The 72089-nt window shown below is 42.2% G+C and overlaps 1 protein-coding gene across 1 annotated transcript; it reads right to left on the minus strand.

Annotated features, from left to right (window-relative positions):
- Nucleotides 1–2045: 2045 nt before the first annotated feature.
- Nucleotides 2046–36998, minus strand: LOC306918098 (NACHT, LRR and PYD domains-containing protein 3-like). Its single transcript, XM_079530987.1, has 10 exons — nt 36717–36998; nt 31969–32082; nt 27281–27397; nt 25410–25438; nt 23139–25095; nt 21728–21901; nt 4979–5152; nt 4744–4899; nt 3351–3391; nt 2046–2801 (listed from the first exon to the last, which is right to left on the minus strand). Exons 1-10 carry the CDS (start codon nt 36782–36784, stop codon nt 2200–2202), a joined length of 3432 nt encoding a protein of 1143 aa, XP_079387113.1. The 5' UTR covers nt 36785–36998; the 3' UTR covers nt 2046–2199.
- Nucleotides 36999–72089: the final 35091 nt, after the last annotated feature.

The following is a 72089-nucleotide window of genomic DNA, read 5'->3' on the forward strand; positions in this document are numbered from 1 at the left end:
TATACTTTAGCTATTGAAAAATAGCAGATCTACAAGCTCATATCGCGCCACGCTACGAGCTTGTAGATCTGCTATTTTTGAAAAATTGTGAAAATGCGGCACAAATCTTTGAATATATATTTAAGACTTTTTTTTATTTGGACGTCAGTTAAACACTTTGACTTCTTAACACGACTTCCCCCGAGTTAATTAATTGGCGTGCGTGTCACAGTGCGTGCGGCGTGCATGTCACAGTGCGTGTCACAGTGCGTGCGGCGTGCGTGTCACAGTGCGTGCGGCGTGCGTGTCACAGTGCGTGTCACAGTGCGTGCGGCGTGCGTGTCACAATGCGTGCGGCGTGCGTGTCACAGTGCGTGTCACAGTGCGTGCGGCGTGCGCGTCACAGTGCGTGCGGTGTACGTGTCACAGTGCGTGCGGCGTGCGTGTCACAGTGCGTGTCACAGTGCGTGCGGCGTGCGTGTCACAGTGCGTGCGGCGTGCGTGTCACAGTGCGTGCGGCGTGCGTGTCACAGTGCGTGCGGCGTGCGTGTCACAGTGCGTGCGGCGTGCGTGTCACAGTGCGTGCGGCGTGCGTGTCACAGTGCGTGTCACAGTGCGTGCGGCGTGCGTGTCTGCCTAATGATGATGTCACTGGTGGACGGGTGTCCGAACTGCCCAAAGCCCTCCTATGAGACACAGACTGAGTAGGAGAAAATGGTGGTGTTTTATCATGAACATTAGTGAGGACCAATTTTATGAAGAGATGTTGAAAAGTGGTGAAGTGGTCCCTTAAGTCATACGGGCAATCCACCGGACAGAATGGGATCCGAGGCGCGTTTTGATGACGTCATCGCGTCGCGCCGGCGTCGTGCAAAGGCTTATGGGAAATTGAGTCCCTATTGTTTACAATGTGGCGAATCTGCCGGAGGAACAAGCCGCGCGCTGTCTGTTGTCGTTATACCGCCGCTGTGGAATACTTTATCACAGATTACACCGTTTTAAAGTGGATTTACATGATAAGGTTTTAATTAAAGCATTTTGTGCACAATGTAAACACAACAAGCACTGGTTACATGTTATTGAAGATATGAGTAAATAATAAACATGAAAGGTTCAACATAACAGTGAAATTACATTTTATAGTTAAAATACAATGATTTACAAAACCCCTAAATTTGAGTAAATGTTCAATTTGTCCATTATCAATAAAACTATATCCATGTTTAAATGTTATCTCATCCATTATGAATAAAACTACAATTTTCATGTTTAAATGTTCTCTCATCCATTATCAATAAAACTACAATATCCATGTTTAAATGTTCTCTACATCCTGACAGAAACTTGGAATTGAGTTACATTTACTTTGACTCGGTTTTAATAATAATAATAATGGATTTTATTTATAATCTCAAAGTGCTACAGTGAGCAAATGCAAAAGAATACAAATAAAAACATAAGAAGCATTAAAACCATCTAAGAAAAGGGAACACAAACAAAAAGGGCAAGATATAAAAACGCTTTGTTAAAAAGGAAAGTCTTAAGTCCTCTCTTAAATGAGTCAACCCTCTGTGGGGCTCTCATTGGGCGGGGAGGTGGTTCCACAGTTCAACCCTCTGTGGGGCTCTCATTGGGCGGGGAGGGGGTTCCACAGTTCAACCCTCTGTGAGGCTCTCATTGGGCGGGGAGGGGGTTCCACAGTTCAACCCTCTGTGAGGCTCTCATTGGGCGGGGAGGGGGTTCCACAGTTCAGCCCTCTGTGAGGCTCTCATTGGGCGGGGAGGGGGTTCCACAGTTCAACCCTCTGTGGGGCTCTCAGGCAGGGAGCCAGTGGAGTGATGAGCAGTTATGGCATTGTGAGCTTGTAGATCTGCATTTTTCACAATATTTGCCTCTTTCTTTGAGGTCTTTAAAAGCTGGTTGGGAACCACAGTGCTACTTTTACATGTCAACGACCCCAGATGACCCTAACAGTGACCCCAAATAACCCTAACAGTGACCCCAAATAACCCTAACAGTGACCCCAAATGACCCTAACCGCCCCCCCCACCACACCTGTTCCTGATTATTACATTATAATATAACACACTGTCTGTCTGTCTGTCCTCACAGCCTGTCTGTCTGTCCTCACAGCCTGTCTGTCTGTCCTCACAGCCTGTCTGTCTGTCCTCACAGCCTGTCTGTCCTCACAGCCTGTCTGTCCTCACAGCATGTCTGTCCTCACAGCATGTCTGTCTGTCTGTCTGTCCTCACAGCCTGTCTGTCTGTCCTCACAGACTGTCTGTCCTCACACAGAGACACAGAGGAGTCAGGACTAACACAGAACCCAGCGTATAGAGGTCCAGTGAACGTGGCCTGGAAGGTGTACAGGTGTGTCAGAGTGTCCTCTAACACTCTGTAGAAGGACAGAGTCCCAGCGGGACGGTCCAGATACACTGCTACTCTGGTGGAGCCAGAGGGACGGATAGGAAGGACAGTCACCTTACTATTGTGTGTGACAGAGTAATCGTTACCATGGTGACCCTCTCTACAGGACAGACCCCAGGACTGTTTATACCATCCAAGCCAACAGTCCCTTTCCTTTCCTTTCCTACTGATGTCTCTGTCAGTCACTCCTATCCCAACCTCTCCACTGAACTCCATCTCACTGTAGCAGCGTTCATCTAGACTATCTGAACTCAGAACCTGAGGATAGAACTTAAACCTGTCAGGATGATCAGGATATGAATGATCCTGATCATCGTTTGTCACCTTCCTGTTGTTCTCAGACAGAGAGAGGTCACTGTTTGCTGTGTTTGTGTCCAGAGTGAGACGCTGGAAATCTGATGAGAAAACAACACAGTACACATTAAATACACACACACACACACACACACACACACACACACACACACACACACACACACACACACACACACACACACACACACACACACACACACACACACACACACACACACACACACACACACACACACACACACTACAGTCCATGGACTACAGTATATACGTTGGCTATTTAAAAATAGCAGATCTACAAGCTCACAGCACATCACTGCGCGCTGCGAACTTGTACATCTGATATAGAAAGTTTGTGTGTGTGTGTGTGTGTGTGTGTGTGTGCGGTGTAGAGGGAAACAGAGCCCTGAGGAACTTCAAATCAGTTCCACAACATGTTGCAACGCAACACGTTGTGAGCTTGAAGATCTGATATTTTCAGCAGATTTGGTGTAGAGAGAAAAGGAGGGTCCGAGGATAGATCCCTGAGGGACCCCAGTGAGACAGACAGACAGACAGACAGACAGACAGACAGACAGACAGACAGACAGACAGACAGACAGACAGACAGACAGACAGACAGACAGACTCACAGCGTTGAGGTTTAGTCCAGTGTTCTCCTCCATGATTCACACTGTAGGAAGTAGAACAACAATGAATCAAGTCAAAACCTCTGCTGCTTAATGTCTCACATCGGCCTATTTTAGTCGCACCAAATATTTACTAAACACATTTTGTCATCATTCTCCCACAGACTCTGTCCAAACATCACACACATTGGTACCATATCTCTATGGTCATGTGATTAAGACTCTGTCCAAACATCACACACATTGGTACCATATCTCTATGGTCATGTGATTAAGACTCTGTCCAAACATCACACACATTGGTACCATATCTCTACGGTCATGTGATTAAGACTCTGTCCAAACATCACAGACATTGGTAGCATATCTCTATGGTCATGTGATTAAGACTCTGTCCAAACATCACACACATTGGTACCATATCTCTACGGTCATGTGATTAAGACTCTGTCCAAACATCACACACATTGGTACCATATCTCTATGGTCATGTGATTAAGACTCTGTCCAAACATCACACACATTGGTACCATATCTCTATGGTCATGTGATTAAGACTCTGTCCAAACATCACACACATTGGTACCATATCTCTATGGTCATGTGATTAAGACTCTGTCCAAACATCACACACATTGGTACCATATCTCTATGGTCATGTGATTAAGACACATCTCTCAGATTTGGATTAGATTTCAACAAAATGTTTCAAATCATGAACGATTGCCTGTGAAACATTGCTGGCCCACAATAAGCTGCCCGTCCTGGCGTTGTATAAATGATTTATTTATACATATTACATATAGCTTTACACAGATTGTGCATTACATTCACACACATATTCATACACACACATTCACACACATATTCATACACACATATCCATACACACACATTCACACACACACATTCACACACCTTTACATAGATTGTGCATTACATTCACCCATTCACACACCTTTACATAGATTGTGCATCACACACACACACACACACACACACACACACACACACACACACACACACACACACACACACACACACACACACACACACACACACACACACACACACACACACACACACACACACCCAGGGATCGAACCGGGAACCTCACGGTTCCCATCCGGCCACTCTACCGCTGATCCACTGCCATCTATCTGCACTTTATGGGTCCGCCTGGCCAGTTAAACATTCTACACTGTACTGACCAACATGGACACAGTCCTATAGTCTACTGACCAACATGGACACAGTCCTATAGTCTACTGACCAACATGGACACAGTCCTATAGTCTACTGACCAACATGGACACAGTCCTATAGTCTACTGACCACCATGGACACAGTCTATAGTCTACTGACCAACATGGACACAGTCCTATAGTCGACTCACTTGACAGTCTCCAGGGCAGCAGACAGCTCCTTCAGAGCAGAGTCTCCTAAGTGGCTGAAGTTCAAGTCCAGCTGTTTCAGCTGGGAGGAGGGGTTGGAGGTCACAGCTGAAGCCAGAGAAGAACAGCCTTCCTCTGTGACTCCACAGCCTGACAACCTGCAGAGAAATACACATTTAACAAAGTGCTGTTGATGTTCGAGTAGAGATCCACACAGAGAGAACACACATTATTTACCCCAGGATCTTCAGTCCACACTGTGGACTCTTCAGTAACGCAGAGAGCTGGAGCAGTTGTGATTCCTGCAGGCAGATGAAACTGAGGTCCAATTCTCTCAGATGGAGAAGATTAGAGCTGAGAGCTGAGAGCAGAACTTCAAATCCTGTCTGTGTGAAGGTACAGCCAGCAAGTCTGTAATTACACATGAAATATCTGGACTGAATAACAGTTTTGGAGTAAAGACCCCAAGAGATGGAAATAAAATCTGTGCGTGTGTGTGCGTGTCAACATCGCTCTACATACTGTAATCACTGTGCCTCATTAGTTCACATATTGTAGTTACTGTACCGTAGCATTGATAATGATAATCCCCTAGCAGCCATGATGGATCACATATTGTAGTTACTGTACCGTAGCATTGATAATGTCGTGTTAATTATGGGTGTGCGAGATGTATTCTCAGATATTGGGGAAGAAAATATATATAGATTATGGTGTCTAGGTGTATTTCCAAAGAAGAGAGAATTACAGCTCATTGGTGAGTTAAGAAGAACCTAGGAGGTCATAAATGCCAGGCCACTTCCTTGCTGGGGGGTTGGCTGCTGGTCAGCATTCCAGCTGTAAAGGGTCTATAGTTTATGGCGCCTCCCAGGGCAGTGTCAACTCACACAAATAGAACATGGAAATGGGGATTAAGTAACTTCTATCTTTAATCCCTTTCAATTGTGTAAATGTGTTCTAGATAACCTATTATATATTGGGTTGGTAAAAAGGCTAAATGATAAATACCTGTAATAATCTAAACAGTTTAATCTAGGCAGAAGTAGTGGGCATTACAGGGATTGTAATAGGAACCGGCTGCTGTAGCCAGAGGTGCAGGCAGGATGGTCTGTGGCTTCTGATTGGTTGAAAGTGTTTAGCAGGGAGGTGTGACATCAGTCATAGAGCTTGCTTTAATATACTGACAAAGCAATGATAGACCAGATTCACCAATACCATCGAACGTGATACATGTCTGTCTAGGCAGAGACCAGCGGTATGTATTTGCTATATATTATATGCTATAATGTATTATGCGATATATAATTGTGCATTATTAATAATTGATGTAATATGATGTTTAGATTGTAACCAAATGTCATCTGTGTTCTTGTCTCCCGATCATTGTTTAATTACCATCTGATTAATGATAAGGTAGATTTAAAACCACTTAATCACTTAATGTACCATCAATGTGCCACTTAAAGTGCCACTTAATGTGTCACTGAACTAAGTCTGAGAGTCAACAATGACAAGCTAAGCTGTACCATGGGAGTCTTAGAGTGTAAAATGATAGTAAACCCTACCGACAGAGTTAGGATAGAACCACAGACCAATAGGACCTGTAATCCAGGCCGGGATACTGTATTCATCTTGTGTTGGGGGGAAGTGTGAACAGAACGTGTGAATGTATGATTGTAAGTGTTTATAATTAATATGAATTAATAAAAACCCTATAAAATGCACGTTTGAGTTCATCAAATATAAGCTATCATTGGAGCATTTAGTTCACTTCTGTGCGTGTTAGTCACTTTACTCTGCCTAGTGCAAGGGCTGGTCGGAGCCTCGGCACAACATCGCCAAATAACCGAACAGTTTTAAATCGTTGTGCACTAAAGTGCACAGGTTTAAATCATTGCGCTACTACAGCGCACAGTTTTAAATCGGTGTGCTACTAAAGCACACAGTTTTAAATCGTACGGCCACTAAAGGGCCTAATGTACGGAGTTTAAATCGCGGAGCGAATAGTTTAATTCGTTGCGTAGCCGTGCGCACAGTTTAATTCATAGCGTGTCACTGACGTGACTTGACTTGAAACAAGATCTGTACCGTGCGCTCAGCGCACAGCTTAGATCACGGCCGGGCGGTTTGGAAGCATAATATAGCCTAAACTGAGACCGTTTGGACATATTATGGTTTCAATCGCTACCGCGTTTAAATAACTTTAAATTAGTGGTCACTAAAGTGGCCACAATTTAAAGGCAGTTGTACTGTGCATTGGGATCAGTGCACAGTAATTCGCCGCCGTGCGAAAGTTAATTCGCCGCCGTGCGAACTGTTTAAACCATAGAGCCACTAAAGTGCCTAGTTTGAACAGAAAGAAAGTCCCGTACGCTGGGATCAGCGTGCAGCAGCAACACGCGCCCGGGCATATTTAAGATATAATATAGTCTGAACCGAAACCGTTTGACATATTACAGTTTAAATTGCTACCGCGTTGTAAAGGGCTTTAAATAGCAGTCACTAAAGGGATCTGCAATTTAAAGTTGTTTAATTCAGAATATAGTTCAACTGAGACGGTTTGAATTTATTCGGTTGCCGTGCTGTTAAATTAAACAGCGTAGATCGGTGTATAGTCACTAAAGTGACCACAATTGTAACAAAAATAAATTACCGTGTGTTGGGACCAGCACACAGAGTTGAATCGTGCCACACTAATAACCACAAGTGTGGTTATTATTGTCTGGTGTGACGTTATTCAACTGAAATTCAAGCCGTGCGTTGATAGCAGCGCATGTGAATGCGATGCCGCAGTCGTTAGTATCCACAGGATTAAATCAAACTATAAATGCTGCCGTAACGGCATGCCGTTTTGATTTGTGCTACTAAACTAAGCGACACCGTTAAACTGTTTTCATGTGGGTATGGGTCCATGTGGAGACAGCTGTTAAAACCGTAAGCCACAAAAGTGACTGCGGGTTTAACAATAGTTTGGGAGTCATTGTTCGATAAGGCAGAGTTCTAATCGACGGAGACTATTTGTAACCAAACATAAAGTTTAATTGAGACCGGATAAGACACCGGTCGTTTAAACCAAGAGAGGTGCTTTTTATAGTAACCACAATAAAAGTGTTTTCCTGCTGGGTGCTGAGACCGCACCAAGAAGAACAGCAGTTTAGTGCATGTGAGGGGGGGGGAAATTCCTCTTTCCCACTGTCATGCAAATGTCCCAATGTGTCACTGGAGTGACAGGGGGACTGGTAATTACTGCGGCGGTATAATCTACCAAAGTAGTAATTAATAGCGGTGATAAATGTTTAGAACAAAATAGGGTTTTAAACTCAGCATTAAAGGCGATGTAATAATCTTACCAGTCAATAATGTTTAACGCTGAAAGCGTGCTTTGAAGTGCGCATAAAGGAAGGGCGTGTCTATAATAACTGTTGCGTGACGCATCTAGCAAAACCTGTGATCCAGGTTTACGGAAGGCTATAGAGTTTGACCGCCCACGGCCAATATAAATCTATATACTTATATTATATATAATCTATATAATATAAAAAAGGTTTATTTGGTGAAGGTATTAACAGGGAAGTATGGGCTTCTCTGAGTACAAATAATAGGCACATTTGTTGTGTCAGAGTCCGCTAATTAAAGCTGGGCAAAAAACTAACCATTTACTTGAGTGAATGAATGATTTGTGAAGTCGACTAAACCACTAACCCGGTCCAATTAGTTCCTGTACTGTTTGTTAAGGGGAGGGACAGAGGGGGTGGAAAATGGCTTCCTTGAAGGAGCTGCAGGATGGCAGCTCTGTAACCAAAGCTATTTTCTATAATCTAGCATTTAGTATGGAATTGTCAATTAAAGTGGGCGCAGTCTGCGACATACCTGAAGAGCTTATTAAGTTAAAATTTGCTATGAGAGATGTGGTGGACATGTCCACATGTTATAGCAGAGCTTTGGGAAAAATGGGCTGGTTAGTGCTTGCTGACAATGAGAGACATGAGTTAGGAACTTGTGTGGAGAAATACTCCCAGTTTAGTTTCGAAGCAATCATGCAGGCTATCCGTCAAATGAAAGGCAGGGTAGCCAGAGGTGTCATAGTAGACACAGCAGGGTGCCACCAGATAGGCCTCTGTGAGTTTCCTGCAGAAAGCAGGAACAAAGGAGCCCCAAAGGAGAGGGGCATACCAAAGCCCGCAGAAGAAGCAGCGCCGTGGGGAGACGGATGTGACATCCAGCCTACCGTGCCAGCGGGGACCGAGTCGACCACCCCAGAGGGGCGAGGAGAGGACACGGCCCCTGAGGGGCAAAGAGACAGGGCTGCCAGCCATCCAGGCTGGGAGCAGATGGAGCCCGTCACAACGGAGGAGCCTGGTGCCTGCAGTATCCATGCAGGGAAGCCAGAGCCCTCTACCGTGGGCAACGAACCCACGACAGGACAAGCCCTCAGTCAGTACCGTAGCAGGCCAAGAGCGGCTACGGGCAGAGCTGAGGGAACCGACGAGAACCACGCAGTTCCGCAGCCTTCGACAGAGGAGGAATGGCCGAACATCGAAGTGGGACCGACAGCAGCAGAGCAGCTGTCAACAAGAGCGGGACAGGTGAGCACCCTTCCAGAGGAACTGGAGGCTGCCTACGCCTCACCGTTCATCATCAGAGCCATGCCCGCAAACGTCGTGGGCAAGGCCGACGGGTCATCAAACCTCCTCACCACAGAAACGCCGAGCGTGATTTGTGGCATTACTGGTGCCAGTCTCCGCGATCAATGGGCGGCGGGGGAGGAGCATGACGCACACACCAGGAAACCTGGGGTGACTTTCGTGAGGGGTCCCGTGAGGGGTCCAGGCGAGCCAGAGACCGGTCCGGTCTTGAAATTTGGATGTGGTTATGAAACGACACATCTGCCGACGCATCTGTTGGGCAGAAATTGCTTTGATAAGAACAAGGCCACAATAACGCCTTTTCTGATTGATCCTGAAAAAGGAACGAGACCATGGAAGAGCGCTTTCATGCCAGCGAGATCAGAACTGGGACAGAAGAGTAGCATGTGAAATGCTTCTCTACCCATTTTGTTCCTACAGCAGGGAACAATTGGGGCTTCAGTGACAACAAGATGTCACAAACAGCACACACACACACACACGCACGCACGCACACACACACACACGCACGAGATGTGTGTCTGATCTGTGCGTATAAACGTGATGATGTATGTGGGTTCATTATATCTGTATTATACAACGAATAGCAGGTAAATGGATTTAATCTGTGCCAATTAAGTCCTTATGGACAAAGGTAAAAAAGAATGCTGGTAAAATGATTAAGTTTCCTTCGATTGGGAGGGGGGAACACTGTCTCTCAAAGTGCAAGTGGGTTTTGTGCGTGAGCGCGTATGCGCGCACGCACGCACAAACTAACACACACACACAAGCACAAAGACTGCATGTGTGAAAGACACAGAATATGGTTAAACATTGCAAGGATTTGCAATTTTCAATTGGGTTGCTTTTGGTAAAAGTCAAAGTAAAAATCCAAAAAGTCAAATGACACCAAGTTGTTGAGATGCAAAATCGATTATTTTGTTAAAATCACAATTTGAGGTTCCTAACACGGTGACAAAATACTAAGACAAGTTTGTGATCATGATTGGTTAGGAAACAACCAGGGGTAATAAACTGCATTGTTTAAACTTTGTTAACCATCTGGGCCCATTCTGCAACCAAAGAGTCGTTTGCAGAGGTGGGGGAGCACGGGAAGAATGTTTTCTTAAAGATAAGGAACCAGTCTTGTGTGGAAAATAAACCGTCTTCTTCCTCAAACAAGGGGGTTGTTTAGATAAGTCTGAAGCTTTGTCCGGGCAAACAGCCATAAAATTAAACGGACAGAGGTGACCAAAAGTTCATGTCAGTTAGGTGACCCCTAACTGACATGACAGAAACAGCATCTAAAAGTGGAGATGCACTGTATCACATTATTACAAGTATACATAAGTTTGATTAGCTGTAACTGAATTTAATACTTAAGGGTGTGTTGGGATAATTACAAAAAAATTCCACGATATCGGCGCATGTAAACCTTTTATTATTTTCATTGTTTCATTGATTTATGCAGTTAATGGGTTGTGTTTTATTTTAATGTGTTTTTCAAAGTTGTATAATGTTATAACTTCAGTATGTGGATCCAGTATTATTTAACAGGTTCCGAAATTACTAAAAATGGCATGCGCCCAAATATCAAAAAATAATATTTCCGAAAAAAATAATAATATCAGAAATAATCTTTCAGTTTATGAAAAATTGATATCCATATCAATTTTCATCACTGACGTGAGGAGTGTCGTGTTAATTATGGGTGTGCGAGATGTATTCTCAGATATTGGGGAAGAAAATATATATAGATTATGGTGTCTAGGTGTATTTCCAAAGAAGAGAGAATTACAGCTCATTGGTGAGTTAAGAAGAACCTAGGAGGTCATAAATGCCAGGCCACTTCCTTGCTGGGGGGTTGGCTGCTGGTCAGCATTCCAGCTGTAAAGGGTCTATAGTTTATGGCGCCTCCCAGGGCAGTGTCAACTCACACAAATAGAACATGGAAATGGGGATTAAGTAACTTCTATCTTTAATCCCTTTCAATTGTGTAAATGTGTTCTAGATAACCTATTATATATTGGGTTGGTAAAAAGGCTAAATGATAAATACCTGTAATAATCTAAACAGTTTAATCTAGGCAGAAGTAGTGGGCATTACAGGGATTGTAATAGGAACCGGCTGCTGTAGCCAGAGGTGCAGGCAGGATGGTCTGTGGCTTCTGATTGGTTGAAAGTGTTTAGCAGGGAGGTGTGACATCAGTCATAGAGCTTGCTTTAATATACTGACAAAGCAATGATAGACCAGATTCACCAATACCATCGAACGTGATACATGTCTGTCTAGGCAGAGACCAGCGGTATGTATTTGCTATATATTATATGCTATAATGTATTATGCGATATATAATTGTGCATTATTAATAATTGATGTAATATGATGTTTAGATTGTAACCAAATGTCATCTGTGTTCTTGTCTCCCGATCATTGTTTAATTACCATCTGATTAATGATAAGGTAGATTTAAAACCACTTAATCACTTAATGTACCATCAATGTGCCACTTAAAGTGCCACTTAATGTGTCACTGAACTAAGTCTGAGAGTCAACAATGACAAGCTAAGCTGTACCATGATCTGGGAGTCTTAGAGTGTAAAATGATAGTAAACCCTACCGACAGAGTTAGGATAGAACCACAGACCAATAGGACCTGTAATCCAGGCCGGGATACTGTATTCATCTTGTGTTGGGGGGAAGTGTGAACAGAACGTGTGAATGTATGATTGTAAGTGTTTATAATTAATATGAATTAATAAAAACCCTATAAAATGCACGTTTGAGTTCATCAAATATAAGCTATCATTGGAGCATTTAGTTCACTTCTGTGCGTGTTAGTCACTTTACTCTGCCTAGTGCAAGGGCTGGTCGGAGCCTCGGCACAACATCGCCAAATAACCGAACAGATAATGATAATCCCCTAGCAGCCATGATGGATCACATATTGTAGTTACTGTACCGTAGCATTGATAATGATAATCCCCTAGCAGCCATGATGGATCACATATTGTAGTTACTGTACCGTAGCATTGATAATGATAATCCCCTAGCAGCCATGATGGATCACATATTGTAGTTACTGTACCGTAGCATTGATAATGATAATCCCCTAGCAGCCATGATGGATCACATATTGTAGTTACTGTACCGTAGCATTGATAATGATAATCCCCTAGCAGCCATGATGGATCACATATTGTAGTTACTGTACCGTAGCATTGATAATGATAATCCCCTATAGCAGCCATGATGGATCACATAATTGTGATTGAATAACTGACCTCCTTATTTTTGATGCTGCATAATGTGGTTGGATCATCCATTCATATAAATCATAGTCTAGCATATTTACTGTATCACAGCCTTGGTTTAAAGACATGTATACTATACTTACACCTCCTTTTATGATGATCTCCTGTTTATGGTTATATACAAGTGCATATGTTGTACATCTCTAAATGTTCCGATGAATTGAACAAGGTGGACCCTCTTGTAAACAAGTGTAATGCTTGTGGTGTCGTCCACTCACAGTTAACAGTCTTTGTATATTTGAGTTGTGCTTGAAATGTACTGTAATTCTGCAAACTGTTAATAAATACTTAATCAATCAATCAATCAATCAATCAACCAATCAACCAATCACTGTATCACAGAGCCTTGGTTTAGAAAGACACACATTTGTATAGCGGCATTTTAATTACGGTCTGATAAGCATGAATGTCACATGAGATTGGATCTATAGACCAGGGTTCCCCAATTAATGTTCCTCAAGGGCCATATTTTGACTAGGGAACCAGGCTGGGGACCGAGTCCGCATGCGCGAAAAATTGGGTTTTTTTTTTTCATTAATTAATTTAAAATGGTTCTCAACCAGTGGTCCGGGGACCAACAGTGGTCCTTGAGGGGGTGCCCAGTTTGACATGCATAGGCTACTGACCCCCATTTAATGCCATTTATATCTGGGACACCCCCCCAAAACAAAACAAAAACATTTAAAAAAAAAAATTTATTCCAGGGGCCACAAGGGCCGCAAATGGCCCGCGGGCCGCCTATTGGGGAACCCTGCTATAGAACCTCATGGAGGGGTAATGTCACAGTACATGGGTCTATAACTCTGAGAGTGTACAAATGGAACCAATTTGGTTCCATTTGTACACTCTGAGAGTTAAATGAACATTGATTTTTACAATATAAATTGGGGGGTCCCAGAGATAGAAAAGCCATTAAATGGGGGGTCCGTAGACTAATGCATGCATGTCAACCTGGGGGTCCTTGAAATGAAACGGGTTGAGAATCATTGCTAGAGCCGTGAAGATCTTCTCTCATGGGGGGTCCCTGGCGTATCTTTTCTAACGGGGGTCCGCGGGGCTAATTAGTGTCAATTTGGGGGTCCTTGACATGAAAAGGACCTGCTAGCCTATACTATATACATAGGATATTTGAAATGTTCCAATATTTGTACTTCTACTTTGCATCTCAAAGGCAAATATTGTATAGGCTAATACTTTTATTACTCCACTACAATTCATTTGAAAACGTACTTTGTAGATTTTGATTATTACTACACACGCCTTGTGACCGAGCTTGTAGATCTGATTATTACTACACACGCCTTGTGACCGAGCTTGTAGATCTGCTATTTTCAAAGGACGTTTGAATGGCATCTTTCTGCCCAAATTAGCACATTTGCTTCAAATAATAATAAATCGTATTTTAGTGCCAATACTTTTGAAACTTTTACTCAAGTGAATTCTGAACACCGTTCCTGTACTTTACTGTACTACTACAATAGGTACTTATGAATACTTGTACTTCAGTAAATCATGTGAGTGCCCCGTTCAGGGCGGGAACGCCTTTTGGTGTTTTATGCATTACGTTATACTATAAAAATAGCAGATCTACAAGCTCGTAGCGCGGCACCGAGTGCCGCGCTACGAGCTTGTAGATCTGCTATTTTTGAAAAATCGTGAAATGTGATGCAAGTCTTTGATTATATATTCTTTCAGAGCGAACGTTTTTAACTCATATCTTTGCTTCTGGGGGGGTCCCTGGAACAACATATTTTCAGATGGGGGTCGGTGGCCAATTACAGATAATTCTGGGGGTCCTTGACATGAAATAGTTTGAGAAACCACTGACATAGAAACATGGGGTTTTTCCAGAAAACTGAAATGATTGATTTAGAAGACATTATTTTGCATATTTTGCAGAATCATACATGGGCAACTGGCGGCCCGGGGGCCAAATGCGGGCCCCCACCTTCACTTAATGCGGCCCACAGGTTATATCTGAAATTCTGAATACTGAACTATGTTATTGATTTCTTGCATTTCCAAACATGCAAACATGACACGCTTTAATTATTTTAATTACTTTAATATTAGTCTATATTAGTATTCCAATTCAAATATAGCAGAAACATATTCAGGATTTAAATGAAAAAATAGCAATGAGCAATGAGCTTGTAGATCGGCTATTATTTTGCTACGACAGTAATATGCAATCTGCATGGCCCTCTGGAGTGAGTGTGGAACTATAGTGGCCCTCTGGAGTGAGTGTGGAACTATAGTGGCCCTCTGGAGTGAGTGTGGAACTATAGTGGCTCCTCTGGAGTGAGTGTGGAACTATAGTGGCTCCTCTGGAGTGAGTGTGGAACTATAGTGGTCCTCTGGAGTGAGTGTGGAACTATAGTGGCCCTCTGGAGTGAGTGTGGAACTATAGTGTGGAACTATAGTTTTCTCTGGTCCCCTGCCAAACATGATTAATGATGACATGTTTAGCCGTATGAGACAACTCAACCGCTGGTTGTCTAGGTGGTGTCCAGATAATAACGTGAGCTTTATAAATCATTGGGAAACCTTTGAGGGGAATACTGGTCTGATAGAGAGAGACGGCATACATCCAACTTGGGACGGTGCAAAGCTCATCTCTAGAAATATGGACTATTTTATAGATTCATTATGACCACCCAGAGTTGGGACCAGGAAGCAGAGTTGCAGTCCTACACAGCTCTCTGTGCTTCCTCCAGTGCAGCCACCTACCCCACCTATCCTACAAAATAGAACTATTCAAACTATACAAAATAGAACTATACAAACTATACAGTCTATACAAACTATACAGTCTATACAAACTATACAGTCTCTGTACAGGCTGAACAAACCATATAGGCTGAACAAACCAAAGGAAATAGGAGCTGTACACACAAACTTGATACAAATCAAGACCAATACAGTAGTACCACAAAATACAAATATCAAATGTGGATTTCTAAATATTAGATCTCTACGCAAAAAAGGAACACTGGTAAATGAAATCATATCAGACAATAGTCTTGACTTATTTTGTCTGACTGAAACGTGGCTGGGTGAGCAAGAATATGTCAGTTTAAATACAGCCACCCCACCAAGTCACACCAATGCCCATATCCCCAGAGACAATGGTAAAATTGGAGGTGGAGTTGCTGCCATCTTCAATTCAAGCCTAACAATTAGTCCTAGAGCCAAAGCCACCTACAAATCATTTGAAAGCTTGACTCTCAACCTTTCACACCCAAGCTGGAAATCAATACAGCCCCTAATAGTCATTACAGTGTACCGCCCTCCCGGCGCTTACACACTATTTCTATCTGAGTTCTCTGAACTTTTATCAAGTCTAGTCCTTGAGTCTAATAAAATCATCGTAATCGGTGATCTAAATATTCACGCGGACATAGGAACTGATAGCCTAAATAGAGCATTCATCTCATTGATTGACTCAATCGGTTTCTCTCAGTGTGTAGATAAACCTACCCACATTCTCAACCATACCCTTGACCTCATTCTGGTCTATGGTATTACAATAGAGCACCTCATAGTTTTCCCACAAAATCGTGACCTCTCTGACCATTTTCTGATAACTTTCGATTTTACATTAATGGATTATACACCACTGGACAAAAATGTCCTCGGCAGAAGTATATCCGAGAGCGCTGTAAATAAGTTCAAGGAAACAATTCCATCAGCCATCAACTCGGTATATTTCAACAAAATAGAAGACCTGCACACCTATAGTCCTTCTCAAATCGATCACCTTGTTGATAGTGTCACAAGCTCATTTCAAATGACACTTGACTCTGTCGCTCCCCTGAAAAGGAAAGTAATAAAGCAACAAAGGCTAGCCCCATGGTACAACTCGGAAACTAGAAATCTCAAGAGAACGTCTCGCAAACTTGAAAAAATATGGCGCTCAACCAAACGGAAAGAATCGTGTATAGCCTGGCAGAACAGCCTCAAAATATACAAAAAGGCCCTCGACAATGCCAGAGCCACCTATTATTCATCCCTAATAGAGGAAAACAAAAGTAACCCCAAGTTCCTTTTTGACACTCTGGCGAAACTGACAAAAAGTAATGATTCCACTGATCCACGTATCCCTACAACTCTCAATAGTAACGATTTCATGAGTTTCTTCAATGGCAAAATAGGAACTATCAGAGATCAAATTGATCTACAACTACTCTCAGCCCCCACTGGACTGCCCCCAAATATGGTGGTCCCAGAGATGGCTGCACACCCAAATATATATATGGACAGGTTCTCCCCAATCGAGCTCTCTGAGTTCACTTCAATGATAACTTCCTCAAAATCAACGACATGTCCCCTGGATCCAGTTCCAACTAGATTACTCAAAGAGGTCCTGCCCCCGGTTGGTACATCCCTGCTCAATATGATCAATATGTCCCTGGTGACAGGCTACGTGCCACAATCCTTTAAGGTAGCTGTAATCAAACCACTTCTCAAAAAGCCTACTCTTGACTCAGGCATTCTAGCTAACTATAGACCCATATCAAACCTTCCATTTCTCTCCAAAATCCTTGAGAAAGCAGTCGCCAAACAGTTATGTGACTTTCTACATAACAACAATATATTCGAAGGCTTTCAGTCAGGCTTCAGAGCTAACCACAGCACTGAGACGGCATTGCTGAGAGTTTCAAATGACCTCCTGACTGCAGCAGATAATAACCTCCTCTCTGTACTGGTATTGCTGGACCTTAGTGCTGCATTCGACACTATTGACCACCACATCCTGCTACAGAGACTGGAGCACCTGGTTGGCATCAAGGATGTCGCACTGAAATGGTTCGAGTCCTATCTGTCTGACCGATTTCAGTTTGTTAATGTCAATGACGGATCCTCAACACGTGAAAAGGTCAAATACGGAGTTCCACAAGGCTCTGTGCTTGGACCAATACTTTTCTCTTTATATATGCTCCCTCTGGGTAACATCATCAGGGAACACTCTATAGATTTCCACTGTTACGCGGACGACACTCAACTATATCTATCGATGAAACCGAACGAAACGGACCAACTAGTCAAACTTCAAGCATGTCTTAAAGACATAAAGAGTTGGATGACCCGTAATTACCTACTCCTCAACTCTGACAAAACGGAAGTTATCATTATTGGCCCTAAGCCCCTAAGAGACAAACTAGCCGACGAGAACTTTTCCCTAGATGGCATTACCTTGGCCTCCAAGGCCACTGTAAAGAATCTGGGAGTTGTCTTTGATCAAGATATGTCCTTCAAATCTCACATCAAACAAATCTCAAAGACTGCCTTTTTTCACCTGCGTAATATTGCAAAGGTTAGGCACATCCTGTCCAAAAATTACGCAGAAAAACTTGTCCACGCATTTGTTACCTCAAGGCTGGACTACTGCAACTCGCTATTGTCAGGCTGCCCAAGTAAGTCTCTGAAAAGCCTACAGCTAGTTCAAAATGCTGCGGCGCGTGTGCTAACAGGTACCAGAAGAAGAGACCATATCACTCCTTCACTGGCCTCTCTACACTGGCTCCCGGTTAAATACAGAATAGAGTTCAAAATTCTTCTCCTCACCTACAAAGCTCTCAATGGTCAGGCACCACAATATCTCAAAGAACTCATCGATCCCTACAAACCAAATAGAACAACAGTGCGTTTACAGTATGCAAATATGCTTACTGTCCCAAAAATATCAAAAGTTACAATAGGAGGCAGGGCGTTTAGGTCCCAGGCACCTCAGCTGTGGAACCTTCTCCCGGCTTCGGTCCGTGGGGCTGACACGCTCTGCACATTCAAGACTAGGTTGAAAACCTTTCTCTATGACAAAGCCTATAGCTAGACTTGTCTCCAGTACTCGCTCACCCGATAAAGTCATAAGGGTGAGAACTGAGTAAGGGGAACCTCCCACCAAACCCCGCACCTGTGCTGTGTGTGTCTGCTAAATACCATGATTGTACATTGTTTGTGTGGGTTTGTCTCCCAGCAGTGCTTGTAATATACACCGTATAGGCTCCAGTAAGGCCTGCCACTAATCCAACTCCTTCCCCGGAGTCTCTTTTTGTCCTCCACTTCGCAGTTCCGTGGACCTCTAATATTTAACCCCCAACTGACTGCCGAGTGTGACCATGGACCAGGCCACTTCACGGAGCCCAGCAGTCTCCCAGCAGTGCTTGTAATATACACTGTATAGGCTCCAGTAAGGCCTGCCACTAACCCAACATCCGGGGAATCCTTCCCCGGAGTCTCTTTTTGTCCTCCACTTCGCAGTTCCGTGGACCTCTAATATTAACCCCCAACTGACTGCCGAGTGTGACCGTGGACCAGGCCACTTCACGGAGCCCAGCAGTCTCCCAGCAGTGCTTGTAATATACACTGTATAGGCTCCAGTAAGGCCTGCCACTAACCCAACATCCGGGGAATCCTTCCCCGGAGTCTCTTTTTGTCCTCCACTTCGCAGTTCCGTGGACCTCTAATATTAACCCCTAACTGACTGCCGAGTGTGACCGTGGACCAGGCCACTTCATGGAGCCCACCAGAAGTGTGACCGTGGACCCGGCCTCACAGTGCACGACCTGGACCAGATGTGGACCAGGCCCCTCCATGGAGCCCACCCTGTCTATCTCTCTTCTATTCTTTCTTCCTATTCCCCTCTACCCCCCCCCCCCCCCCCCCCCCCCCGACACGGTCGAGGCAGATGGCCGCCCACCCTAGAGTCGGGTTCTGCCTGACGTTTCTTCCTAAAGGGGAGTTTTTCGTTACCATTGTCGTAATATTGCTTGCTCTGGGTGGATCTTTGTTGGTTGTAAAGTGTCTTGAGACAACTTGTTGTGATTTGACACTTTAATAAAATTGAATTGAATTGAATTGAATTGAATAGTGGCCCTCTGGAGTGAGTGTGGAACTATAGTGGCCCTCTGGAGTGAGTGTGGAACTATAGTGGCCCTCTGGAGTGAGTGTGGAACTATAGTGGCCCTCTGGAGTGAGTGTGGAACTATAGTGGCCCTCTGGAGTGAGTGTGGAACTATAGTGGCCCTCTGGAGTGAGTGTGGAACTATAGTGGCTCCTCTGGAGTGAGTGTGGAACTATAGTGGCTCCTCTGGAGTGAGTGTGGAACTATAGTGGCTCCTCTGGAGTGAGTGTGGAACTATAGTGGTCCTCTGGAGTGAGTGTGGAACTATAGTGGCCCTCTGGAGTGAGTGTGGAACTATAGTGACCCTCTGGAGTGAGTGTGGAACTATAGTGGCCCTCTGGAGTGAGTGTGGAACTATAGTGGCCCTCTGGAGTGAGTGTGGAACTATAGTGGCTCCTCTCCATCATCAAAGTTGCCCTGCCCTGTGTTAAACGATGGTATAATCCTCCTCATGCTACATCACATGAGAACAGTGTGACTGAATTTATAATCCCTACAAACATCTATAAAGTCCAGTCACTCAACTCACTGCTTCCGTCACACGATAAACCGCATCAATGTTTAGCTGGACATAACATTAACATTCCACACCATGTGCATGACCCAGCACGCACGCACGCACGCACGCACGCACGCACACTCTCTCTTTCTCTGAATGGTGGTTGCATGGTGGTATGTATATAATATATATAATAAATTCATGTTATGGAAAAGAAAGCAACTTTAAACCGTACGGTCTATCCCATTTTGGGCGGGAACCCCTTTTGGTGTTTTAACTATTGAAAAATAGCAGATCTACAAGCTCATAGCGCAGCAGAGAGTGCCGCGCTATGAGCTTGTAGGTCTGCTATTTTTGAGAAATCGTGAAAATGTGCCTCAAATCTTTGAATATATATTATTACAGACTTACAGAGTGAACATTTTAACTCAAATCTTGTAGTCTCAAAAAAAAAAGTTGTAGTCAGTAACGTAATCCGAGTACCACAATTTAAAAAGTAGGGGGTTACTTTCAGTTACTTTTGGATTACTTTTAAGCAAAACTCTATTTAATTAGATAAAACATGTTTTACCATTGATAACCAGACAAGAATGTTTGAGCCTATGCAATTAAGAAAAGGACAACAGAAATATGGTTAAATCAGTGGTTCTCAACCTTTTTACAACAAGCAGAACCTCCTCAGAAAATATTTGGCTCTCAAGTTCCAACCTTATTATGATTCATGTTAAAATACAGTCCTATTCGGCTAGGCAAGGCACGTGTTCACACAAAAGGCTTATTCATTCCAAATCATAATAATATATACAAATATAAAGAATATAGGCCCTAGCCAAAGTCATGCTGTAGGGCACTGTAGACTACAAAATGATATTGATTAAAAAGAAAGAAGGAAAACACTAGCACTTTAACACTAAGTTGTCACACACACACACACACACACACACACACACACACACACACACACACACACACACACACACACACACACACACACACACACACACACACACACACACACACACACACACACACACACACACACACACCATGTGCCATGCATGCGTGTATGTATTAAGTATTTTCTGTAAAGTATAACCCCTCGCACTATAGCCATGTTAAACAATTCTGTGTTTACAAACACACAAGCACGCTAATGAGCTGAGAGCCTGAAACCTGAGGACAAAGACATTCCAAAGGCCAATCGAAAGCTACATGCAAATCTCGGAACTGCTCTTCTCCGCCCCCAAAACAGAGGTAAAGTTACCGAAAAAACAAGCATACTTTGGACTTATAAATGTATACAATTAAATTACCCAAATCAATAATCTGTTGGAATGAAAACCTTCTTCAACATTCAAACTATGTTAATATGAAAAAAACGAAAATCACACAAAAATAAATCTAGTTTATTTAGCGCCTTTTCATTATTGGCGAGATGAGGACCATTTTGCCAGGCTCGGTCACATATTGTAGTTACTGTACTGTAGCATTGTGATGTGAGAGAGTGAACTAGACAACACAAACTCTGACCATAATATTATTCTAATCAGTGTGGGATACCATGATGTCAACTTTATTCACACTCTTATTGTTAGAATCAAACTATAACTAATAAAACAGAACTAATCTAAATAATAATCTGACCTCAGTATCTCCAGTTGACAGTTTGGACTCTTCAATGCAGCAGAGAGCAGGTCCATGGATGGATCCGTTATGTCATTATAACTGATGTCCAATTCTCTCAGATGTGAAGGATTAGAGCTGAGAGCTGAACACACGATCTCATATTCTGGCTTTTGGAGGTAACAGCCAACAAGTCTGAAAATGTAGATGATGTAAAATCAGTGATTATCAACACAGATTAGATCAAGTTCATGTTCAAGGAAACGAACTATAAAGTGTAATGTAAATGTACAGTCTTAGTTGGTCAGATATTGACAGGTCATATAAGAACAGTCTAGTTGGTCAGATATTGACAGGTCAGATAAGAACAGTCTAGTTGGTCAGATATTGACAGGTCATATAAGAACAGTCTAGTTGGTCAGATATTGACAGGTCATATAAGAACAGTCTAGTTGGTCAGATATTGACAGGTCATATAAGAACAGTCTAGTTGGTCAGATATTGGCAGGTCATATAAGAACAGTCTAGTTGGTCAGATATTGACAGGTCATATAAGAACAGTCTAGTTGGTCAGATATTGACAGGTCATATAAGAACAGTCTAGTTGGTCAGATATTGGCAGGTCATATAAGAACAGTCTAGTTGGTCAGATATTGACAGGTCAGATAAGAACAGTCTAGTTGGTCAGATATTGACAGGTCATATAAGAACAGTCTAGTTGGTCAGATATTGACAGGTCATATAAGAACAGTCTAGTTGGTCAGATATTGACAGGTCAGATAAGAACAGTCTAGTTGGTCAGATATTGACAGGTCAGATAAAAACAGAGAACCAGAAAACATCAAAGTGAAAGACAGATAATCTGCATTAATAGTACAGTAATAATATGTATTAATATATTAACCCATTTAGGCCTGAAAAAACGTTCGCTCTGAAAGAATATATATTCAAAGATCTGTGCCGCATTTTTACGATTTAAAAAAAATAGCAGACCTCTGCTATTTTTCAATAGCAGATCATAATGCTTAGTTAAAACACCAAAAGGCGTTCCCGCCCAAAATGGATTAATATGTATAAATATATGTATTAATACTACAGTGTGTAACTTGTATGGATCTATGAATGTTATCTTATTTATTATTTTTACTTTGTTCTCTGTGCGTGTCAGTCAGTTCCATTTAGGCAAAAATGCTGTATAAATATTACACACGCACACACACACACACACACACACACACACACACACACACACACACACACACACACACACACACACACACACACACACACACACACACACACACACACACACACACACACACACACACACACACACACACACTTTGAGACCTGATTATTATTATAGTAATTAGGTGTGATGGTAGATTGATTCTATTCCAATAGGTTTTCTATTCACATGACTAGTACTAACCGAGCCTTTCTGCAGTTCCTCACAGCTGGGAGTAGTCTGTTTTTCCCCCATGGTGCTGTGTCGTATTGGTGCAGGTCCAACTCCTCCAGAACCTCCTCTGACGTCAGCAGCATGAAGGCCAGAGCTGAACACTGGCTCTCGGACAGCTTTGTCTTTGATCTGTCCGCTGACTTCAGGTACTGTTGGATCTCCTGATGTACTGAGTGGTCGTTCATCTCCATCAGACAGTGGAAGATGTTGATGAATCTGTCAGGAGAGAGACTCCCATCCTCATTTTCCATCTCCTTCAGGTTGTTGATGACTCTCTGGATGCTCTCTGGACTGTTCTCTGTGTGACCCAGCAGGCCTCCTAACAGACTCTGGTTGGACTCCAGTGAGAGGCCGTGAAGGAAGCGGACAAAGAGGTCCAGGTGGCCGTTAATACTCTTCAGGGCTTTTTTGATGGCTCTCTGCAGGAAGTCCTCCAGAGTCATTTCCTTTTCTTCTCCTTTGTTGTCTTCATCATCTTCAACATCACCGTCTTCTTCTTCTCCTCCTCCTCCTCCTCCTCTTCCTTCCATACTCTTCAGGGATTCTTTAATGGCTCTCTGCAGGACTTCTTCTTCTTCTTCTTCTTCTTCTTCTTCTTCTTCTTCTTCTTCTTCTCCTCCCAGGAATGTCTTCAGGACCTTCTTCGTCTTCATGCTCCTCTGTGTGAAACAGTGCATCAGGTAGACTGCAGCCAGGAACTCCTGGATGCTCAGATGAACAAAGCTGTAGACCTTTCTCTGAGATTGAACGGTCTCTTGTTTGAAGATCTCTGTGCACACTCCCGAGTACAGCGCGGCGTCGTTCACATCGAGACCGCACTCTTCCAGGTCTTCTTGGTAGAACATGACGCTGCCTTTCTCCAGATGTTCAAACGCCAGCATGCACAGCTTCAGGAGAACATCCCCGTCAGTCACCTCATCATACTTTGTCTTCATCCTTTTTATCTGGAGCGAGATGAAGTGGCTGAACATCCCGGTCAGGTTCTTGGGCAGCTGTCCTGTCTCGTCTGTCTTCACCAGGTCCTCCACAACGGTAGCGGTCATCCAACAGAAGACTGGGATGTGACACATGATGTGGATACTCTTTGATGTCTTCACGTGTGAGATGATGGTGCTGGCCAGCTCCTCGTCATCACTGAACATCTTCCTGAAGAACTCCTCCTTCTGGGGGTCTGTGAACCCTCGTATTTCTGTCACCATGTCAACGCATGCAGGAGGGATCTGATTGGCTGCTGCAGGTCTGGTGGTTATCCAGAGGAGAGCCGAGGGGAGCAGATTCCCCTTGATGAGGTTCGTCAGCAGCACGCCCACCGATGATGTCACCGTGACATCAGAGACGACGTCATTGTTGTCGAAGACGTCAGAATCGACATCAATGTTCTTGAATTTCAGCGGAAACCTGCTTTCATCGAGACCATCGAAGATGAAGCCAACTTTCCAGGCAGCGAGCTGCTCTGCTGTGACCTTCTTTAACGTTGGATGGAAAACATTGATCAGTGAGAGAAGACTGTGCTGCTCATCTCGGACCAAGTTCAGCTCCCGGAATGAGAAGGGAACCAGGAGAATGATGTCTTGGTTCTCCAAACCTCTTGCCCAGTCCAGAGCGAACTTACGCACAGAGAATGTCTTTCCGATGCCAGCGATGCCATTGGTCAGAACTCTGCTGCTGGGTGTGTCTCTGCCAGGGAGGAGGGTCTTAAAGATGGCACGGCACTTGATTATGACGTCATGGAGGGTCTTCATGTTGGAGGCGGTCTCAAGCTGCCACACCTCATGTTGCTGATTAACCCCTTCACTCCCTCCCGCTGATAGGTGGAGGTCTGTGTAGATGTTGGAGAGGGAGGAGGGCAGTTCAGTGACGTATGCCACACAATCCAGACCGTCCAAAGTGACCTTATAGACCTTTAAATCCTCCTGCACACTGACATCTGATATGAGAAGACAATTAATACATGTTAAACATTATGCTTCATTTACAACTGTACATTGAACATAAAATATCATTAAAACAACTATGTATTAAATATCCTCCAGAAAATCAAAATTTGTCAAATAAATAAAAGTAATGTGCTAAAATAAATAACATTGGATCATTTGTTTTAGTATAAATGTATATCATCAGTATTTGGACATTGATACAGGAATACGATGTGTATATTTAATCTGATGAGTCTGCTGCTATTTAATCATTTCATGAATTGATATAAAATGTTAATGAGTGTAAAATGTTGTCCAGTCTTACTCTGTCCAGGTGTGTTTCTGAGTGTCTCTCTGTGGAGATGAAGACAATAGAATATAGATACTTTAATCCATTTTGACCTGAGATCAGATTCTAAAAATGTCTTCTACATCCTGACAGTTTTCTGAAAAAGCAATGTTTCTGTCAGTTTTTCAAAAATAGCAGACCTACAAGCTCGTAGAGCGGCACTCGGTGGCGCGCTATGAGCTTGTAGATCTGCTATTTTTCAATAGCTAAGCAACGTTTCGGTCACTAGGGACCTTCCTCAGGCAAGATGCCTGAGGAAGGTCCCTAGTGACCGAAACGTTGCTTCATTAAATAAGACAATACTCTAGTGCCGAGCAGATACACAGTGTGCGGGTGTACCTTATTGCTTTCTTTGATGTCCACTGGCCTACGCACCTGTGCATACGCCTGATTGCTAGGTGTGCGATAGTTTTCTCCTACAATATCTAAAGCATAACATGATGCTAACACCAAAAGGGGTTCCCGCCCAAAATGGGTTTTAATATATAAACTACCAGAATACTACTATATTAAACATTCTCTATCTTTATGTCTCATTCTACAAGTAGAGAGAACACAACATCTTGGGTTTAAACATTCTCTATCTTTATGTCTCATTCTACAAGTAGAGAGAACACAACATCTTGGGTTTAAACATTCTCTATCATTATGTCTCGTTCTACAAGTAGAGAGAACACAACATCTTGGGTTTAAACATTCTCTATCTTTATGTCTCATTCTACAAGTAGAGAGAACACAACATCTTGGGTTTAAACATTCTCTATCTTTATGTCTCATTCTACAAGTAGAGAGAACACAACATCTTGGGTTTAAACATTCTCTATCTTTATGTCTCATTCTACAAGTAGAGAACACAACATCTTGGGTTTAAACGTTCTCTATCTTTACGTCTCATTCTACAAGTAGAGAGAACACAACATCTTGGGTTTAAACGTTCTCTATCTTTATGTCTCATTCTACAAGTAGAGAGAACACAACATCGTGGGTTTAAACGTTCTCTATCTTTATGTCTCATTCTACAAGTAGAGAGAACACAACATCTTGGGTTTAAACGTTCTCTATCTTTACGTCTCATTCTACAAGTAGAGAGAACACAACATATTGGGTTTAAACATTCTCTATCTTTATGTCTCATTCTACAAGTAGAGAGAACACAACATCGTGGGTTTAAACGTTCTCTATCTTTATGTCTCATTCTACAAGTAGAGAGAACACAACATCTTGGGTTTAAACGTTCTCTATCTTTACGTCTCATTCTACAAGTAGAGAGAACACAACATATTGGGTTTAAACATTCTCTATCTTTATGTCTCATTCTACAAGTAGAGAGAACACAACATCGTGGGTTTAAACGTTCTCTATCTTTATGTCTCATTCTACAAGTAGAGAGAACACAACATCTTGGGTTTAAACGTTCTCTATCTTTACGTCTCATTCTACAAGTAGAGAGAACACAACATCTTGGGTTAAAGGACAACTGTCTCTGTGTTTCTTTCCATCCAAGGTGGATGTTTTAGGGACTAGAGATTAGTAGAGATTAGATAGTAGTAGTTACTAGAGATTGTAAAAGATGAGGATCTCTCTCCTCCTCCTACGTCTGCTGCAGCTGCTTAAAACTTAGACAAAATATATAATCATTTGCTGCTTTCTTTTGTTGTAGTGATTTTCACTGTATTTTGACAGGGGGAGGGGGAGGGGGCGGGGATATGATATATAGGACGGAGGGACGGTGAACTAAAGACAAACATTAAACCTGTGTATAGGAGGGGCTCCTATACGCCCCTCAAAAACACACATACATTTATTGTGTTATTGTGTTGTATATATTTATAGAAGGATTGACATACGGTGAGTCAGGAGGTCCAGGTTCGTTACTGAAGTCAGGATTCTGCCATTCTTTAGACTCGTCACTCTTCACAGACAGAAGGCTGGGAGTTGGAGACTCTGCTCTGTGGTGAACTCTTCTGGAATCATAAAACATATTTATACAGTTATCAAGTGAATGATAAAGTCCATTTGTTCAAGACAATGTATTGTTATGTCCCAATTAAGTATAAGAGAGTATAATATTTAGGGCACATGCATACAGTGAGTGGCAAAGAGAGTTTAACATTGTTTAATACAATCAGACAATCAGGACTTTTCTGGATGTATGGGCTGTCAATCAGATAGGACTTTTCTGATTGGATGTATGGGCTGTCAATCAGATAGGACTTTTCTGATTGGATGTATGGGCTGTCAATCAGATAGGACTTTTCTGATTGGATGTATGGGCTGTCAATCAGATAGGACTTTTCTGATTGGATGTATGGGCTGTCAATCAGATAGGACTTTGCACAACCTATGTAGGCTTTGGAAAGACGTGCTACAGACTGGAATTCTGTATTTAAGTCCGACGTCATTTTGTAGTCCTACATTTAAACATTGATTGATTGATTGATTGAAAATTGTATTAACAGTTTGCAGAATTACAGTACATTTCAAGCACAAACTCAATACAAAGGCTGTTAACTGTGAGTGGACGACCCAATTAAGCATTACACTTGTTTACAACAGGGTCCACCATGTTCAAATCATCAAAACATTTAGAGACGTACAAATGGAGATGAGTGGACTGTATGTGGTGTTTATAGTCATTAAACATGGAGATGAGTGACTGTATGTGGTGTTTATAGTCATTAAACACGGAGATGAGTGACTGTATGTGGTGTTTATGGTCATTAAACATGGAGATGAGTGACTGTATGTGGTGTTTATGGTCATTAAACATGGAGATGAGTGACTGTATGTGGTGTTTATAGTCATTAAACATGGAGATGAGTGACTGTATGTGGTGTTTATAGTCATTTAAACATGGAGATGAGTGACTGTATGCGTGTTTTATAGTCATTAAACATGGAGATGAGTGACTATGTGGTGTTTATAGTCATTAAACATGGAGATGAGTGACTGTATGTGGTGTTTATAGTCATTAAACATGGAGATGAGTGACTGTATGTGGTGTTTATAGTCATTAAACATGGAGATGAGTGACTGTATGTGGTGTTTATAGTCATTAAACATGGAGATGAGTGACTGTATGTGGTGTTTATAGTCATTAAACATGGAGATGAGTGACTGTAGGTGGTGTTTATAGTCATTAAACATGGAGATGAGTGACTATGTGGTGTTTATAGTCATTAAACATGGAGATGAGTGACTGTATGTGGTGTTTATAGTCATTAAACATGGAGATGAGTGACTGTATGTGGTGTTTATAGTCATTAAACATGGAGATGAGTGACTGTAGGTGGTGTTTATAGTCATTAAACATAGAGATGAGTGACTGTATGTGGTGTTTATAGTCATTAAACATGGAGATGAGTGACTGTAGGTGGTGTTTATAGTCATTAAACATGGAGATGAGTGACTATGTGGTGTTTATAGTCATTAAACATGGAGATGAGTGACTGTATGTGGTGTTTATAGTCATTAAACACGGAGATGAGTGACTGTATGTGGTGTTTATAGTCATTAAACATAGAGATGAGTGACTGTATGTGGTGTTTATAGTCATTAAACATGGAGATGAGTGACTGTATGTGGTGTTTATAGTCATTAAACATGGAGATGAGTGACTGTATGTGGTGTTTATAGTCATTAAACATGGAGATGAGTGACTGTATGTGGTGTTTATAGTCATTAAACATGGAGATGAGTGACTGTATGTGGTGTTTATAGTCATTAAACATGGAGATGAGTGACTGTATGTGGTGTTTATAGTCATTAAACATGGAGATGAGTGACTGTATGTGGTGTTTATAGTCATTAAACATAGAGATGAGTGACTGTATGAGTGACTCCAAAGGAACAGCAATGTCCGTGTTCACCTAACTAACTATGTGACCACTATGTCACTATGAGCATGAGTACCAATGAGTACCAAAAGTGGCGCTGTTGTGCCAGAAACAGGAGAGAGAGAGATAGTGCTGCACTGCTGCCTGCTAATGAGACAGAGAGGGGGGGGGGGGGTTGCACCACTCAGTTCACACGGGTGTGAACTGACCATCCGTCCATAATATCCTTTAGCTCCCTGGGTGTGTTAAGTTCTAACATCCACCCCTTTCCTAGAAATCTTGGTTTTATTTTTTTCTAAATTTTTATCCCACGATTTTGCAACCCATTTTTTCACCCGGTGTCAAATATATAATGTAATCCTGGGCACTACACTTCCTCTGCCAACCTGGGAGAGCAACGGACTGACCTCATGCTTCCTTCTATGCATGAGGAGTCCAAGCTGCTTCTTTTCACCTGACAGGGGAGAGTTTCCCCGGTTGGACGTAGAGCGTGGAAAGAACACGTTATTCCGACCAGTTCCTTTCCCCTCCATCAGGCCCCCCTGGCTGGCCAGGGGGAGGTAGTTTAGAGACCAGGATTACTGCATGTTTTTTTGTTTCTTATGGGCTATATGAAAAAGTTCACTTTCTCACGTTCAACTTCGTTCAAAAGTGAGTGAACCTTTTAGGCGAAACCCCCGCTAAAACACACCCTAACCAGTCCTTAATATCTAGCGGAAAACCCACCAATAAGCCCTTATCCAACACAAATTAACTAATCTTTCTCAAGCCGCACAATTTCACTGGAGCTGCTCTGTAGAAGGAACTTCAGGAGCTGATAATATTGTGGCATTATGGCGACAGCATTATAGCTCTTTATTCAACTGTATTAATAGTGATTTGTTTGTGGATGACTCTGATATGAACAATGATAATATGGGCATAACAACACATGAGGTGTATCAAGCCATGCAACATTTGTCTGTAAACAAAGCATGTGGGATGGATCAGATCACTGCAGAGCACCTGAAAAATGCTAGTCTGAGACTAGCACCACTTTTATCTATCAGTTTTACTGGCTTTATGATCCACGTTGTATTACCGGACTCAATGCTTTCAGTATTGCTTGTCCCAGTTATTAAAGATAAAGCTGGTAAGGTTAGTAGCCTTGATAATTATAGGCCCATAGCTATAGCCAGCATCATCTCCAAAGTAATGGAAAGAATCCTACTGGATAGAGTAACTGAGTATATCCACTCCTTTGATAACCAGTTTGGTTTTAAACCAAAGCATGGTACTGACCTATGTATTTTTGCTCTCAAGGAAATTGTGAGCAAATACAAGTCCAGTAATTCATCAGTCCTCATGTGTTTTATTGATGCGTCCCGTGGCTTCGATAGGATTAACCATAATAAACTCTTTATGAAAATGAAGCAAAGAGGAGTGCCCGGTTTTATTGTGAGGGTCCTGGCCTACTGGTATGCCCACCAGACCATGCAGGTCAAATGGGGTGGGAGTATATCAGCTCCATTTGGTGTAAGCAATGGCATGAGGCAAGAGGGAATTTTATCTCCTATCTTATTTCATTTATATATGGATGGTTTGTCTGCTCAACTGAGAACCTGTAACACAGGATGCATGGTCGGAGAAACACTAGTAAACCATCTGATGTATGCAGATGACCTGGTGGTCCTCAGTCCCAGTAGTGCTGGTCTACAACAGCTCCTTGATGTTTGCTCTAAATATGGTGTGCAACATGATATCAAATATAATGCTAGCAAAAGCGCTGTTCTAATATGTAGAACTAAAGAGGACAAACGCCTTAACTTTCCTATCTTTAAATTATCAGACAATAGTCTCGAGGTCTGGAATAAGTATAAATATCTTGGCCATTTTATTACGGATCAAATGACAGATGACGATGATATATACAGACAATGTCGGAAGCTGTACGCTCAAGCAAACACTATTGCCCGAAAGTTCTGTCATTGTTCCACTAAAGTGAAAGTGTCCTTGTTCAAGGCATATTGCACACCGCTTTATACTGCACACCTGTGGTCATGTTATAAAAAGTCTAGCATGCACAGGTTGCAAGTTGCATATAATGATGCCATGAGAATACTCCTTAAACAACCCAGAGGGGGCAGTGCTAGCCAGATGTTTGTCACTGCTGGAGTGAGGACTTTTAAAGCACTCCTAAGAAATATAATGTTTAAGTTTATGAAAAGGCTGGATGTGTCAACAAACAGTATCATTGTAGCGCTTTCAAGCCCCTCAGTGAGCTGTTCACGTTATACATCTAGTTTAAGGGTACACTGGCTAAAATGCCTGTATGTTCTACCTGTGGGTTAAGTTATGTAAGTTTTGTATTTGTTTTACATGCTTTTATGATTTTTATTGCCTGTTGTATCTCTTGTATGTTAACCCCGTGTATGTATCCCTATGGACCTGAGTCTGCTAATAAAGTTGAATTTAATTTAATTTATGGGCTGTCGCAATAATAGAAATCACACCCGTGTGAACTGAGTGGTGTAAGGTATTATATAGCCTGATCAGCTCTGACGTAATGAAATCAGCTCTGACATAATGAAATCACACCCGGGTGAACTGGGTGACCGTAGCAACCATGCTCATTTTTTGCGCACAGACTAACAAAGCCAGTTGTAGGAGTGGTTTACACCACTCAAAAAAATAAAAAAAATAAAAGGAACTAAAATAACCTTTGATGAGTAGAGTGGTGTCCATCTTTGAAGTCAATAAGTCCATGCATGGACGAGTCACTCTTCATGGAGACACAGCTGGGTACAGGAGACGCTGCTCTGTGATGATCAACCCTGTTACAAAGAGAGGATCAACAGGATTTATAGAGAATCATATCAGGCTTGGCAATTTCATAGTCTAGGAAGTTCTACTCAAACGTGATTATTCTTAGTTGAAAACAAACAAAAAGCTTATAAAGTTAAACCTAAACATTCAGCTGTAAACATTGACCACAGCTATTTCAGTTATATAAGTTATTTAAAATGTCAACTTTCTCACCCTCAATGAAAACAAAACTGAAATCATATATTTTTTTACCACCATCCGACCATAATATCCTTTAGCTCCCTGGGTGTGTTAAGTTCTAACATCCACCCCTTTCCTAGAAATCTTGGTTTTATTTTTATTTTTTTCTAATTATTTATCCCACGATTTTGCAACCCATTTTTTCACCCGGTTTCAATTATCTAATGTAATCCTGGGCACTACACTTCCTCTGCCAACCTGGGAGAGCAACGGACTGACCTCATGCTTGCTTCTATGCACTTGTTTACAACAGGGTCCACCATGTTCAAATCATCAAAACATTTAGAGACGTACAAATGGAGATGAGTGGACTGTATGTGGTGTTTATAGTCATTAAACATGGAGATGAGTGACTGTATGTGGTGTTTATAGTCATTAAACACGGAGATGAGTGACTGTATGTGGTGTTTATAGTCATTAAACATGGAGATGAGTGACTGTATGTGGTGTTTATAGTCATTAAACATGGAGCTGAGTGACTGTATGTGGTGTTTATAGTCATTAAACATGGAGATGAGTGACTGTATGTGGTGTTTATAGTCATTAAACATGGAGATGAGTGACTGTATGTGGTGTTTATGGTCATTAAACATGGAGATGAGTGACTGTATGTGGTGTTTATGGTCATTAAACATGGAGATGAGTGACTGTATGTGGTGTTTATAGTCATTAAACATGGAGATGAGTGACTGTATGTGGTGTTTATAGTCATTTAAACATGGAGATGAGTGACTGTATGCGTTTTTTATAGTCATTAAACATGGAGATGAGTGACTATGTGGTGTTTATAGTCATTAAACATGGAGATGAGTGACTGTATGTGGTGTTTATAGTCATTAAACATGGAGATGAGTGACTGTATGTGGTGTTTATAGTCATTAAACATGGAGATGAGTGACTGTATGTGGTGTTTATAGTCATTAAACATGGAGATGAGTGACTGTATGTGGTGTTTATAGTCATTAAACATGGAGATGAGTGACTGTAGGTGGTGTTTATAGTCATTAAACATGGAGATGAGTGACTATGTGGTGTTTATAGTCATTAAACATGGAGATTAGTGACTGTATGTGGTGTTTATAGTCATTAAACATGGAGATGAGTGACTGTATGTGGTGTTTATAGTCATTAAACATGGAGATGAGTGACTGTAGGTGGTGTTTATAGTCATTAAACATAGAGATGAGTGACTGTATGTGGTGTTTATAGTCATTAAACATGGAGATGAGTGACTGTAGGTGGTGTTTATAGTCATTAAACATGGAGATGAGTGACTATGTGGTGTTTATAGTCATTAAACATGGAGATGAGTGACTGTATGTGGTGTTTATAGTCATTAAACACGGAGATGAGTGACTGTATGTGGTGTTTATAGTCATTAAACATAGAGATGAGTGACTGTATGTGGTGTTTATAGTCATTAAACATGGAGATGAGTGACTGTATGTGGTGTTTATAGTCATTAAACATGGAGATGAGTGACTGTATGTGGTGTTTATAGTCATTAAACATGGAGATGAGTGACTGTATGTGGTGTTTATAGTCATTAAACATGGAGATGAGTGACTGTATGTGGTGTTTATAGTCATTAAACATGGAGATGAGTGACTGTATGTGGTGTTTATAGTCATTAAACATGGAGATGAGTGACTGTATGTGGTGTTTATAGTCATTAAACATAGAGATGAGTGACTGTATGAGTGACTCCAAAGGAACAGCAATGTCCGTGTTCACCTAACTAACTATGTGACCACTATGTCACTATGAGCACGAGTACCAATGAGTACCAAAAGTGGCGCTGTTGTGCCAGAAACAGGAGAGAGAGAGATAGTGCTGCACTGCTGCCTGCTAATGAGACAGAGAGGGGGGGGGGGGGGGTTGCACCACTCAGTTCACACGGGTGTGAACTGACCATCCGTCCATAATATCCTTTAGCTCCCTGGGTGTGTTAAGTTCTAACATCCACCCCTTTCCTAGAAATCTTGGTTTTATTTTTTTCTAAATTTTTATCCCACGATTTTGCAACCCATTTTTTCACCCGGTGTCAAATATATAATGTAATCCTGGGCACTACACTTCCTCTGCCAACCTGGGAGAGCAACGGACTGACCTCATGCTTCCTTCTATGCATGAGGAGTCCAAGCTGCTTCTTTTCACCTGACAGGGGAGAGTTTCCCCGGTTGGACGTAGAGCGTGGAAAGAACACGTTATTCCGACCAGTTCCTTTCCCCTCCATCAGGCCCCCCTGGCTGGCCAGGGGGAGGTAGTTTAGAGAACAGGATTACTGCATGTTTTTTTGTTTCTTATGGGCTATATGAAAAAGTTCACTTTCTCACGTTCAACTTCGTTCAAAAGTGAGTGAACCTTTTAGGCGAAACCCCCGCTAAAACACACCCTAACCAGTCCTTAATATCTAGCGGAAAACCCACCAATGAGCCCTTATCCAACACAAATTAACGAATCTTTCTCAAGCCGCACAATTTCACTGGAGCTGCTCTGTAGAAGGAACTTCAGGAGCTGATAATATTGTGGCATTATGGCGACAGCATTATAGCTCTTTATTCAACTGTATTAATAGTGATTTGTTTGTGGATGACTCTGATATGAACAATGATAATATGGGCATAACAACACATGAGGTGTATCAAGCCATGCAACATTTGTCTGTAAACAAAGCATGTGGGATGGATCAGATCACTGCAGAGCACCTGAAAAATGCTAGTCTGAGACTAGCACCACTTTTATCTATCAGTTTTACTGGCTTTATGATCCACGTTGTATTACCGGACTCAATGCTTTCAGTATTGCTTGTCCCAGTTATTAAAGATAAAGCTGGTAAGGTTAGTAGCCTTGATAATTATAGGCCCATAGCTATAGCCAGCATCATCTCCAAAGTAATGGAAAGAATCCTACTGGATAGAGTAACTGAGTATATCCACTCCTTTGATAACCAGTTTGGTTTTAAACCAAAGCATGGTACTGACCTATGTATTTTTGCTCTCAAGGAAATTGTGAGCAAATACAAGTCCAGTAATTCATCAGTCCTCATGTGTTTTATTGATGCGTCCCGTGGCTTCGATAGGATTAACCATAATAAACTCTTTATGAAAATGAAGCAAAGAGGAGTGCCCGGTTTTATTGTGAGGGTCCTGGCCTACTGGTATGCCCACCAGACCATGCAGGTCAAATGGGGTGGGAGTATATCAGCTCCATTTGGTGTAAGCAATGGCATGAGGCAAGAGGGAATTTTATCTCCTATCTTATTTCATTTATATATGGATGGTTTGTCTGCTCAACTGAGAACCTGTAACACAGGATGCATGGTCGGAGAAACACTAGTAAACCATCTGATGTATGCAGATGACCTGGTGGTCCTCAGTCCCAGTAGTGCTGGTCTACAACAGCTCCTTGATGTTTGCTCTAAATATGGTGTGCAACATGATATCAAATATAATGCTAGCAAAAGCGCTGTTCTAATATGTAGAACTAAAGAGGACAAACGCCTTAACTTTCCTATCTTTAAATTATCAGACAATAGTCTCGAGGTCTGGAATAAGTATAAATATCTTGGCCATTTTATTACGGATCAAATGACAGATGACGATGATATATACAGACAATGTCGGAAGCTGTACGCTCAAGCAAACACTATTGCCCGAAAGTTCTGTCATTGTTCCACTAAAGTGAAAGTGTCCTTGTTCAAGGCATATTGCACACCGCTTTATACTGCACACCTGTGGTCATGTTATAAAAAGTCTAGCATGCACAGGTTGCAAGTTGCATATAATGATGCCATGAGAATACTCCTTAAACAACCCAGAGGGGGCAGTGCTAGCCAGATGTTTGTCACTGCTGGAGTGAGGACTTTTAAAGCACTCCTAAGAAATATAATGTTTAAGTTTATGAAAAGGCTGGATGTGTCAACAAACAGTATCATTGTAGCGCTTTCAAGCCCCTCAGTGAGCTGTTCACGTTATACATCTAGTTTAAGGGTACACTGGCTAAAATGCCTGTATGTTCTACCTGTGGGTTAAGTTATGTAAGTTTTGTATTTGTTTTACATGCTTTTATGATTTTTATTGCCTGTTGTATCTCTTGTATGTTAACCCCGTGTATGTATCCCTATGGACCTGAGTCTGCTAATAAAGTTGAATTTAATTTAATTTATGGGCTGTCGCAATAATAGAAATCACACCCGTGTGAACTGAGTGGTGTAAGGTATTATATAGCCTGATCAGCTCTGACGTAATGAAATCAGCTCTGACATAATGAAATCACACCCGGGTGAACTGGGTGACCGTAGCAACCATGCTCATTTTTTGCGCACAGACTAACAAAGCCAGTTGTAGGAGTGGTTTACACCACTCAAAAAAATAAAAAAAATAAAAGGAACTAAAATAACCTTTGATGAGTAGAGTGGTGTCCATCTTTGAAGTCAATAAGTCCATGCATGGACGAGTCACTCTTCATGGAGACACAGCTGGGTACAGGAGACGCTGCTCTGTGATGATCAACCCTGTTACAAAGAGAGGATCAACAGGATTTATAGAGAATCATATCAGGCTTGGCAATTTCATAGTCTAGGAAGTTCTACTCAAACGTGATTATTCTTAGTTGAAAACAAACAAAAAGCTTATAAAGTTAAACCTAAACATTCAGCTGTAAACATTGACCACAGCTATTTCAGTTATATAAGTTATTTAAAATGTCAACTTTCTCACCCTCAATGAAAACAAAACTGAAATCATATATTTTTTTACCACCATCCGACCATAATATCCTTTAGCTCCCTGGGTGTGTTAAGTTCTAACATCCACCCCTTTCCTAGAAATCTTGGTTTTATTTTTATTTTTTTCTAATTATTTATCCCACGATTTTGCAACCCATTTTTTCACCCGGTTTCAATTATCTAATGTAATCCTGGGCACTACACTTCCTCTGCCAACCTGGGAGAGCAACGGACTGACCTCATGCTTGCTTCTATGCACTTGTTTACAACAGGGTCCACCATGTTCAAATCATCAAAACATTTAGAGACGTACAAATGGAGATGAGTGGACTGTATGTGGTGTTTATAGTCATTAAACATGGAGATGAGTGACTGTATGTGGTGTTTATAGTCATTAAACACGGAGATGAGTGACTGTATGTGGTGTTTATAGTCATTAAACATGGAGATGAGTGACTGTATGTGGTGTTTATAGTCATTAAACATGGAGCTGAGTGACTGTATGTGGTGTTTATAGTCATTAAACATGGAGATGAGTGACTGTATGTGGTGTTTATAGTCATTAAACATGGAGATGAGTGACTGTATGTGGTGTTTATGGTCATTAAACATGGAGATGAGTGACTGTATGTGGTGTTTATGGTCATTAAACATGGAGATGAGTGACTGTATGTGGTGTTTATAGTCATTAAACATGGAGATGAGTGACTGTATGTGGTGTTTATAGTCATTTAAACATGGAGATGAGTGACTGTATGCGTGTTTTATAGTCATTAAACATGGAGATGAGTGACTATGTGGTGTTTATAGTCATTAAACATGGAGATGAGTGACTGTATGTGGTGTTTATAGTCATTAAACATGGAGATGAGTGACTGTATGTGGTGTTTATAGTCATTAAACATGGAGATGAGTGACTGTATGTGGTGTTTATAGTCATTAAACATGGAGATGAGTGACTGTATGTGGTGTTTATAGTCATTAAACATGGAGATGAGTGACTGTAGGTGGTGTTTATAGTCATTAAACATGGAGATGAGTGACTATGTGGTGTTTATAGTCATTAAACATGGAGATGAGTGACTGTATGTGGTGTTTATAGTCATTAAACATGGAGATGAGTGACTGTATGTGGTGTTTATAGTCATTAAACATGGAGATGAGTGACTGTAGGTGGTGTTTATAGTCATTAAACATAGAGATGAGTGACTGTATGTGGTGTTTATAGTCATTAAACATGGAGATGAGTGACTGTAGGTGGTGTTTATAGTCATTAAACATGGAGATGAGTGACTATGTGGTGTTTATAGTCATTAAACATGGAGATGAGTGACTGTATGTGGTGTTTATAGTCATTAAACACGGAGATGAGTGACTGTATGTGGTGTTTATAGTCATTAAACATAGAGATGAGTGACTGTATGTGGTGTTTATAGTCATTAAACATGGAGATGAGTGACTGTATGTGGTGTTTATAGTCATTAAACATGGAGATGAGTGACTGTATGTGGTGTTTATAGTCATTAAACATGGAGATGAGTGACTGTATGTGGTGTTTATAGTCATTAAACATGGAGATGAGTGACTGTATGTGGTGTTTATAGTCATTAAACATGGAGATGAGTGACTGTATGTGGTGTTTATAGTCATTAAACATGGAGATGAGTGACTGTATGTGGTGTTTATAGTCATTAAACATAGAGATGAGTGACTGTATGAGTGACTCCAAAGGAACAGCAATGTCCGTGTTCACCTAACTAACTATGTGACCACTATGTCACTATGAGCATGAGTACCAATGAGTACCAAAAGTGGCGCTGTTGTGCCAGAAACAGGAGAGAGAGAGATAGTGCTGCACTGCTGCCTGCTAATGAGACAGAGAGGGGGGGGGGGGTTGCACCACTCAGTTCACACGGGTGTGAACTGACCATCCGTCCATAATATCCTTTAGCTCCCTGGGTGTGTTAAGTTCTAACATCCACCCCTTTCCTAGAAATCTTGGTTTTATTTTTTTCTAAATTTTTATCCCACGATTTTGCAACCCATTTTTTCACCCGGTGTCAAATATATAATGTAATCCTGGGCACTACACTTCCTCTGCCAACCTGGGAGAGCAACGGACTGACCTCATGCTTCCTTCTATGCATGAGGAGTCCAAGCTGCTTCTTTTCACCTGACAGGGGAGAGTTTCCCCGGTTGGACGTAGAGCGTGGAAAGAACACGTTATTCCGACCAGTTCCTTTCCCCTCCATCAGGCCCCCCTGGCTGGCCAGGGGGAGGTAGTTTAGAGACCAGGATTACTGCATGTTTTTTTGTTTCTTATGGGCTATATGAAAAAGTTCACTTTCTCACGTTCAACTTCGTTCAAAAGTGAGTGAACCTTTTAGGCGAAACCCCCGCTAAAACACACCCTAACCAGTCCTTAATATCTAGCGGAAAACCCACCAATAAGCCCTTATCCAACACAAATTAACTAATCTTTCTCAAGCCGCACAATTTCACTGGAGCTGCTCTGTAGAAGGAACTTCAGGAGCTGATAATATTGTGGCATTATGGCGACAGCATTATAGCTCTTTATTCAACTGTATTAATAGTGATTTGTTTGTGGATGACTCTGATATGAACAATGATAATATGGGCATAACAACACATGAGGTGTATCAAGCCATGCAACATTTGTCTGTAAACAAAGCATGTGGGATGGATCAGATCACTGCAGAGCACCTGAAAAATGCTAGTCTGAGACTAGCACCACTTTTATCTATCAGTTTTACTGGCTTTATGATCCACGTTGTATTACCGGACTCAATGCTTTCAGTATTGCTTGTCCCAGTTATTAAAGATAAAGCTGGTAAGGTTAGTAGCCTTGATAATTATAGGCCCATAGCTATAGCCAGCATCATCTCCAAAGTAATGGAAAGAATCCTACTGGATAGAGTAACTGAGTATATCCACTCCTTTGATAACCAGTTTGGTTTTAAACCAAAGCATGGTACTGACCTATGTATTTTTGCTCTCAAGGAAATTGTGAGCAAATACAAGTCCAGTAATTCATCAGTCCTCATGTGTTTTATTGATGCGTCCCGTGGCTTCGATAGGATTAACCATAATAAACTCTTTATGAAAATGAAGCAAAGAGGAGTGCCCGGTTTTATTGTGAGGGTCCTGGCCTACTGGTATGCCCACCAGACCATGCAGGTCAAATGGGGTGGGAGTATATCAGCTCCATTTGGTGTAAGCAATGGCATGAGGCAAGAGGGAATTTTATCTCCTATCTTATTTCATTTATATATGGATGGTTTGTCTGCTCAACTGAGAACCTGTAACACAGGATGCATGGTCGGAGAAACACTAGTAAACCATCTGATGTATGCAGATGACCTGGTGGTCCTCAGTCCCAGTAGTGCTGGTCTACAACAGCTCCTTGATGTTTGCTCTAAATATGGTGTGCAACATGATATCAAATATAATGCTAGCAAAAGCGCTGTTCTAATATGTAGAACTAAAGAGGACAAACGCCTTAACTTTCCTATCTTTAAATTATCAGACAATAGTCTCGAGGTCTGGAATAAGTATAAATATCTTGGCCATTTTATTACGGATCAAATGACAGATGACGATGATATATACAGACAATGTCGGAAGCTGTACGCTCAAGCAAACACTATTGCCCGAAAGTTCTGTCATTGTTCCACTAAAGTGAAAGTGTCCTTGTTCAAGGCATATTGCACACCGCTTTATACTGCACACCTGTGGTCATGTTATAAAAAGTCTAGCATGCACAGGTTGCAAGTTGCATATAATGATGCCATGAGAATACTCCTTAAACAACCCAGAGGGGGCAGTGCTAGCCAGATGTTTGTCACTGCTGGAGTGAGGACTTTTAAAGCACTCCTAAGAAATATAATGTTTAAGTTTATGAAAAGGCTGGATGTGTCAACAAACAGTATCATTGTAGCGCTTTCAAGCCCCTCAGTGAGCTGTTCACGTTATACATCTAGTTTAAGGGTACACTGGCTAAAATGCCTGTATGTTCTACCTGTGGGTTAAGTTATGTAAGTTTTGTATTTGTTTTACATGCTTTTATGATTTTTATTGCCTGTTGTATCTCTTGTATGTTAACCCCGTGTATGTATCCCTATGGACCTGAGTCTGCTAATAAAGTTGAATTTAATTTAATTTATGGGCTGTCGCAATAATAGAAATCACACCCGTGTGAACTGAGTGGTGTAAGGTATTATATAGCCTGATCAGCTCTGACGTAATGAAATCAGCTCTGACATAATGAAATCACACCCGGGTGAACTGGGTGACCGTAGCAACCATGCTCATTTTTTGCGCACAGACTAACAAAGCCAGTTGTAGGAGTGGTTTACACCACTCAAAAAAATAAAAAAAATAAAAGGAACTAAAATAACCTTTGATGAGTAGAGTGGTGTCCATCTTTGAAGTCAATAAGTCCATGCATGGACGAGTCACTCTTCATGGAGACACAGCTGGGTACAGGAGACGCTGCTCTGTGATGATCAACCCTGTTACAAAGAGAGGATCAACAGGATTTATAGAGAATCATATCAGGCTTGGCAATTTCATAGTCTAGGAAGTTCTACTCAAACGTGATTATTCTTAGTTGAAAACAAACAAAAAGCTTATAAAGTTAAACCTAAACATTCAGCTGTAAACATTGACCACAGCTATTTCAGTTATATAAGTTATTTAAAATGTCAACTTTCTCACCCTCAATGAAAACAAAACTGAAATCATATATTTTTTTACCACCATCCGACCATAATATCCTTTAGCTCCCTGGGTGTGTTAAGTTCTAACATCCACCCCTTTCCTAGAAATCTTGGTTTTATTTTTATTTTTTTCTAATTATTTATCCCACGATTTTGCAACCCATTTTTTCACCCGGTTTCAATTATCTAATGTAATCCTGGGCACTACACTTCCTCTGCCAACCTGGGAGAGCAACGGACTGACCTCATGCTTGCTTCTATGCACTTGTTTACAACAGGGTCCACCATGTTCAAATCATCAAAACATTTAGAGACGTACAAATGGAGATGAGTGGACTGTATGTGGTGTTTATAGTCATTAAACATGGAGATGAGTGACTGTATGTGGTGTTTATAGTCATTAAACACGGAGATGAGTGACTGTATGTGGTGTTTATAGTCATTAAACATGGAGATGAGTGACTGTATGTGGTGTTTATAGTCATTAAACATGGAGCTGAGTGACTGTATGTGGTGTTTATAGTCATTAAACATGGAGATGAGTGACTGTATGTGGTGTTTATAGTCATTAAACATGGAGATGAGTGACTGTATGTGGTGTTTATGGTCATTAAACATGGAGATGAGTGACTGTATGTGGTGTTTATGGTCATTAAACATGGAGATGAGTGACTGTATGTGGTGTTTATAGTCATTAAACATGGAGATGAGTGACTGTATGTGGTGTTTATAGTCATTTAAACATGGAGATGAGTGACTGTATGCGTGTTTTATAGTCATTAAACATGGAGATGAGTGACTATGTGGTGTTTATAGTCATTAAACATGGAGATGAGTGACTGTATGTGGTGTTTATAGTCATTAAACATGGAGATGAGTGACTGTATGTGGTGTTTATAGTCATTAAACATGGAGATGAGTGACTGTATGTGGTGTTTATAGTCATTAAACATGGAGATGAGTGACTGTATGTGGTGTTTATAGTCATTAAACATGGAGATGAGTGACTGTAGGTGGTGTTTATAGTCATTAAACATGGAGATGAGTGACTATGTGGTGTTTATAGTCATTAAACATGGAGATGAGTGACTGTATGTGGTGTTTATAGTCATTAAACATGGAGATGAGTGACTGTATGTGGTGTTTATAGTCATTAAACATGGAGATGAGTGACTGTAGGTGGTGTTTATAGTCATTAAACATAGAGATGAGTGACTGTATGTGGTGTTTATAGTCATTAAACATGGAGATGAGTGACTGTAGGTGGTGTTTATAGTCATTAAACATGGAGATGAGTGACTATGTGGTGTTTATAGTCATTAAACATGGAGATGAGTGACTGTATGTGGTGTTTATAGTCATTAAACACGGAGATGAGTGACTGTATGTGGTGTTTATAGTCATTAAACATAGAGATGAGTGACTGTATGTGGTGTTTATAGTCATTAAACATGGAGATGAGTGACTGTATGTGGTGTTTATAGTCATTAAACATGGAGATGAGTGACTGTATGTGGTGTTTATAGTCATTAAACATGGAGATGAGTGACTGTATGTGGTGTTTATAGTCATTAAACATGGAGATGAGTGACTGTATGTGGTGTTTATAGTCATTAAACATGGAGATGAGTGACTGTATGTGGTGTTTATAGTCATTAAACATGGAGATGAGTGACTGTATGTGGTGTTTATAGTCATTAAACATGGAGATGAGTGACTGTATGTGGTGTTTATGGTCATTAAACATGGAGATGAGTGACTGTATGTGGTGTTTATGGTCATTAAACATGGAGATGAGTGACTGTATGTGGTGTTTATAGTCATTAAACATGGAGATGAGTGACTGTATGTGGTGTTTATAGTCATTTAAACATGGAGATGAGTGACTGTATGCGTTTTTTATAGTCATTAAACATGGAGATGAGTGACTATGTGGTGTTTATAGTCATTAAACATGGAGATGAGTGACTGTATGTGGTGTTTATAGTCATTAAACATGGAGATGAGTGACTGTATGTGGTGTTTATAGTCATTAAACATGGAGATGAGTGACTGTATGTGGTGTTTATAGTCATTAAACATGGAGATGAGTGACTGTATGTGGTGTTTATAGTCATTAAACATGGAGATGAGTGACTGTAGGTGGTGTTTATAGTCATTAAACATGGAGATGAGTGACTATGTGGTGTTTATAGTCATTAAACATGGAGATTAGTGACTGTATGTGGTGTTTATAGTCATTAAACATGGAGATGAGTGACTGTATGTGGTGTTTATAGTCATTAAACATGGAGATGAGTGACTGTAGGTGGTGTTTATAGTCATTAAACATAGAGATGAGTGACTGTATGTGGTGTTTATAGTCATTAAACATGGAGATGAGTGACTGTAGGTGGTGTTTATAGTCATTAAACATGGAGATGAGTGACTATGTGGTGTTTATAGTCATTAAACATGGAGATGAGTGACTGTATGTGGTGTTTATAGTCATTAAACACGGAGATGAGTGACTGTATGTGGTGTTTATAGTCATTAAACATAGAGATGAGTGACTGTATGTGGTGTTTATAGTCATTAAACATGGAGATGAGTGACTGTATGTGGTGTTTATAGTCATTAAACATGGAGATGAGTGACTGTATGTGGTGTTTATAGTCATTAAACATGGAGATGAGTGACTGTATGTGGTGTTTATAGTCATTAAACATGGAGATGAGTGACTGTATGTGGTGTTTATAGTCATTAAACATGGAGATGAGTGACTGTATGTGGTGTTTATAGTCATTAAACATGGAGATGAGTGACTGTATGTGGTGTTTATAGTCATTAAACATAGAGATGAGTGACTGTATGAGTGACTCCAAAGGAACAGCAATGTCCGTGTTCACCTAACTAACTATGTGACCACTATGTCACTATGAGCACGAGTACCAATGAGTACCAAAAGTGGCGCTGTTGTGCCAGAAACAGGAGAGAGAGAGATAGTGCTGCACTGCTGCCTGCTAATGAGACAGAGAGGGGGGGGGGGGGTTGCACCACTCAGTTCACACGGGTGTGAACTGACCATCCGTCCATAATATCCTTTAGCTCCCTGGGTGTGTTAAGTTCTAACATCCACCCCTTTCCTAGAAATCTTGGTTTTATTTTTTTCTAAATTTTTATCCCACGATTTTGCAACCCATTTTTTCACCCGGTGTCAAATATATAATGTAATCCTGGGCACTACACTTCCTCTGCCAACCTGGGAGAGCAACGGACTGACCTCATGCTTCCTTCTATGCATGAGGAGTCCAAGCTGCTTCTTTTCACCTGACAGGGGAGAGTTTCCCCGGTTGGACGTAGAGCGTGGAAAGAACACGTTATTCCGACCAGTTCCTTTCCCCTCCATCAGGCCCCCCTGGCTGGCCAGGGGGAGGTAGTTTAGAGACCAGGATTACTGCATGTTTTTTTGTTTCTTATGGGCTATATGAAAAAGTTCACTTTCTCACGTTCAACTTCGTTCAAAAGTGAGTGAACCTTTTAGGCGAAACCCCCGCTAAAACACACCCTAACCAGTCCTTAATATCTAGCGGAAAACCCACCAATGAGCCCTTATCCAACACAAATTAACGAATCTTTCTCAAGCCGCACAATTTCACTGGAGCTGCTCTGTAGAAGGAACTTCAGGAGCTGATAATATTGTGGCATTATGGCGACAGCATTATAGCTCTTTATTCAACTGTATTAATAGTGATTTGTTTGTGGATGACTCTGATATGAACAATGATAATATGGGCATAACAACACATGAGGTGTATCAAGCCATGCAACATTTGTCTGTAAACAAAGCATGTGGGATGGATCAGATCACTGCAGAGCACCTGAAAAATGCTAGTCTGAGACTAGCACCACTTTTATCTATCAGTTTTACTGGCTTTATGATCCACGTTGTATTACCGGACTCAATGCTTTCAGTATTGCTTGTCCCAGTTATTAAAGATAAAGCTGGTAAGGTTAGTAGCCTTGATAATTATAGGCCCATAGCTATAGCCAGCATCATCTCCAAAGTAATGGAAAGAATCCTACTGGATAGAGTAACTGAGTATATCCACTCCTTTGATAACCAGTTTGGTTTTAAACCAAAGCATGGTACTGACCTATGTATTTTTGCTCTCAAGGAAATTGTGAGCAAATACAAGTCCAGTAATTCATCAGTCCTCATGTGTTTTATTGATGCGTCCCGTGGCTTCGATAGGATTAACCATAATAAACTCTTTATGAAAATGAAGCAAAGAGGAGCGCCCGGTTTTATTGTGAGGGTCCTGGCCTACTGGTATGCCCACCAGACCATGCAGGTCAAATGGGGTGGGAGTATATCAGCTCCATTTGGTGTAAGCAATGGCATGAGGCAAGAGGGAATTTTATCTCCTATCTTATTTCATTTATATATGGATGGTTTGTCTGCTCAACTGAGAACCTGTAACACAGGATGCATGGTCGGAGAAACACTAGTAAACCATCTGATGTATGCAGATGACCTGGTGGTCCTCAGTCCCAGTAGTGCTGGTCTACAACAGCTCCTTGATGTTTGCTCTAAATATGGTGTGCAACATGATATCAAATATAATGCTAGCAAAAGCGCTGTTCTAATATGTAGAACTAAAGAGGACAAACGCCTTAACTTTCCTGTCTTTAAATTATCAGACAATAGTCTCGAGGTCTGGAATAAGTATAAATATCTTGGCCATTTTATTACGGATCAAATGACAGATGACGATGATATATACAGACAATGTCGGAAGCTGTACGCTCAAGCAAACACTATTGCCCGAAAGTTCTGTCATTGTTCCACTAAAGTGAAAGTGTCCTTGTTCAAGGCATATTGCACACCGCTTTATACTGCACACCTGTGGTCATGTTATAAAAAGTCTAGCATGCACAGGTTGCAAGTTGCATATAATGATGCCATGAGAATACTCCTTAAACAACCCAGAGGGGGCAGTGCTAGCCAGATGTTTGTCACTGCTGGAGTGAGGACTTTTAAAGCACTCCTAAGAAATATAATGTTTAAGTTTATGAAAAGGCTGGATGTGTCAACAAACAGTATCATTGTAGCGCTTTCAAGCCCCTCAGTGAGCTGTTCACGTTATACATCTAGTTTAAGGGTACACTGGCTAAAATGCCTGTATGTTCTACCTGTGGGTTAAGTTATGTAAGTTTTGTATTTGTTTTACATGCTTTTATGATTTTTATTGCCTGTTGTATCTCTTGTATGTTAACCCCGTGTATGTATCCCTATGGACCTGAGTCTGCTAATAAAGTTGAATTTAATTTAATTTATGGGCTGTCGCAATAATAGAAATCACACCCGTGTGAACTGAGTGGTGTAAGGTATTATATAGCCTGATCAGCTCTGACGTAATGAAATCAGCTCTGACGTAATGAAATCACACCCGGGTGAACTGGGTGACCGTAGCAACCATGCTCATTTTTTGCGCACAGACTAACAAAGCCAGTTGTAGGAGTGGTTTACACCACTCAAAAAAATAAAAAAAATAAAAGGAACTAAAATAACCTTTGATGAGTAGAGTGGTGTCCATCTTTGAAGTCAATAAGTCCATGCATGGACGAGTCACTCTTCATGGAGACACAGCTGGGTACAGGAGACGCTGCTCTGTGATGATCAACCCTGTTACAAAGAGAGGATCAACAGGATTTATAGAGAATCATATCAGGCTTGGCAATTTCATAGTCTAGGAAGTTCTACTCAAACGTGATTATTCTTAGTTGAAAACAAACAAAAAGCTTATAAAGTTAAACCTAAACATTCAGCTGTAAACATTGACCACAGCTATTTCAGTTATATAAGTTATTTAAAATGTCAACTTTCTCACCCTCAATGAAAACAAAACTGAAATCATATATTTTTTTACCACCATCCGACCATAATATCCTTTAGCTCCCTGGGTGTGTTAAGTTCTAACATCCACCCCTTTCCTAGAAATCTTGGTTTTATTTTTATTTTTTTCTAATTATTTATCCCACGATTTTGCAACCCATTTTTTCACCCGGTTTCAATTATCTAATGTAATCCTGGGCACTACACTTCCTCTGCCAACCTGGGAGAGCAACGGACTGACCTCATGCTTGCTTCTATGCATGAGGAGTCCAAGCTGCTTCTTTTCACCTGACAGGGGAGAGTTTCCCCGGTCTGACGAAGAGCGTGGAAAGAACACGTTATTCCGACAAGTTCCTTTCCCCTCCATCAGGCCCCCCTGGCTGGCCAGGGGGAGGTAGTTGAGAGACCAGGATTACTGCATGTTTTTTGTTTCTTATGGGCTATATGAAAAAGGTGAATAAAGTTTGATTTGATTTGACTTGGAGTACACAATTCAGACACCAGATGGAGCTGTTGGTTGTAAAGGAGTTCATGTTTCAATCATCCGTCTGGTCAATTCAAATTCAAACCTTTGATGAGTAGAGTGGTGTCCATCTTTGAAGTCAATAAGTCCATGCATGGACGTGTCACTCTTCATGGAGACACAGCTGGGTACAGGAGACGCTGCTCTGTGATGATCAACCCTGTTACAAAGAGAGGATCAACAGGATTTATAGAGAATCATATCAGGCTTGGCAATTTCATAGTCTAGGAAGTTCTACTCAAACGTGATTATTCTTAGTTGAAAACAAACAAAAAGCTTATAAAGTTAAACCTAAACATTCAGCTGTAAACATTGACCACAGCTATTTCAGTTATATAAGCAGTGTTGTACCCGAACACGTTCAAAGAACGATAGTTCACGAACGCATTCCTATTTCGGCTGAACGTGAACTGAACGTACTGTATTTCTGCCTGATGAACTGAACGTACTGTATTTCTGCCTGATGAACGTCATTGTGAACGCATTCATTTCTGCGTGTGTGAACGTCACTTTCTCACGTTCAACTTCGTTCAAAAGTGAGTGAGCCTTCCAGGCGAAACCCCCGCTAAAACACACCCTAACCAGTCCTTAATATCTAGCGGAAAACCCACCAATAAGCCCTTATCCAACACAAATTAACTAATCTTTCTCAAGCCGCACAATTTCACTGGAGCTGCTCTGTAGAAGGAACTTCAGGAGCTGATAATATTGTGGCATTATGGCGACAGCATTATAGCTCTTTATTCAACTGTATTAATAGTGATTTGTTTGTGGATGACTCTGATATGAACAATGATAATATGGGCATAACAACACATGAGGTGTATCAAGCCATGCAACATTTGTCTGTAAACAAAGCATGTGGGATGGATCAGATCACTGCAGAGCACCTGAAAAATGCTAGTCTGAGACTAGCACCACTTTTATCTATCAGTTTTACTGGCTTTATGATCCACGTTGTATTACCGGACTCAATGCTTTCAGTATTGCTTGTCCCAGTTATTAAAGATAAAGCTGGTAAGGTTAGTAGCCTTGATAATTATAGGCCCATAGCTATAGCCAGCATCATCTCCAAAGTAATGGAAAGAATCCTACTAGATAGAGTAACTGAGTATATCCACTCCTTTGATAACCAGTTTGGTTTTAAACCAAAGCATGGTACTGACCTATGTATTTTTGCTCTCAAGGAAATTGTGAGCAAATACAAGTCCAGTAATTCATCAGTCCTCATGTGTTTTATTGATGCGTCCCGTGGCTTCGATAGGATTAACCATAATAAACTCTTTATGAAAATGAAGCAAAGAGGAGTGCCCGGTTTTATTGTGAGGGTCCTGGCCTACTGGTATGCCCACCAGACCATGCAGGTCAAATGGGGTGGGAGTATATCAGCTCCATTTGGTGTAAGCAATGGCGTGAGGCAAGGGGGAATTTTATCTCCTATCTTATTTCATTTATATATGGATGGTTTGTCTGCTCAACTGAGAACCTGTAACACAGGATGCATGGTCGGAGAAACACTAGTAAACCATCTGATGTATGCAGATGACCTGGTGGTCCTCAGTCCCAGTAGTGCTGGTCTACAACAGCTCCTTGATGTTTGCTCTAAATATGGTGTGCAACATGATATCAAATATAATGCTAGCAAAAGCGCTGTTCTAATATGTAGAACTAAAGAGGACAAACGCCTTAACTTTCCTATCTTTAAATTATCAGACAATAGTCTCGAGGTCTGGAATAAGTATAAATATCTTGGCCATTTTATTACGGATCAAATGACAGATGACAATGATATATACAGACAATGTCGGAAGCTGTACGCTCAAGCAAACACTATTGCCCGAAAGTTCTGTCATTGTTCCACTAAAGTGAAAGTGTCCTTGTTCAAGGCATATTGCACACCGCTTTATACTGCACACCTGTGGTCATGTTATAAAAAGTCTAGCATGCACAGGTTGCAAGTTGCATATAATGATGCCATGAGAATACTCCTTAAACAACCCAGAGGGGGCAGTGCTAGCCAGATGTTTGTCACTGCTGGAGTGAGGACTTTTAAAGCACTCCTAAGAAATCTAATGTTTAAGTTTATGAAAAGGCTGGATGTGTCAACAAACAGTATCATTGTAGCGCTTTCAAGCCCCTCAGTGAGCTGTTCACGTTATACATCTAGTTTAAGGGTACACTGGCTAAAATGCCTGTATGTTCTACCTGTGGGTTAAGTTATGTAAGTTTTGTATTTGTTTTACATGCTTTTATGATTTTTATTGCCTGTTGTATCTCTTGTATGTTAACCCCGTGTATGTATCCCTATGGACCTGAGTCTGCTAATAAAGTTGAATTTAATTTAATTTATGGGCTGTCGCAATAATAAAAATCACACCCGTGTGAACTGAGTGGTGTAAGGTATTATATAGCCTGATCAGCTCTGACGTAATGAAATCAGCTCTGACGTAATGAAATCACACCCGGGTGAACTGGGTGACCGTAGCAACCATGCTCATTTTTTGTGCACAGACTAACAAAGCCAGTTGTAGGAGTGGTTTACTCAAAAAAATAAAAAAATAAAAGGAACTAAAATAACCTTTGATGAGTAGAGTGGTGTCCTTCTTTGAAGTCAATAAGTCCATGCATGGACGAGTCACTCTTCATGGAGACACAGCTGGGTACAGGAGACGCTGCTCTGTGATGATCAACCCTGTTACAAAGAGAGGATCAACAGGATTTATAGAGAATCAGGCTTGGCAATTTCATAGTCTAGGAAGTTCTACTCAAACGTGATTATTCTTAGTTGAAAACAAACAAAAAGCTTATAAAGTTAAACCTAAACATTCAGCTGTAAACATTGACCACAGCTATTTCAGTTATATAAGTTATTTAAAATGTCAACTTTCTCACCCTCAATGAAAACAAAACTGAAATCATATATTTTTTTACCACCATCCGACCATAATATCCTTTAGCTCCCTGGGTGTGTTAAGTTCTAACATCCACCCCTTTCCTAGAAATCTTGGTTTTATTTTTATTGTTTTCTAATTATTTATCCCACGATTTTGCAACCCATTTTTTCACCCGGTTTCAATTATCTAATGTAATCCTGGGCACTAAACTTCCTCTGCCAACCTGGGAGAGCAACGGACTGACCTCATGCTTGCTTCTATGCATGAGGAGTCCAAGCTGCTTCTTTTCACCTGACAGGGGAGAGTTTCCCCGGTCTGACGTAGAGCGTGGAAAGAACACGTTATTCCGACAAGTTCCTTTCCCCTCCATCAGGCCCCCCTGGCTGGCCAGGGGGAGGTAGTTGAGAGACCAGGATTACTGCATGTTTTTTGTTTCTTATGGGCTATATGAAAAAGGTGAATAAAGTTTGATTTGATTTGACTTGGAGTACACAATTCAGACACCTGATGGAGCTGTTGGTTGTAAAGGAGTTCATGTTTCAATCATCCGTCTGGTCAATTCAAATTCAAACCTTTGATGAGTAGAGTGGTGTCCATCTTTGAAGTCAATAAGTCCATGCATGGACGAGTCACTCTTCATGGAGACACAGCTGGGTACAGGAGACGCTGCTCTGTGATGATCAACCCTGTTACAAAGAGAGGATCAACAGGATTTATAGAGAATCATATCAGGCTTGGCAATTTCATAGTCTAGGAAGTTCTACTCAAACGTGATTATTCTTAGTTGAAAACAAACAAAAAGCTTATAAAGTTAAACCTAAACATTCAGCTGTAAACATTGACCACAGCTATTTCAGTTATATAAGCAGTGTTGTACCCGAACACGTTCAAAGAGCGATAGTTCACGAACGCATTCCTATTTCGGCTGAACGTGAACTGAACGTACTGTATTTCTGCCTGATGAACTGAACGTACTGTATTTCTGCCTGATGAACGTCATTGTGAACGCATTCATTTCTGCGTGTGTGAACGTCACTTTCTCACGTTCAACTTCGTTCAAAAGTGAGTGAGCCTTCCAGGCGAAACCCCCGCTAAAACACACCCTAACCAGTCCTTAATATCTAGCGGAAAACCCACCAATAAGCCCTTATCCAACACAAATTAACTAATCTTTCTCAAGCCGCACAATTTCACTGGAGCTGCTCTGTAGAAGGAACTTCAGGAGCTGATAATATTGTGGCATTATGGCGACAGCATTATAGCTCTTTATTCAACTGTATTAATAGTGATTTGTTTGTGGATGACTCTGATATGAACAATGATAATATGGGCATAACAACACATGAGGTGTATCAAGCCATGCAACATTTGTCTGTAAACAAAGCATGTGGGATGGATCAGATCACTGCAGAGCACCTGAAAAATGCTAGTCTGAGACTAGCACCACTTTTATCTATCAGTTCTATTTCGTCCCTGCTGACCGCCAGAGGCGGTGCTTAAGCACTGAATACGTCCCTTCGCGCATGCGCCGTCGAGTATTTTATACCAACAATGTCAATTTTGACCCCATGATGACCCGGAGTAGTCTATATCTTCCGTCGGTCTACAGGGGCTCAGTCCCTAATTTCTTCTCGCTCGCCGTGTGAGAACCAAGTTTGCACCGAGCTGCGATGTGTTGCTATGCAATGCAATATGTAGCCTATGGTGCCTGCCGAGTCGCTGGTAGTTCCGTGACCGCATCGGTCGGAGTAGCGGCTGTTCGCCCTCCAGGAACTGCGACTATGGATTTTGTTTTACTCCTCTCTGAGTGGAGTTTATTTGGATTCGCGTGGACGCGGTAGCGTCCAATCCTCTCTCGCCGGTAATGAAGGCGAACAAAACCTCCCTGGACAAAAGGTACGTTATCGTCTAAAGCGGTGCTATCCCCGCTAAACAGACGTTCAAATTATATGATATATTGCATCATGGCATAACCTCTTGTGAGTAAAGGCTGCGTTTGCGCCACCTCCCTGCTCCGCATACGAGGTTTGTTTGATGGTGAACGCTAACAGACGTTCAAATTATATGATGTATTGTATCGTGGCATAACCTCTTGTGAGTAGAGTCTGCGTTCGCGCCGCCTCCCTGCTCCGCATACGAGGTTTGCTCGACTGTGAACGCTAGCGCTTATACAGTGGGTACACTTTGTTCTTTCCCCACAGGTGCCCCTGGGTACCTTTTTTGGGGCCTATTAGCCCAGCTGGTCCCCATCACAGGGCATCTGGTGCTGCTGCCAGCGTAGCTCACAGCTGCTACCAGTAGCTTAAAGCTAAAGGTGTTTATGAACAGCTATTCGTGTTGGCTATAGCTTGTCTTGTTGTTAGTAGCCCAGCTGGTCCCCAGCATTGGGTCTCTAACTGGCGCTGCTACCCGTAGTTGTAGCCCAAGCGCTTATTATACTATTTGTTATAACAGCTATTTGTGTATAGCTTGCCTTACTGTTTATTGGCCCAGCTGGTACAGGGCAGGCAGCGTATGCGCTCCGCTCCTCCAGCATACGGCCTCTAGTTTGATGTTACTTGCTACTAATCGTTTGTTAGCTCAAGCAGTTATTAACAGCTATTGGTGTATAGCTTGTTCTGTTTATTAGCTGCAGCTGATACAGGCAGCGTACACGCTCCCTTCCTTCAGCAGGCGGCCCCTATCGGTGGAGCTATTGGTTGTAGCCTTTTCTCCAGTTTGTGTTGGTTTATTTAACCAAACTTTTGGCTGGTGTAGGCAGCGTTAGTGCTCCCTCCTCCCAGCATGAATGCGTAGTAGTGCCTTGACTAGCGCATTGGAAGTGTCTTTTGTTTCGCTCTGGACTAGCAAACATAAATAATAATGCACTTGGAGTTTGGATAAACGTCATAGTGCTGTGATAAACGTTCGCATAGGAAACACTACAGCTGCTACATAGCAGCGTCCAAGCCTCGACTGAAGGCTACTTTATTATCATAATTTATAAGTAAGCCTCAGCTGGGGGTACAGGTAGCGTGCAAGCTCTCCTCCCCCACCGCGACCATGCAGGTCGCACAGTCTAGCTAACAGCAGCCTTTGTGCGCTGTTCCTATGACGCACTTTACATCTGGTTAAATCTCAAAGTGCTACAATGAGCATTTGCATAAAACGTAAATGCATATTCACATGCTGCGGCAGGTATAGCAGCATTCAGTTGTTTGATTAAGTTATATGCCGATCTAAGTTAAAGCCTCTGCTGGTACAGGCAGCGTATGCGCCTCCTCCCCCCAGCATATGGCCAACACCTAGCAACCAGTAGCGTCCGCGCCCTGGGCTAGTTGGGACTGGTGTGCACCGGCCGGTCCAGAGGAACCGGTGCCACCACAACGGAGAGCTCCCACTTTTGTACCTCGAAAGCCTCTGCTGGTACAGACGGCGTACGCACTCCCTCCAGCATATGGCCAACACCTAGCAACCAGTAGCGTCCGCGCCCTGGGCTAGTTGGGACTGGTGTGCACTATGCCGATCTAAATGAAAGCCTCTGCTGGTACAGGCAGCGTACACGCTCTCTTCCTTCAGCATATGGCCAACACCTAGCAACCAGTAGCGTCCGCGCCCTGGGCTAGTTGGGACTGGTGTGCACTGGCCCGTCCAGAGGAACCGGTGCCACCACAATGGAGAGCTCCCACTTTTGTACCCCGTGTGAAGCTCCCCTTCAGCCGTGAGCCGACCTTGGTCCTGCCCCGTGTGCCAGGAGGAAAAGGTCTGACCGCCGGCCACAGCAGATCCGAGAGGGCTCAGCTATCTGCGGAGCTGGCCCACATGAGGTCCATGCTCACCTCGGATAACACCTAGGCACCTCGGAGGGTTCGAGTGCCTCCCCCTCCGATGCCACAGCTGACTCGAGAACGATGTGCTCTCCCCGACAGCTTAAGCTATGCACTTCCATGACTATGAGGAAGATGCAGAAGACGGTGCCTCCCAGGCATCAGAGCCAGCCTCCCACTTCTCAGCTCAGGACCCACTGGCCGAGATGGCTCCATGCGCACCTTCATGCGCATAGCCGTGGAACGCTAATTGTTAGTCATACCACAGTAGGCAGTCGGATCCTCCAAGCGCCTTCTTCAGACGCGGGTCGGCCCTCACCGTCACTGGAGGCATTTGGTGTCATGTCCTCAGAGAGAGGACGGCTGATGTCCATCCTAGCTCTAGCCCATCGCCAAGTCAGGCTTTCACAGTAAAGCCTGACCGAGGAGCCTAGGCCAACTCTCCGTAGTCTCCCTGAGGAGCCAGGAGCACTAGGTGGTTCAGCTGTGCAAGAATCGCTGGAGCGAACCATCCAGGTGGGGAAGACCAGGCTGCAGCATGCAGGCCTATGACACATCACGCCTCCCAACGAGCTCCAACAGAGATGAAATCACTGCCCTCTGAGCTCGCGTATCACCGCCGGCCCACACTAGGCCAGTGTGTTCCTTGGCGTCCCACGCAGGGACCTGCCTGTGACTCTCCGGGCTGTGCAGTGCCTTCTGACGCCAGCCCCCCATATCCGGCGGGGTCAAAATGGCCGTTCTCAGCAACATGACGAGAGCCCTAGTATCAGACCAGGAGTGATGTGTCCTCCTGCCCAAGGGTGCAACAGAGGCCGTAGATCCTCAGTCACACCAAGGGAAGTCCGATCTACATACTTCCTCGTGACGCAAGACAGACTGTTGTCGACATGTCTTGAATTGATGGGACCCAACAGGGTTATGAAGTTCATGCTCTGCTCTACAGCACTTCCTGCCGTACCTGAGAGGCAAGCACATTCTCATACGTTCGGGCAACACCTCGACCGTGTATCATGTAAGTCATCGGGCGGGGCCACGTTGCTTGGCTGCCGTAGGTGTCTATGGACCCCCTGACTTGTGCAGCCCCCCCCCCCCCCCACGCCTGATCAGCCTATGGGCAAGTTATCTAAGTGGAGAGCGGGACTACATGGTAGGCTCTCTCCCATCAAAAGCTTCCATGAGGGGAGCGGTACCCCATCCAATGGTGGTGAACACTAATCAGAGGCTACCTCGGCAGAGCGGAGGTGGACCTCCTCACCTTAGAGTCGCTGACTCACTAACCTCTCCGGTTCTCCCTAACGGAGACATCCAGCCCTCCGGGCCAGGACGCAATGGTCCGATGGTTTCATAGAACCTGAACGCCACAAATGGCTGTCAGCCCGCAGGCCTTCATGCCACATAGCCAGTATGAACAGAACGACCTGCATCGTTCCTGACACACACATGGCCCTAAGTAGGCCACCGCCCACAGGGCACTATCCTTTTAAATGCGCACTGGCCAGAGGCACTGCATATGCCTTGCCACTGCCTCTCTGATACGACCAGCGCTTCAGAGAGTTCTTTAGGAGGGTCACACCATACTTCTGGTTGCCCCCCTCCAGCCAAGAAGTACTTGGTTTCCTCTGCTGAACAGACCCAGTCGGAGGACGCCATGGCGTCTCCCCGACAGAGGTCTCCTCAACTGGGAGGCGGTCGGATATGGCATTCAAATGCTCGACGCCCCCAACTGTGCGTTTGGCCGCTGGCAACCCTGAACCGCTGTCGAGCAGCTGTGTGGAACTAGCCAGGCATGCCACCCTGAATTCAAGGGTGCCATGACATCCATCAGACTACGGTACGATAACCGATGGAATCTATTTCCAACTGACGTGAGGGTCAGAGCAAAGACCTAGTGCGCTGCTCTGCCTACCTTTCTGGAGTTCCGCAGTCCCTCCTAGACGAGGGCCGATCTCCTACTCTAAAAGCATAAGTAGGCGAAATATCATGTCGATATGCTAGAATCAATATCGCACAGCCACAGGTGGGGAGCCACAGTCTGGTGTCCCTCTTCCTGATGGGGGCTCTGAGGTTGCATCCTCTACGAGCCCTGAGAACTCCGGCACAGGCTCTTCCCTAGTGCGGCATGGTCTATGCAGGCCTCCCTTTGAGCCCTCGGCACGGGCGGAGTTTAGAGTGTCAAGGAAGACGGAATTCTTCCTGGCCATTACCTCAACGTAGCGTGTCAGTGAGCGGCACGCCCTGTTTGTCAGTGACTTGCGTCTGAAGCAAAGCTCAGACGGCCTGAGTGTCTCTGTGGCCGAACACAGTGTTCCTCCTGAGGGTGCTGTCACATACACACCTCAACCAGCCTATACGGCTAGCACAGTCTTGCCCTCCACCAGAAGAGTGGATTGACAAGCGGGAACTATTGCGCCCAACGTGGGCCCTGAGAGCCGCTTGTTAGACCTGCCGCATGCATTCGGCGGTCAGAATGGCTGTTCCGTTGTGACGATGGCCCTTTCAAAGGCGGCGCTCTCTCCAGACAGCGCCCGCCCCACACTATTGTGGATGCCATTAACCACGCGTATGGGGCGAGTAATCGTACCCTACCATTTGGCGTGAGGTGCCACTCTAACGGGAGCGTCCCCACATCATGGGCTGCCCCGAGGGAAGTACCCCTGGAATATATCTGCCGCTGCCTCATGGGCATCACAGCGAGTTTTCTATGTTCCACTGGGTGAGTGTTGCCACTCCCCACCCGCTGGACGTGGTCCTCTTACGAGAGTCCTCCGATTCTACTCCTTATGGCTTGGGATCAGGATTCCTCGTGACCTTGTTGGTATTGGTCATTCAGTGCTTAAGCACCGCCTCTGGCGGTCAGCAGGGACGAAATAGAACGTAAGTTACGTATGTAACTATGGTTCTATGAGTCCCGAATGACCGCCAGAGCACTCTTGTCACTCAGAATCCTCGTGGTCTCGCGAGAAGATTCTGTAGGGACTGAGCCCCTGTAGACCGACGGAAGATATAGACTACTCCGGGTCATCATGGGGTCAAAATTGACATTGTTGGTATAAAATACTCGACGGCGCATGCGCGAAGGGACGTATTCAGTGCTTAAGCACCGCCTCATTCGGGACTCATAGAACCATAGTTACATACGTAACTTACGTTTTACTGGCTTTATGATCCACGTTGTATTACCGGACTCAATGCTTTCAGTATTGCTTGTCCCAGTTATTAAAGATAAAGCTGGTAAGGTTAGTAGCCTTGATAATTATAGGCCCATAGCTATAGCCAGCATCATCTCCAAAGTAATGGAAAGAATCCTACTGGATAGAGTAACTGAGTATATCCACTCCTTTGATAACCAGTTTGGTTTTAAACCAAAGCATGGTACTGACCTATGTATTTTTGCTCTCAAGGAAATTGTGTGCAAATACAAGTCCAGTAATTCCTCAGTCCTCATGTGTTTTATTGATGCGTCCCGTGGCTTCGATAGGATTAACCATAATAAACTCTTTATGAAAATGAAGCAAAGAGGAGTGCCCGGTTGTATTGTGAGGGTCCTGGCCTACTGGTATGCCCACCAGACCACGCAGGTCAAATGGGGTGGGAGTATATCAGCTCCATTTGGTGTAAGCAATGGCGTGAGGCAAGGGGGAATTTTATCTCCTATCTTATTTCATTTATATATGGTTGGTTTGTCTGCTCAACTGAGAACCTGTAACACAGGATGCATGGTCGGAGAAACACTAGTAAACCATCTGATGTATGCAGATGACCTGGTGGTCCTCAGTCCCAGTAGTGCTGGTCTACAACAGCTCCTTGATGTTTGCTCTAAATATGGTGTGCAACATGATATCAAATATAATGCTAGCAAAAGCGCTGTTCTAATATGTAGAACTAAAGAGGACAAACGCCTTAACTTTCCTATCTTTAAATTATCAGACAATAGTCTCGAGGTCTGGAATAAGTATAAATATCTTGGCCATTTTATTACGGATCAAATGACAGATGACGATGATATATACAGACAATGTCGGAAGCTGTACGCTCAAGCAAACACTATTGCCCGAAAGTTCTGTCATTGTTCCACTAAAGTGAAAGTGTCCTTGTTCAAGGCATATTGCACACCGCTTTATACTGCACACCTGTGGTCATGTTATAAAAAGTCTAGCATGCACAGGTTGCAAGTTGCATATAATGATGCCATGAGAATACTCCTTAAACAACCCAGAGGGGGCAGTGCTAGCCAGATGTTTGTCACTGCTGGAGTGAGGACTTTTAGCACTCCTAAGAAATCTAATGTTTAAGTTTATGAAAAGGCTGGATGTGTCAACAAACAGTATCATTGTAGCGCTTTCAAGCCCCTCAGTGAGCTGTTCACGTTATACATCTAGTTTAAGGGTACACTGGCTAAAATGCCTGTATGTTCTACCTGTGGGTTAAGTTATGTAAGTTTTGTTTTACAAGCTTTTATGATTTTGATTGCCTGTTGTATCTCTTGTATGTTAACCCCGTGTATGTATCCCTATGGACCTGAGTCTGCTAATAAAGTTGAATTTAATTTAAGGGCTGTGGCAATAATAAAAAAAACTAAAAAAAAACAAACTAAAAGGAACTAAAATAACCTTTGATGAGTAGAGTGGTGTCCATCTTTGAAGTCAATAAGTCCATGCATGGACGAGTCACTCTTCATGGAGACACAGCTGGGTACAGGAGACGCTGCTCTGTGATGATCAACCCTGTTACAAAGAGAGGATCAACAGGATTTATAGAGAATCATATCAGGCTTGGCAATTTCATAGTCTAGGAAGTTCTACTCAAACGTGATTATTCTTAGTTGAAAACAAACAAAAAGCTTATAAAGTTAAACCTAAACATTCAGCTGTAAACATTGACCACAGCTATTTCAGTTATATAAGTTATTTAAAATGTCAACTTTCTCACCCTCAATGAAAACAAAACTGAAATCATATATTTTTTTACCACCATCCGACCATAATATCCTTTAGCTCCCTGGGTGTGTTAAGTTCTAACATCCACCCCTTTCCTAGAAATCTTGGTTTTATTTTTTATTTTTTTCTAATTATTTATCCCACGATTTTGCAACCCATTTTTTCACCCGGTTTCAATTATCTAATGTAATCCTGGGCACTACACTTCCTCTGCCAACCTGGGAGAGCAACGGACTGACCTCATGCTTGCTTCTATGCATGAGGAGTCCAAGCTGCTTCTTTTCACCTGACAGGGGAGAGTTTCCCCGGTCTGACGTAGAGCGTGGAAAGAACACGTTATTCCGACAAGTTCCTTTCCCCGCCATCAGGCCCCCCTGGCTGGCCAGGGGGAGGTAGTTGAGAGACCAGGATTACTGCATGTTTTTTGTTTCTTATGGGCTATATGAAAAAGGTGAATAAAGTTTGATTTGATTTGACTTGGAGTACACAATTCAGACACCAGATGGAGCTGTTGGTTGTAAAGGAGTTCATGTTTCAATCATCCGTCTGGTCAATTCAAATTCAAACCTTTGATGAGTAGAGTGGTGTCCATCTTTGAAGTCAATAAGTCCATGCATGGACGAGTCACTCTTCATGGAGACACAGCTGGGTACAGGAGACGCTGCTCTGTGATGATCAACCCTGTTACAAAGAGAGGATCAACAGGATTTATAGAGAATCATATCAGGCTTGGCAATTTCATAGTCTAGGAAGTTCTACTCAAACGTGATTATTCTTAGTTGAAAACAAACAAAAAGCTTATAAAGTTAAACCTAAACATTCAGCTGTAAACATTGACCACAGCTATTTCAGTTATATAAGCAGTGTTGTACCCGAACACGTTCAAAGAACGATAGTTCACGAACGCATTCCTATTTCGGCTGAACGTGAACTGAACGTACTGTATTTCTGCCTGATGAACTGAACGTACTGTATTTCTGCCTGATGAACGTCATTGTGAACGCATTCATTTCTGCGTGTGTGAACGTCACTTTCTCACGTTCAACTTCGTTCAAAAGTGAGTGAGCCTTCCAGGCGAAACCCCCGCTAAAACACACCCTAACCAGTCCTTAATATCTAGCGGAAAACCCACCAATAAGCCCTTATCCAACACAAATTAACTAATCTTTCTCAAGCCGCACAATTTCACTGGAGCTGCTCTGTAGAAGGAACTTCAGGAGCTGATAATATTGTGGCATTATGGCGACAGCATTATAGCTCTTTATTCAACTGTATTAATAGTGATTTGTTTGTGGATGACTCTGATATGAACAATGATAATATGGGCATAACAACACATGAGGTGTATCAAGCCATGCAACATTTGTCTGTAAACAAAGCATGTGGGATGGATCAGATCACTGCAGAGCACCTGAAAAATGCTAGTCTGAGACTAGCACCACTTTTATCTATCAGTTTTACTGGCTTTATGATCCACGGTGTATTACCGGACTCAATGCTTTCAGTATTGCTTGTCCCAGTTATTAAAGATAAAGCTGGTAAGGTTAGTAGCCTTGATAATTATAGGCCCATAGCTATAGCCAGCATCATCTCCAAAGTAATGGAAAGAATCCTACTGGATAGAGTAACTGAGTATATCCACTCCTTTGATAACCAGTTTGGTTTTAAACCAAAGCATGGTACTGACCTATGTATTTTTGCTCTCAAGGAAATTGTGAGCAAATACAAGTCCAGTAATTAGTGTGGTTGCCCAAAGGGCAACCAGACTATAGTACTTGTAACACTTTATTATTTTACTGGAGTAACCTTTTTTTTGAAACGCTACTCCTCCCACAGTTTTAACTGTACGCACTTGACCCATATGTCAAATTGACCGGAAAAATTGGGAATGGTGTGCTTGCTCATTTCTAAGAGAAATGTTGTATAGTTTAATTGATATTAATTTATTAGTGAATTAAATTTCCCCATTGACATGAATGGGAAAATGCGAAAAATCACGTTCAAGTATTTTTTCCTCGGAGACCGTAAAGGCTATAGTTACAAAACTTGGAGGGATAATTCGTAATACTTACTAAAATTAATTAACTTAATAATTATATCGGTCGGCCTCATGGTGGCGCTATAACAGCCAGCTTTACGTTTTGGCTTATAACTCTTGAACCGTAGGTCGTAAAATCTAAATATTTTTTGCCCTGGATTCCTTGGGCAATGACGCATCTCCCCATATAGGCCACGCCCATTTGCGTCAGGATAGATTTTCCGCCATTTAGATTTTTCTTCAAAACACACCTTTATTTTCTATTTCTACAGATTTTGTCCGAATCTCACAGAAATCGGTACACATGATCTCTGGACCTATCGGACCGCGTTTCAATTTTTTTCAGATTTTTTGAATTTGTTTTGTCCGTATCGTTCGGCCTTAATCGTCGTCCGAAGTTAGTGGGAGGGGCCTATTTTACAAAAAATGCCTAAAGTCACGAACGGAATGTCCAATCCATCCCAAATTTGAATCAGATGTTGCGGGTGGTTTAATCAACCAAAAGCCAAAAGCGATTCCATTTTCATCCATAGGGGGCGCCGCAAATGCGAAAAATGTAACCGTTTCTTGCAGAAAAAAAGTTTTTTGAGGGGATAAATTCCATCCGAATTACTTACGCATGATCGCAGGGGTGACGCGACATTGTAATTGGCTGGCAATATCAGTGGGAGGGGCATATGTAAGCCACTGCGGCAACCACACTTTGCAATTTTTTAAAATTGCGACCTTTCTAGTTCATCAGTCCTCATGTGTTTTATTGATGCGTCCCGTGGCTTCGATAGGATTAACCATAATAAACTCTTTATGAAAATGAAGCAAAGAGGAGTGCCCGGTTTTATTGTGAGGGTCCTGGCCTACTGGTATGCCCACCAGACCATGCAGGTCAAATGGGGTGGGAGTATATCAGCTCCATTTGGTGTAAGCAATGGCGTGAGGCAAGGGGGAATTTTATCTCCTATCTTATTTCATTTATATATGGATGGTTTGTCTGCTCAACTGAGAACCTGTAACACAGGATGCATGGTCGGAGAAACACTAGTAAACCATCTGATGTATGCAGATGACCTGGTGGTCCTCAGTCCCAGTAGTGCTGGTCTACAACAGCTCCTTGATGTTTGCTCTAAATATGGTGTGCAACATGATATCAAATACAATGCTAGCAAAAGCGCTGTTCTAATATGTAGAACTAAAGAGGACAAACGCCTTAACTTTCCTATCTTTAAATTATCAGACAATAGTCTCGAGGTCTGGAATAAGTATAAATATCTTGGCCATTTTATTACGGATCAAATGACAGATGACAATGATATATACAGACAATGTCGGAAGCTGTACGCTCAAGCAAACACTATTGCCCGAAAGTTCTGTCATTGTTCCACTAAAGTGAAAGTGTCCTTGTTCAAGGCATATTGCACACCGCTTTATACTGCACACCTGTGGTCATGTTATAAAAAGTCTAGCATGCACAGGTTGCAAGTTGCATATAATGATGCCATGAGAATACTCCTTAAACAACCCAGAGGGGGCAGTGCTAGCCAGATGTTTGTCACTGCTGGAGTGAGGACTTTTAAAGCACCCCTAAGAAATATAATGTTTAAGTTTATGAAAAGGCTGGATGTGTCAACAAACAGTATCATTGTAGCGCTTTCAAGCCCCTCAGTGAGCTGTTCACGTTATACATCTAGTTTAAGGGTACACTGGCTAAAATGCCTGTATGTTCTACCTGTGGGTTAAGTTATGTAAGTTTTGTATTTGTTTTACATGCTTTTATGATTTTTATTGCCTGTTGTATCTCTTGTATGTTAACCCTGTGTATGTATCCCTATGGACCTGAGTCTGCTAATAAAGTTGAATTTAATTTAATGTATGGGCTGTCGCAATAATAGAAATCACACCCGTGTGAACTGAGTGGTGTAAGGTATCATATAGCCTGATCAGCTCTGACGTAATGAAATCAGCTCTGACGTAATGAAATCACACCCGGGTGAACTGGGTGACCGTAGCAACCATGCTCATTTTTTGCGCACAGACTAACAAAGCCAGTTGTAGGAGTGGTTTACACCACTCAAAACAAAAAAAAAACTAAAAAACTAAAAGGAACTAAAATAACCTTTGATGAGTAGAGTGGTGTCCATCTTTGAAGTCAATAAGTCCATGCATGGACGAGTCACTCTTCATGGAGACACAGCTGGGTACAGGAGACGCTGCTCTGTGATGATCAACCCTGTTACAAAGAGAGGATCAACAGGATTTATAGAGAATCATATCAGGCTTGGCAATTTCATAGTCTAGGAAGTTCTACTCAAACGTGATTATTCTTAGTTGAAAACAAACAAAAAGCTTATAAAGTTAAACCTAAACATTCAGCTGTAAACATTGACCACAGCTATTTCAGTTATATAAGTTATTTAAAATGTCAACTTTCTCACCCTCAATGAAAACAAAACTGAAATCATATATTTTTTTTACCACCATCCGACCATAATATCCTTTAGCTCCCTGGGTGTGTTAAGTTCTAACATCCACCCCTTTCCTAGAAATCTTGGTTTTATTTTTATTTTTTTCTAATTATTTATCCCACGATTTTGCAACCCATTTTTTCACCCGGTTTCAATTATCTAATGTAATCCTGGGCACTACACTTCCTCTGCCAACCTGGGAGAGCAACGGACTGACCTCATGCTTGCTTCTATGCATGAGGAGTCCAAGCTGCTTCTTTTCACCTGACAGGGGAGAGTTTCCCCGGTCTGACGTAGAGCGTGGAAAGAACACGTTATTCCGACAAGTTCCTTTCCCCTCCATCAGGCCCCCCTGGCTGGCCAGGGGGAGGTAGTTGAGAGACCAGGATTACTGCATGTTTTTTGTTTCTTATGGGCTATATGAAAAAGGTGAATAAAGTTTGATTTGATTTGACTTGGAGTACACAATTCAGACACCTGATGGAGCTGTTGGTTGTAAAGGAGTTCATGTTTCAATCATCCGTCTGGTCAATTCAAATTCAAACCTTTGATGAGTAGAGTGGTGTCCATCTTTGAAGTCAATAAGTCCATGCATGGACGAGTCACTCTTCATGGAGACACAGCTGGGTACAGGAGACGCTGCTCTGTGATGATCAACCCTGTTACAAAGAGAGGATCAACAGGATTTATAGAGAATCATATCAGGCTTGGCAATTTCATAGTCTAGGAAGTTCTACTCAAACGTGATTATTCTTAGTTGAAAACAAACAAAAAGCTTATAAAGTTAAACCTAAACATTCAGCTGTAAACATTGACCACAGCTATTTCAGTTATATAAGCAGTGTTGTACCCGAACACGCCAGCATTTTTTGATAAATTGTGATATACAGTAATTCATGCCAGCATTTTTCCCTGTTCAGCTCTTATTTTGAAGAGCCACACTCCAATCGTAAAATCCCACACTCTTCACATCAAATAGAAATTCAGAGTAGCAATTTAGCCCAGTTCTCCCCTGCAAAAGTTGCATTTAATTGCTTAACTATATTACCCTGAATCTAATAGTTTAATAACTCAACCGCCCATGCATGCATTGATTACAGGTTACAATAATACCTACAGTTTATAGTCTGCTAAAATAGTGCACCTCTTCTTAAACCAATATTATTTTTAAGTCTTAAGAACGGGACATATGCCGACAATTGACCAGATCTACAAGCTCAATGTGCGTAGAGGACGCACCTCTTTGTGAGCTTGTTGTTCTGCTAATTTCGATGCGATAAACACAGGCACCGTCAACTACAAAGTAAACTAGAAAAGGTGCCCTTCTGGGCACAGGTCTCCACCAGGAGGATAGGAGTGTGTGTGATGTTTGGCAAAATGTTTAGGAGTAATATAAACGTGTGTGTGTGTGTGTGTGTGTGTGTGACGCGACGCGGCCTGTTGTAGCGCCACCATGACGCTGATTTGAAAACTGTCAAGTGTTATTTCTTCCTCAGCCTAGTGGGAATATGCATGCACAGTTTCACCGCAATGCGTTGAGGAGTTGTGGCGATTTGTACAAAACGGGTACAAAGCAGGCTACTCCTGAAAACTTTAGAAGCCAATCGTAGCCAATCAGGACGGATTATTAGGATTGGAGGATTGACATACTGTGTGTGGAGGTAACCTGACTCTGCCAGATGGTGGCAGTATTGAGTTCACCAGTTCCCTCCTCCTGCCTGCATCTGGTCTCTCTCAAGCAGAAACGATGAACCCAGAAGCAGCGAGACAAAAATCTGATATCTCCATAATAATTTAGAGTTGTAGTCTTTAGTTAGGTTGTGTTTACATTGCGCTGTGGCAGCGCTTCAATACATCATAAGTCTAGCGTTGATCCCGCCTCTAGCGGCCCCGTACGGCCGCATATCGCTCCGGACAGAATTCATCCGGAGTACATTGTCTCTGCCTGAGAGATCCCAGACACTCTCTCCTGGCAGAATGCAAATGTTGTCCAGCAGGGAGAGTGGTTCCACCAGGCTAGTGTGGAGGTCCAGTTGACTTAAATTGTATAGTGTTATAGTGTATATTGGGTTAGTCATTAAACATGGAGATGAGTGACAGTATGTGGTGTTTATAGTCATTAAACATGGAGATGAGTGACTGTATGTGGTGTTTATAGTCATTAAACATGGAGATGAGTGACTGTATGTGGTGTTTATAGTCATTAAACATGGAGATGAGTGACTGTATGTGGTGTTTATACTAGTCATTAAACATGGAGATGAGTGACTGTATGTGGTGTTTATAGTCATTAAACATGGAGATGAGTGACAGTATGTGGTGTTTATAGTCATTAAACATGGAGATGAGTGACTGTATGTGGTGTTTATAGTCATTAAACATGGAGATGAGTGACTGTATGTGGTGTTTATAGTCATTAAACATGGAGATGAGTGACAGTATGTGGTGTTTATAGTCATTAAACATGGAGATGAGTGACAGTATGTGGTGTTTATAGTCATTAAACATGGAGATGAGTGACAGTATGTGGTGTTTATAGTCATTTAAACATGGAGATGAGTGACTGTATGTGGTGTTTATAGTCATTTAAACATGGAGATGAGTGACTGTATGTGGTGTTTATAGTCATTTAAACATGGAGATGAGTGACTGTATGTGGTGTTTATAGTCATTAAACATGGAGATGAGTGACTGTATGTGGTGTTTATAGTCATTAAACATGGAGATGAGTGACTATGTGGTGTTTATAGTCATTAAACATGGAGATGAGTGACTGTATGTGGTGTTTATAGTCATTAAACATGGAGATGAGTGACTACTGTATGTGGTGTTTATAGTCATTAAACATGGAGATGAGTGACTGTATGTGGTGTTTATAGTCATTAAACATGGAGATGAGTGACAGTATGTGGTGTTTATAGTCATTTAAACATGGAGATGAGTGACTGTATGTGGTGTTTATAGTCATTAAACATGGAGATGAGTGACTGTATGTGGTGTTTATAGTCATTAAACATGGAGATGAGTGACTGTATGTGGTGTTTATGGTCATTAAACATGGAGATGAGTGACTGTATGTGCTGTTTATAGTCATTAAACATAGAGATGAGTGACTGTATGTGGTGTTTATAGTCATTTAAACATGGAGATGAGTGACTGTATGTGGTGTTTATAGTCATTAAACATGGAGATGAGTGACTGTATGTGGTGTTTATAGTCATTAAACATGGAGATGAGTGACTGTATGTGGTGTTTATAGTCATTAAACATAGAGATGAGTGACTGTATGTGGTGTTTATAGTCATTAAACATGGAGATGAGTGACTGTATGTGGTGTTTATAGTCATTAAACATGTAACTTAGCCTGAGATCAATGTGTTGTGTTATAGTGTATACAGTATATTGGAACGGCTGCTTTCAGCATTGGTGCAACGGATTCTTGGAATCTCTTGCAACAAGAACTTAAACTTAACACCCTAGAACCAATTGTTAATTTTAGGAACATAGCCTACTCAATAACCTTGCATTACCTGTATGTAACTGTTTTAACTGATTGCTAGTAAATATGTAACTGTTTTAACTGATTGTTGTAACTAATTGTTGTTGTATTGCTGTGTTTTATTATTATTGTTTATATGTATGTAATCTTTACATCATTGTAAATGAGGAGCTGCCTCAATGATCTCTCTGAGAATTTAAATAAAGGTTGAATGAATGAATGAATGAATGAATGAATGAATGAATGAATGAATATTTATAGGAGGGTTCACATACGTAGCGAGTGGAGGTCCAGGTTCGTTACTGAAGTCAGGAGGTTTCCATCTAGAATGGTCACTCTTCACAGACTGATATACTGCATTTAATAAATAATTTAATAGCTGGTCATTGTACAGTAAGGATAATATCTGGCTAGCTGGTCATTGTACAGTAAGGATAATATCTGGCTAGCTGGTCGTTGTACAGTAAGGATAATATCTGGCTAGCTGGTCATTGTACAGTAAGGATAATATCTGGCTAGCTGGTCGTTGTACAGTAAGGATAATATCTGGCTAGGTGGTCATTGTACAGTAAGGATAATATCTGGCTAGGTGGTCGTTGTACAGTAAGGATAATATCTGGCTAGGTGGTCATTGTACAGTAAGGATAATATCTGGCTAGCTGGTCATTGTACAGTAAGGATAATATCTGGCTAGCTGGTCGTTGTACAGTAAGGATAATATCTGGCTAGCTGGTCGTTGTACAGTAAGGATCATATCTGGCTAGCTGGTCGTTGTACAGTAAGGATAATATCTGGCTAGGTGGTCATTGTACAGTAAGGATAATATCTGGCTAGGTGGTCGTTGTACAGTAAGGATAATATCTGGCTAGGTGGTCGTTGTACAGTAAGGATAATATCTGGCTAGCTGGTCATTGTACAGTAAGGATAATATCTGGCTAGCTGGTCATTGTACAGTAAGGATAATATCTGGCTAGCTGGTCATTGTACAGTAAGGATAATATCTGGCTAGGTGGTCGTTGTACAGTAAGGATAATATCTGGCTAGCTGGTCATTGTACAGTAAGGATCATATCTGGCTAGGTGGTCATTGTACAGTAAGGATAATATCTGGCTAGGTGGTCATTGTACAGTAAGGATAATATCTGGCTAGGTGGTCGTTGTACAGTAAGGATAATATCTGGCTAGCTGGTCATTGTACAGTAAGGATAATATCTGGCTAGCTGGTCATTGTACAGTAAGGATAATATCTGGCTAGCTGGTCATTGTACAGTAAGGATAATATCTGGCTAGGTGGTCGTTGTACAGTAAGGATAATATCTGGCTAGCTGGTCATTGTACAGTAAGGATCATATCTGGCTAGGTGGTCATTGTACAGTAAGGATAATATCTGGCTAGGTGGTCATTGTACAGTAAGGATAATATCTGGCTAGGTGGTCGTTGTACAGTAAGGATAATATCTGGCTAGCTGGTCATTGTACAGTAAGGATAATATCTGGCTAGGTGGTCATTGTACAGTAAGGATAATATCTGGCTAGCTGGTCATTGTACAGTAAGGATAATATCTGGCTAGGTGGTCGTTGTACAGTAAGGATAATATCTGGCTAGCTGGTCATTGTACAGTAAGGATAATATCTGGCTAGGTGGTCATTGTACAGTAAGGATAATATCTGGCTAGGTGGTCATTGTACAGTAAGGATAATATCTGGCTAGCTGGTCATTGTACAGTAAGGATAATATCTGGCTAGCTGGTCATTGTACAGTAAGGATAATATCTGGCTAGCTGGTCATTGTACAGTAAGGATAATATCTGGCTAGGTGGTCGTTGTACAGTAAGGATAATATCTGGCTAGCTGGTCATTGTACAGTAAGGATAATATCTGGCTAGCTGGTCGTTGTACAGTAAGGATAATATCTGGCTAGCTGGTCATTGTACAGTAAGGATAATATCTGGCTAGGTGGTCATTGTACAGTAAGGATAATATCTGGCTAGGTGGTCGTTGTACAGTAAGGATAATATCTGGCTAGGTGGTCATTGTACAGTAAGGATAATATCTGGCTAGGTGGTCATTGTACAGTAAGGATAATATCTGGCTATGTGGTCGTTGTACAGTAAGGATAATATCTGGCTAGGTGGTCGTTGTCAGGAGACAATTCACCGACAGGGAGTTTACTCCAGGACCTGGCTAAGATATGTATGCACCTCATTTAGTGGAGAATATCTCAACTGTTCTTGGCTAATATGACCGCTGCGAACAATTAGGAACTGTGACAAATTCTTTATACGGGGCGAAATACCCAAAAATTACAACGCCCTTTTAAAAATAACCGCCACTTAAAACTTATCTTCTAAACCGTTGGAGCTACAGATGTTCTGAGATGCTCAAAATGTTCAGAATATGTTTGAATACTCAATAGAACTTAATGCACACAGTGCATTAAGTTAATGGCAGGGTGGAAACTAGCCACAATTTGCCAATGACCGCAAACCGACATAGTCCAATGACCGCCCATACATCCAAACCGACATAGTCCAATGACCGCCCATACATCCAAACCGACATAGTCCAATGACCGCCCATACATCCAAACCGACATAGTCCAATGACCGCCCATACATCCAAACCGACATAGTCCAATCTAAATGTTTGTTTCATAAAAATCCACGGCAGAGCTACTTTATGTCAAGAAATTCCTATTGGAATTAAGTATTGGAGTTTGGAAGCGCTAGCTGAATAATCACTCAACGGCCCTGCATACCACCTGTTTTGGCTGTCAATCAGATAGGACCTTTCTGATTGGATGTATGGGCTGTCAATAAGATAGGACCTTTCTGATTGGATGTATGGGCTGTCAATCAGATAGGACTTTGCACAACTTATGTAGGCTTTGGAAAGATGCGCTACAGACTGGTGTAGACTCACCTACTGAAGGGACCAGAGGTCTGTACTCTATAGACTGTAGACTCACCTACTGAAGGGACCAGAGGTCTCTATAGACTGTAGACTCACCTACTGAAGGGACCAGAGGTCTCTATAGACTGTAGACTCACCTACTGAAGGGACCAGAGGTCTCTATAGACTGTAGACTCACCTACTGAAGGGACCAGAGGTCTCTATAGACTGTAGACTCACCTACTGAAGGGACCAGAAGTCTCTATAGACTGTAGACTCACCTACTGAAGGGACCAGAGGTCTCTATAGACTGTAGACTCACCTACTGAAGGGACCAGAGGTCTCTATAGACTGTAGACTCACCTACTGAAGGGACCAGAGGTCTCTATAGACTGTAGACTCACCTACTGAAGAGACCAGAAGTCTGTACTCTATAGACTGTAGACTCACCTACTGAAGGGACCAGAGGTCTCTATAGACTGTAGACTCACCTACTGAAGGGACCAGAGGTCTCTATAGACTGTAGACTCACCTACTGAAGGGACCAGAGGTCTGTACTCTATAGACTGTAGACTCACCTACTGAAGGGACCAGAGGTCTCTATAGACTGTAGACTCACCTACTGAAGGGACCAGAGGTCTCTATAGACTGTAGACTCACCTACTGAAGGGACCAGAGGTCTCTATAGACTGTAGACTCACCTACTGAAGGGACCAGAGGTCTCTATAGACTGTAGACTCACCTACTGAAGGGACCAGAAGTCTCTATAGACTGTAGACTCACCTACTGAAGGGACCAGAGGTCTCTATAGACTGTAGACTCACCTACTGAAGGGACCAGAGGTCTCTATAGACTGTAGACTCACCTACTGAAGGGACCAGAGGTCTCTATAGACTGTAGACTCACCTACTGAAGAGACCAGAAGTCTGTACTCTATAGACTGTAGACTCACCTACTGAAGGGACCAGAGGTCTCTATAGACTGTAGACTCACCTACTGAAGGGACCAGAGGTCTCTATAGACTGTAGACTCACCTACTGAAGGGACCAGAGGTCTGTACTCTATAGACTGTAGACTCACCTACTGAAGGGACCAGAGGTCTGTACTCTATAGACTGTAGACTCACCTACTGAAGGGACCAGAGGTCTCTATAGACTGTAGACTCACCTACTGAAGGGACCAGAAGTCTCTATAGACTGTAGACTCACCTACTGAAGGGACCAGAGGTCTCTATAGACTGTAGACTCACCTACTGAAGGGACCAGAGGTCTCTATAGACTGTAGACTCACCTACTGAAGGGACCAGAGGTCTCTATAGACTGTAGACTCACCTACTGAAGGGACCAGAGGTCTCTATAGACTGTATACTCACCTACTGAA

This window comes from Electrona antarctica, assembly GCF_951216825.1.
Source record: "Electrona antarctica genome assembly, contig: scaffold_482, whole genome shotgun sequence".
In the NCBI taxonomy this organism is placed as follows: Eukaryota; Metazoa; Chordata; class Actinopteri; order Myctophiformes; family Myctophidae; genus Electrona; species Electrona antarctica.

Excerpts from the sequence above, each read along its gene's own strand:
- LOC306918098 (XM_079530987.1), bottom strand. The coding sequence starts at position 36,784 with ATGAAGAGTGACTCGTCCATGCATGGACTTATTGACTTCAAAGATGGA. Across the intron at positions 25,439-27,280 it reads CCTGGACCTCCTGACTCACC|AGAGACACTCAGAAACACAC; the intron begins GTATGTCAATCC and ends TCATCTCCACAG. Across the intron at positions 25,096-25,409 it reads CAGAAACACACCTGGACAGA|ATGTCAGTGTGCAGGAGGAT; the intron begins GTAAGACTGGAC and ends TTCTCATATCAG.